The sequence below is a fragment of the Ylistrum balloti genome, unplaced genomic scaffold (genome assembly GCF_031769215.1).
Source record: "Ylistrum balloti isolate Yb309-2 unplaced genomic scaffold, AGI_CSIRO_Ybal_v1 Utg370522, whole genome shotgun sequence".
Lineage (NCBI taxonomy): Eukaryota > Metazoa > Mollusca > Bivalvia > Pectinida > Pectinidae > Ylistrum > Ylistrum balloti.
In genome coordinates, this window is record NW_026782334.1 from 443,110 (window position 1) to 515,198 (window position 72,089).

General features: G+C 35.3%; 4 protein-coding genes and 1 pseudogene across 5 annotated transcripts; 2 read left to right on the top strand and 3 right to left on the bottom strand.

Annotated features, from left to right (window-relative positions):
- Window positions 1–504: 504 nt before the first annotated feature.
- LOC132555877 (nucleoporin Nup43-like) lies at window positions 505–11,928 on the bottom strand. Of its 2 annotated transcripts, none has more exons than XM_060220243.1 (8): window positions 11,809–11,928; window positions 10,134–10,277; window positions 8,456–8,533; window positions 7,784–7,946; window positions 6,368–6,503; window positions 5,795–5,946; window positions 4,911–5,048; window positions 505–4,424 (listed from the first exon to the last, which is right to left on the bottom strand). In XM_060220243.1, exons 1-8 carry the CDS (start codon window positions 11,926–11,928, stop codon window positions 4,180–4,182), a joined length of 1,176 nt encoding a protein of 391 aa, XP_060076226.1. In that variant the 3' UTR covers window positions 505–4,179. The 2 variants fall into 2 exon arrangements, with proteins under 2 accessions (XP_060076226.1, XP_060076225.1); XM_060220242.1 differs by having other exon boundaries at window positions 4,905–5,048.
- Window positions 11,929–14,762: 2,834 nt separating this feature from the next.
- Window positions 14,763–39,742, top strand: LOC132555892 (mitogen-activated protein kinase kinase kinase 4-like). The gene is given in 25 exon segments (XM_060220273.1): window positions 14,763–14,836; window positions 16,452–18,285; window positions 18,409–18,687; window positions 19,346–19,507; window positions 20,995–21,152; window positions 21,544–21,701; window positions 21,753–21,798; window positions 22,087–22,186; window positions 23,105–23,198; window positions 23,531–23,793; window positions 24,428–24,577; window positions 24,769–24,930; window positions 25,314–25,447; window positions 25,697–25,778; window positions 26,180–26,282; window positions 28,950–29,117; window positions 31,423–31,521; window positions 33,547–33,735; window positions 34,119–34,189; window positions 35,984–36,100; window positions 36,471–36,630; window positions 37,016–37,135; window positions 38,008–38,105; window positions 38,571–38,750; window positions 39,468–39,742. Coding segments are annotated over 25 exon segments (5,064 nt in total). The 3' UTR covers window positions 39,531–39,742.
- Window positions 39,743–47,805: 8,063 nt separating this feature from the next.
- On the bottom strand, window positions 47,806–53,937 carry LOC132555876 (mucin-2-like). The gene is made up of 7 exons (XM_060220241.1): window positions 53,801–53,937; window positions 53,173–53,246; window positions 52,776–52,907; window positions 52,106–52,190; window positions 51,643–51,748; window positions 51,239–51,359; window positions 47,806–49,621 (listed from the first exon to the last, which is right to left on the bottom strand). Exons 1-7 carry the CDS (start codon window positions 53,838–53,840, stop codon window positions 48,752–48,754), a joined length of 1,428 nt encoding a protein of 475 aa, XP_060076224.1. The 5' UTR covers window positions 53,841–53,937; the 3' UTR covers window positions 47,806–48,751.
- Window positions 53,938–54,070: 133 nt separating this feature from the next.
- On the top strand, window positions 54,071–66,680 carry LOC132555883 (5-methylcytosine rRNA methyltransferase NSUN4-like). Its single transcript, XM_060220263.1, has 6 exons — window positions 54,071–54,187; window positions 60,496–61,105; window positions 61,840–61,971; window positions 63,164–63,309; window positions 63,926–64,050; window positions 66,372–66,680. Exons 1-6 carry the CDS (start codon window positions 54,071–54,073, stop codon window positions 66,655–66,657), a joined length of 1,416 nt encoding a protein of 471 aa, XP_060076246.1. The 3' UTR covers window positions 66,658–66,680.
- Window positions 66,681–69,104: 2,424 nt separating this feature from the next.
- On the bottom strand, window positions 69,105–71,589 carry LOC132555893 (uncharacterized; annotated as a pseudogene).
- Between the last annotated feature and the right edge of the window lie 500 nt (window positions 71,590–72,089).

A 72,089-nucleotide genomic window follows, 5' to 3' on the forward strand; every position in this document is an offset into this window, starting at 1 on the left:
TTTGATGACATTCACTGTCAGCAACTTTTGTGACAGTCCCAAAATCATGGGGCACAAGTGACCAAAGGTAGCCTAGGGTATGTACGAAATTTGATAAAGATCCATCAAGAAATGGCAATGAAAATATGACCATTGTAGTAATACAAAGTGACCATTTTGAGAAAGTTCCTTCCATTCAGTCAGGAAATAGCTGAAACAAGAATTGCTTCAACTTGGCAAGGAAAGATTATGGAGGCAGGGTAATTTGAACAGCCCCACAGCTGAAGATGGTTGGCTGAAAAATGGTACAAGGAAAAAACACTCCTCCAAAAGTCAAATCAAACTTATGTACAGGGAAACTTCTTGTCATGGTAACTAAGTCTACCAAGTTTGAAATAGACTGTTGGAAAACTTTGGGAATGGAATTCTGCATAATTATGATGGACGTATGGATAGACGATGCCATAACATTTGACAGGCAAATGAAAACTTCAAGAAACACTGAAAAACAACAAAGACTTTACAAACAATTTCAAATGCTTGTATTTACAGCACAACTTTCCAGTCTCATGTAGTTGCACAGCTATACTTCATACACAATAATTATACCTGACATTGTGATTTTAAATGTATTTCTAGTCATACTCACAAACACTGCCGTTCTCATACACTTACACACAAGTCCAGGTTCTTGTCAGTCATCACATCACATCACAGAAAAGTACAAAAATATCTTACTAAACATACACAATATAACAACTTCCATAAACAATACATTGTAACCAGTCAATGTTCAAATCATCCTAGTGGCAAGCATTACAATAATCCGTGCTTTAAGAAGTTTGATTAGGAAACGGTTTGCTGAGATCTTAATCCCTCAAATTTTGTGGGATTATGCCACACATCTAGAATTAGGAAGGGCAATAATTTCTGTATTAAAATACTTTGGTAATGAATGGTATTACCACTTTTTTAATTCTTGATTTATCTGTTCCGATACTTTGGTCTTCTCATGAAGATATCACAAGACCATACAATCAACAAGTCTGGAAATTGATACGGGACAACAAATAAAATTTATTACAGGATAACTGTTTGGTTATGGTGAATATTGTGAAACAAAAACAGAAGTACTGTATAACTGACTTCAGATTAGCTTAGTTACTATTGTATACAATGTATCAGTAATTTTGTTGTAATCATAGTCATTAAAACAAAATACCTAACAATTTTACTGCAAATTCAAATCTCAGGAAATGTATGTTAGATACTTTTACATATTGATACCAACTATAGACATGTGCAAAATTAAATCCTGTACACTAGTCCAGACCAGGGAAACCACAAATATTTGCAATGTAAAACTGAACAATTATAGAGTATTTCTTAAAAGTACAGATGCCATGGCTAATTAAGTTTGCAATTATTTGACAGTGTAAAGGGTAACCTTGTTGTTTCCATCACAAAGCTAAACCTGTCTTGAAGTTAGTGAGGGATGCAGAAATACATGCATTATCGATTGAGAAACTATCAAACTTCAATTGATGAAGGAACAAGCTAACATTGACCGACAGAGGAACTAGCTAACATTAAACAAAGGAAGAAATAGTTAAATTCAATCAGCAAAGGTACTAGCTAACTTCAATTGATGTAAGATCTAGCTAACTTCAATTGATGTAAGATCTAGCTAATTTCAATCAATGGAGGAACTACCGAACTTCAATCAGCAGAGAAAATAGCTACCTTAAACAGACGGAGGAACTGTCAAACACAAATCGATGGAGAACTAGCAAAATTAAATTGATAGAAGAACTATCAAACTTCAATCAGCATAGAAAATAGCTACCTTAAAAAGATGGACGAACTATCAAACTTAAATCGACAAAAGAGCTAGCAAACTTCAAAGGTGCTTTTTTAAAGTTTGAATATTCCAATCATTGTAAAATGCAATATGGCATTGAATAGTAAATCAATCAATATTTGGAGACTTAACATCACAATTTAAACATTAATCCTCATTCCAGAGATAGAAACATGTGATAGAAGTGGCCATGGTAAAGCAGATAAACAAGGAGAAATATTATTTATTCAACATTTGCCAATGTAAGATTTATCAGGATGGTTGGTTATGTTGCTGAAAATTGATATAGTGCCCTCCACTTTCTCAAGCTTTAATTTAACAGGAAATATTCATCTTAACCAAAACATGATATGTCAAATATAGTTATTTTTTTCTTACAAATTCTTCAAACTCTGAACCCAAATCAACACAAATCATAGGTAAAAGTATCAATGACTTTCTGTTAACTACATCAAGATCTAATTCTTTGGTTAGGTTTAGGCAAACACATTTAATCAATGTTCACTTTTAAAAAAGTTCTTAATATTTTACAAAAAACAAAAACTGATATATAATTATTACAACATGTATGCTAGTAAGAAAGGCTCAATTCAAAATGGCACCCAATCTAATTTCATAATGGCACTGATAGTTTGCTTCGAAAAACTTGGAAATAAGCCTCATAAAGACAGTTTACATTTGTGGGTTTGCAGTTAATATATATTTGACTTTGAATTAAAAAAAAGTGTGAGAACAAAAGCTATAGTGCAGTATTTTCTGGTTTCTAACAATATCAGTATAGAAAAATAATTTCATTTTTCAAATTTCAACAGCTTTAGTCAATGTAGTTATGACTGAAATGATATCAACATCGTTTTAAAACAGACTATATTGCACTTGTTTTCAGACAGACTGAATTCTAGCAGAAATTTTTTGATTGACTTATGTATTTCCACTAATTTTATCCTATAATAAAGGCAAGTACTGTACCTCAACTAATGTTATAATTGTGAAGAATATTGTATTTAAAAGAAAAAAAATAATACTGAAATAATTCCCTGTTACATTTTTGCTTTCAGAGATATTTTATCGCAGCCAAAACTGGAAAAGCAGAAATAATTCATCTTTTACTTTTCACCAGTAAACAAATCATTAAAACATGTGGCTATCAATGTTATGAAAAAATTATCATATTGCACATAATCGCTTATTCAAACAAAGTAAAACATTACAATCAATGCTTGACAACAACTGATAATGGAAGTTCCTACTAATCAGTGTCTGAGGAACTCATAACTGAACGCATACATGGAATTGATAGAGCCTATCTGATAACCACCTAGAAAAACATGTTTGCAATTAGAACTGTGGTCAATTCAATTAATCATCACAAACTATTTATTTACTTTAATTTCACAATTGCACAGGATTCCTGCATAGATGATTGCTAGGCAAAGGGCTACAAATGCCAACATGTCCATTTGTTTTGTTTTCACCGATACAAAATTCTACATGCTCCTATTACTAAAGCTGATGATAAAATTTCCAAGTAATTACTTTCACCTTGAACCTTACTGATTATTCACTGTATGATGGAATGAAAATCTGCTCAAGTAAGCAAAGCAGAAAACTGCACTGAAAAACAAATAATGATGTGATTATGTCATTATATCTACCCGCTAAATCAGCTGGTTATATCTCATCAGTGTTGTAAAATATAACACACACATCCATATAATTAGTATTAAATTATAGGAGGAAGAAGCACCAAACAGGTTTTAATTTAAAGCAAGTAATTTTGTCTAAACCAAAAACTGAAGAAACTGCTTGCTGCATTTGTGTCCAATTGCTTCATTTATTACAGAATCTTTCAAAGAGGACAGTGTTTTCATTTCATCAATTTATTTTTCATAAAACTTGAATGTGGGCACTATAAAATTAAAACCACTAATGACTTGGTCACATCCATAAATTGACTTCACTAGCCCTGAAAGTTGAGCTAGAGGGATTGCACAACCTGGCAAATATTCAAAACTCCTTGAATTTACATTAGATGTAACATTTACTAACAATATATAATGTAATGATATTACAGGTACCTAGATAAAATAGCATCATAATTCAAAGTTAATGATCAGAGTGCACCACTGTCTAATCTCTTGAAGGAAAAAACAATTCTCCCACAAGTTTGCATCAAACAAAGACTGGCACCAAATGAGTTCTGGTACTTTTTCTGCTTCCAGATCTTCCTTTCACCTCTTCCATGCCCACTTTCTCTTTTACTATCAGCTACATTCATATCTTCTACACCGGAATTTCTCATATGAATCAACCCATCTGGACTCTAATCACACGTGAGGTTACCGAAGACTGCCAAGATTCATTGTGAATATTGTCTCTCCGTCTGTGCCACAGAGCAGGGTATGTCCTGCCACATCTATAGTGTTTATGGGCAGTGATTTTTGATCAAGTAATGAGGTGATCTCAATTTTGTTTTTAGCAATGTCAGTGGCCAGCCATGGGTTTGAAAGACCAGTGGTGACCGCACTGCCACCATACTGGAACTGTCTGGGTGTTGATAAATTGCCTCCTCCTGATCCTGCACCTGTGCACATAATAAGTACTGCTTTATGATACAACACAAATGTTCTAACAGCTTTAACCTAAGATTTATCAACTATATTAAATTTTACAAACAAAGATTTCAGTGGTATATCAATTTTTTTAAATAATTGTTTACAAAAACAAAAAATCTGAAACCAAGATTTTCGGCTTTCTTTTTGGAATTTCTGAATTTCAGAGTAATGGAATGGCACACATGTTCAGGGTTAGTTCAAGTATGACTATTAGCTACCTCATAATTGGAGGATGAGAATGTTTCGTAAGATCTCTTTTTCCAAAAGAATTCTTCTGAGTTATTCCAAAAATTGTCATCTGATAAAAGTAGGGCACATTCCTCTGAGACCCAATGCTTAAAAATTTTAATGAAATATATATGTTTAACATGTAACACATGTGACTAATCAAAGCACGTAAAAAGGTTATCAAATTAGAAGTGCCCTCTTGTGTAGCAGATACAACATACCTGTACCTGTTATCTGGTTGATGCCTGTCATCATGCCAACAGGTGTGGCATTAACTTGTGAGCCATCCCAGTGCCACACACAGCCATCCTCTGAACAGGTGAACAAGTGGTCAGGTGCAGATGGGTGGAACCTCACCTCCCACACTACAAAAAACAGTAATCATCATAATTGTTTCAATATGCCTGGTATATGTATTCAAGCCATATATCTTCATTTATCAGTAAAAACGATGATCATAATCAAAATATCAAAAATATAAGCAATAGTAATCCATGTAAGGTATACAGCAGTCTTTCTAAGATATCTCATCCAATAAACTGTGTTTCTATTTGAAATTTATAGAGCAGATATGCTCTAGAAATGGTTTTGTTTGAGGAAGGTCGCAGGTCAAAGGTAAAGGTATAAGTGATCTTATTTTAGTTTAAGTCATATACATGAAATTTCCAAAAAAATGAATCTTTACAATATAGAACAGGACTTATACCCTGGAAACATTTTCATATTTCTGCATGACGAAGGTAGCATAAAGGTCAAAGTAACATTCTGTCCTTATTTGTCAACACTTCTTCAAAAACAATAATCTTACAATTGATATGTCAGCAAGATCATTGATCAAGGTTGAAGAACAATTTCTTGTATATGAAATTGTTTGCCGAAAGATCTTGATCATCCTATGCAAAATAGTACATATGATATTCTCAAGAAGTTGGATTGTTTATTTTTGTGTGGATGTTGAAGTTGAAAGTATCCGAAAGATATGTCAATAGTTATGACATAAAAGCAATGGAACTTTCCAGCATTTCACTATAAAATCTAATACAATATTTTTTAATGTAATATTTGCTTACAAAGCATTACACTGTAATTCAAACACTTTGTGCAACAGTACCTGTCCCAGAGTGTGCCTCCATCAGGGACACTGGGAACTTGTCATGTCTCAGGTCCCACATTCCAAGAACACCATCTTGACCACCTGTTGCAACAATGTGAGTCTGACTGGGGTGCTTGTCTATACATTGTAGTGGTGTTAGTTCTCCCGTTCTGGAACAGAGATTATTCAGAAAAGTTAGAAACACAGTAATTAAATGAAAGGTGTAATGATGCAAAATTATAATACCAATATTCATATTTTTAAATGAAATGATTCCATTTTTGATTCAATGAAAAACATTGTTTTTAATAAAATATGTACATAATTTATAAATTTATATGTGTAAACATATTTCAATTCATATCCCATTGTTCCCAAAGTGAAAACATGTCTCTTCATCAGACCAAATTTATGGAGCAGTTTGCAAACACAAATCCATTATATATAAGCCATTCTAGTATCTTTGCTTAGAAGTTATTTGAATTTGTGAAGGCAAAACAAGGCCTTGAAATTGGGTATTAAAATTCATTGTGTAATTATTTTACAATAAATTACACATTTAATATTACTTATCTGATTTTTTATACTTACACAGAAAGAGTTTGTGTTGGTTCATCAGAATTTGTCCTTAGATCAAATATCTTGAGCTGTCCTGTAGAATTGACTGTGATGAATTCTGTCTGCTTAAGGAAGGTAATACTGTTAACAGTACAGCTGTCTGCTTTATCTGTAACAGATAACACAATAAAATGATCTACACCTTCCAAAATGACCCAGAAACTAATTCTCATCACTGAATATAATACTGGTCAAACCCAGCTCATCTTTTAAACATTATTGAACTCCATTACATTACACAGCATTTTTCCCAACTTATAAATCACACAAGTATATAGGCTGCAGAGACATTTTTTCATAATTTGTTTTGTTATGGGAACCACATATTAGCTGCATCCTTTCCTTACGATATGGTGACCACTATGCTGAATTAAGGTAATTGATATATAGCTGACAACGCAAGACAATCCATCAAGATCATCAGTGGAACATTTTATGAAGTAAATAAATGAATAAGCCACAAATTTTCCTTTAGTTTAAGTATTTTTGAAGAAATTATTCTGGTCATTTAAAATAAGTAAAATTTAAAACTTGTTTGGTGCCTTCAAAAGACTGTCTATTGTCTATTGATAAACAACAGGCTAGCGGAGTATTTGACCACTTTGTCAATTCCCAAGAATTATAATCTTCATGCAATGTTTCAGTATTTTTTGTAGGATTTTTAAAGGCGAGTCCAGAACCACAATTCCCAAATTTTTATGAAAAAAAATTTGAGAGAGTCCCAAAGCGAAAGTATGAGTCTAGAACTTGAATATCTGAGTCGCAAAAATCACTGAGGGTTGGCATCAAGATATTTCAACAGAAAGGGAAAGGATATCTGTTTTGAAATTTTTCTTTAGTGTTTTTTTTTTTGCATCTCAATGCTTGACATTGTTCATGTAATATTTCTGAAGTGTTGATTGGACCTTATACAACGTTTATGACACCTTATCCTTCATCTCAACCACAGGGTTCCACAAACAAGAGGCCCATGGGCCTTAACGGTCATCTGACATTAGATACAAGATATTTGACCCCTGTGACCTTTAAAGTGGGTCAAGGTCATTCATTTGAACAAAGTTGGTAGAGCTCCATGCCAGTATGCTCTGTGCCAAGTATTAGCCCCCTAGACCTTCTAGTATTTGAGAAGAAGTTGTTTGAATGAAAAGTTTACGCACGGCGGACGACGACGGACGAAGCACGATGGCTATAGGTCATCTTGACCCTTTGGGTCAGATGACCTAAACACTTCACCAGTAAAAGTCTAGACAAAATTAATAAGGGAAGGAGAAAAACCAACTAATGAGAGCCAAATTCTGACTATATTAAAAAGCATATGTATAGCACATTCATCATCTATTACCAAATCATACATTTAAAATAAAGGATTCATTGTTTTCATATATGTACCTATAACTCTATTTGGCATTTTGTGTCCAACTTGTATTATATTGACACGCCCATCCTCTCCTGAAGACACTATCACATCATCACGGATGGCCAAACACGTACAAGGACACAACTGTCCATAATGATGATGAACTTTTTCCCACTGCTGGGACACACCCAGGGTCTGAAAACAAAAAGTGTAACTATCAGATAGTTGAAATAGGCTTTAGTAGAAAGTACTAGTTATGAATTCCAATATTTTTCAGTATACTTGGTAATATTGTATCTAAAACGTGAAATTTCAAACAAGCCAAGAATTTTATTTTGTAGAAATCACTAAACACTGATCATAGATATTGATAAGTACTATATTCACACCTTTAATAAAGTTTTATGATGTGTACAATATCCTTACTGGGTTTTAAATAGTGGAAACTACTATGTGAAACTCCATAAAACTTCAAATTCATCCCAGGATTTTTCAGTTGAAAAGTTAACATGGTACACTTACATACCAATGCACAAGAGAATGAAAGCTAGTTCACAAATTAGAAAGAAAATTTTTGTCAATAATCAGTTTTTAAAAGGTCAGATGCGGACAAATCAAATGCTCTGTCTATAAACTATTTTACCATACATTGCAATCTATGGCTATTTCTTATACCATACTACATCATTTTTATGGTTACTTACCTGTGAGTTTGTATGATGTCTATAAATAGTAATGGTTCCCGTTGAAGAAGAAGCAACAATATGATCTTGACCCATGTACTGAAAACCAGAAAAACACTCCATCTAATAATATTATAGAGAGCATACTTTATATTCATGTCATTGAATAATAAAAAAAATTGTGATGAGTTTTGTAACTTGTAGGAAACAAATATGACAATCTATTTGAAACATAGATACTTTTGCAACAATTTCTGAAAAAAGTTTTTATCAATAGCCTGAAACAAAAAAGACGACATTCCTGTCTTACTTCTTCTTGTACCAACGGATAAATACATATGCTGCCCACATCATCTCATTCTGAAAAATTTGAACGGGAACTACTTTTGAAATGTATGTTGGGTTTTATTGTAATGTGTTGGGTTGTAATGGGCCAAGTCAAAGTAATAAGAATACAACACCATCAATTCTGATTCCCCCCACCCCCCCAAATCATTCCTTTCTTCCGAAATGTAACTCTAAATACACTTTGCATTTAGTAGGAGAGCCCCAGTACTGTATTTTCCGGGTTATAAGCCGCAGAGCTGATCTTTTACCAATTTTTTTTTATTTGATCCTATTAAAATCTGCACTGGAATATAAGCCACACCATTTCCTATGAAATGGTGACCGTTGCATTGACCAAAGTTTGTTGATAACATACAACCAGGGTTTTCCATAATTTTGTTAGTAGTAGGCTGTGTAGTGAAAGTAGGAGGCTGGCCTGCTGTGTACGTGTAGTCGTGTATGGAACATTATTACGGAACTGGATTGGTGTAGGTGGCCAAATGATCAAAGTAGTTGGTCAAATTGGCCGGCGACCGGCTCTTATGGATAACCCTGATACAACAGAAGGCAATTTATCAAGATCGTCAGTGAAACCTTGAATAAAGTTTGCTGATGAGTTATACTCAAATAATGTTTTATTCTATTGATGTATTTAAAAAAAAAAAAAGTAAAATAGCAAATATCAAACTTGTTTGGCTTGGGGTGCCTCCAGATTCTCCATGCACAGATATAGGGCCTGACCTTACCTATGGTTTACTAAGCATTCTCTCTATTGGTGTCTGTACTGTTAAATACTAATGCAGATCATTGCATGCTGAACAAATTCTTATAGTCCCATTTACTTCTTCTAAGTTATACGAAGCCATTTATATCATAAACAAGCATGGCGGTCATTCTAGAATTTGACATTTATCCGAATTACCTATCGATCCAAGGATGCAAAAGGCTATTGTAAACTTCCGCTCAACTTCCAAGTAACCGTAAAAAACAAGCAAATATCACTGTGATTCATATTAAAAGGAATGATTAATTTAAATCCACGAGAATGTTATTTTTATTTCAATCTTCAAATCATACTGTATCTGATTGTAAATGATGCTTCTAGATAAACTGTTGCAGTCACAAACACAAGACAAACAGGTACTCAGTAATGTCTTGTACTGGTGGACTGGTATGCTTCTTGTTTTTTTTTTTTCATCCAGATATAAGCCCCATGCTCAACTCATGAGGAAAAAAGGTGCAGCTTATAATCTGGAAACCTTGATATTTCATTACCGAGTGAGAAATTTCATACATGAAATGCTAACTCCCCCCCCCCCCCCCATGTTTCAACAACATTAAAAGGTCATGCACAGATTGCTATATTACTGACCTCTAATCCAGTAACATCTCCCCTATGAGGAGCCTCACATAAGATAACTGGGTCACTTTCCACATAGCCTGTCCCTCCTCCATCATCCATCATCCCACCCAGGGCCTTCTGTCTTTCAACCTTCCATAGACACACCTTATTTTTCTGGAAAAAAAATAAAAACATACTGTGTTAAACAAACAAAAACTCATCTAGTGAAATAGAGGTGAATTGGGACAAATGAGTTTTTTTCAATAATATTTCACGGATCAATACATGTAAATGATGTAGGTGCTTAGTCCCTGCCAAATTACTAAACATCACCACCACCAAACAGTGCAAGTTAAGTTCACTTTTCCATATAGAGTGTGGTCTAGTTCTACAACACATAACTGGCTAGAAATGCCCTTTAACTTGATATTCTGATTATACCAACGTATATTTCATCATTTATACAGAATATTTATCTGAAAATACATAAAATGTCTAAATGTCCAATACTTTATTGAGGTACTGTCAACATGTTGGCCAAATTACTTGTCACAGAATACATAAAATACTTCTGTTCACATTTGATTTCAATTTGGTTCATATACACCTTTAAGAACCTTGTGCTACACCTTCAATGTACTTATTAAGCTGATAAAAAGTCTCTGAAGTCATGTCAGACAACAATCCAATTCATTCATTGAAAAAAATAATAATTGTGTGTTGCAGATTTGATATTACAAGACTTTTTTTTTCAAAGACAAATTTTTGAAATGGCTACCAGTCTTACAATTTTATTTTTTAATAAGTTTAATTAACCATGATACATACTGGCCACAATATTTATGAGTAAGACTAGTAAGCTAGGGTCCTAAATTTGATTCCTTTCTGAAGCATTGAAATAGTTACTAATAGTGACATTTGTTAAAATAAAATCCTCTTCAAAATTTGCCAAAAACTGAAGTTGCAGGAAAAAAATCAGTGGACTCATTTACTTAATAACCGTAAATGGCTTAGAAACTTTAATTTATCTAAATTAGTAGAAACATTTGATCTTTCAGTTGATGTATCATTTACCAGCATTGTACTGTTGTAAATCATACAAATATAAATGTATGAGTCACTAAATTTCATCTTTTAACGAGGAATTCTGACAACAGACCTTTTATCATAACCAAGTTCTCATCATTGGTACTGAGTGAAATACTTTAACTCTCCTTATGACGAGTGACATTCCATGATGCTTATGGTTTGTATCCAGTAGTTTTTTTGGTAATACGGACACTTTACTAATACATTTTATCGTATGAACTCTGGCTAATGAACGCATTTTCATACTTCTATACAATTATTTGGTTGTAATTGATTGACGTTGCATAGCTAATTAGCTGTAATTTTCATGACTTTTATGTCCACTACAGTAGGGGTCCGAAACTGATGTACCGAGGATCTTTCGAAGCTTGCACTGCATAGTTTTCAGAGATAAATTCAAAGTATAGTAGGCAGTTTTCGGCTCTTTCATTAACTTGAATGCATCCAAATTATTAAGATATTCGGATAATCAAAACTACACCGTAACACTTAAAGCAAACCAGAAAACGAAAGAAGCCTCATCACCAATGTCTCAAACCGGTTTCAGACATGTCAACGAAATGCGAATGTCGGCCATGAATAAGGGATAACTAATGTGTTAGATTAGTATTCGTACTTCATCATCCCAACTTCCACTTGCGAAAATGTCTGATTCTTGAAGAGACTGCTTTTGCTGTTGTCGCCACCGAATTTTGTTGATTTTGTGAGACACGAATGTTGCCCTCGTGTCCGCCATTTTGAATCTTTGCACATGGCGGGAACATCCGGGTATGCAACAGAAAGTCTACAATGGGAGGCAACTGTACATGTTGAACGTTCCACGGTCTAAAATGCTATTGAAATGACGAAAATGATAGATGAAATTTTGAAATTTTTATCGGGACGTATCAAAACTATTTCTATTCAGAAAAAACTAATTTCAATTATTTCAAGCCTGTCATATTGCATAAGAAGCCACTTAAGACTTCCACTTCGCACATTTTACAAGTGAAAGGACTCCAGATTGAATAATGAAAAAATAAAACAGAAGTCAGGACTATGCGAGTTTTGTTATGTCGAGAATCTTTGGCGGCTACACAGATGATATATATAATCCTTCCTAACCGGTTGATCAGTCCACCAGACGGCTATAAAAGCTCCCGTTTTGTCAAAATATTTATCATAGTTCATATGAAAACATCACAAACACGGGATAAACGCTACTTTATAACATCTCCTTCTCACTGGTTTAAGTTCCAGAAGACTTGATGTGCACCACAATTTCGTGTAAGCTTCTGTGTTATAATGGTGATCGTGTAGAACAGTATTATGGAAAGCCCACACGATATGTAAATGGTTTACGAGAAATGTTCTATGCGAAATGACGGTACGTTTTGTCACGTATTTAATTATATAGAAAGTCGTTAAGTCTTTTCAAGATATCTTTAATTTCAAGACGATCTTAATTATTTAGAATGAACAATTTTGTTAATGACGTTCAGCTTCATTAACGACTGAGGGCAATATGCGGAAATGCGTTATAATAACGGCTTATCCGAAATCGATTTAACATGATCTCAATGCTTATGAATGTATAATGTGGAGAACATTTTAGACGAAAAATGACACCGTTGCTCTGGGACAGTGCTGTCCTGATATTATTCGTGTGATTTATGTATCGAAATTAAATTGACATTGTTGTTGTCATGCTATTTTTCTAACCGTTTCCTGTTCGTTTTCATTAATTTTTTACTCTACAGGTTCTGCTAAGCCAGTTCTTAGTTATCGTTATTTACTTTTGTTATATACTAGCCCAACTGGATCACCGTTTCACATCCAACATTGGGTAGAGGGGTAGGGTTGCAATTTATATGTATGGTGGTGAGATCGGCGAAATCGTAAGTATAAAGGTAAGCTTTTTAATGAATACACAATGGTTTTAAAACATCTGATAAGTGCATGGGCTGCAGCAGAAGACAAATACATTAAAAAGAACAGGTGACAAAGACAAGTCATCCTTCAACAGACGGATGACAAATGTAACCCATCATACAGGCGGGTGACAAATGCGAATCATCCTACAGATGGGTGACCAATAGACAGCCATCCTACAGACGGGTGACCACTAGACAGCCATCCTACAGACGGTTGACAAATGTCAGTCATCTTATAAACGGGTGACTAATGCCAGCCACCCTACAGATGGGTGACCAATAGACAGCCACCCGACAGACGGGTGACAAATGTCAGTCATCCTACAGACGGGTGACCACTAGACAGCCATCCTACAGACGGGTGACAATGCCAGCCACCCTACAGACGGGTGACCACTAGACAGCCATCCTACAGACGGGTGACAATGCCAGCCATCCTACAGACGGGTGACCAATAGACAGCCATCCTACAGACGGGTGACAATGTCAGACATCCTACAGACGGGTGACTAATACCAGTTATCCTACAGCGACAAATGTCAGCCATCCTAAAAACGGGTGACAAATAGCAGTTATCCTACCGTTGGGTGACGTATACCAGTCATTCTACAGATGGGTGACCAGTATACAGTCATCATACAGGATCGTAAATGAGTTTTCATTGCATATAATATGAAAACGAATGGAAGAACTAGAGCTTTAAGTCTCCGGTCATTCTGGGTGACCCATATTAGTCGTTCTATATAAGGGTGAAAAATGACAGTCATCGTACAGACGAGCCTGAAAATACCAAACTTTCTACAGATGGGTGAAACCCATTTTGACAGGTTTAAAGTCAAAATGTAGTACCGTGAAAATAAAACAGAGGCAGCCACTTTGTTGAACGATTTCATATTCATGGCGTAACATCATTGTCCAAATCATCACAATTGATTTTCTGACTGGTACAGCTAATGAAAAACGTTCTATGATAAGTATTGCGTTGTCGAATCAGAGATGTTGTTTCTAGGCGAATTCCTCTTGGTCCCGGTAATAACAGTCGGGTATTTATGTGATTAAGTCATCCGAGCGCTCTCGCATAATATGTATGATATCGGTTAGATATATAACTTAAAATAACTGATAGTTGATTGTAGATTGAGATAGGTTGGAAAGAGCTACTTATTTTAGTTAGCATAGCATTTTATATATTCGTTCAAATTAAACCGAGCAACAAATCATACACCTACGTTGTTTGATTTGACGCATAAAGGGAAACTATAAGAAATATAAAATAGTATAATGTAAATTTTGAGTATAAACTTTTAAAATTAGGTTAATAGGTCGACTATATAAAGATGTATTTGAGAAGTATATGCTTAAAAGCTAGTTACTTCTCAACTAAGTGAGAAAGCTAACTAAGCATACAAATACTCCCGCCACTTAGCCCATGTCACCGCTGTGGCTAGAGTGGCTGTGATGATACTGATCGATTAAACATGTTTTACATTCCATTCATTACGTATTTGATTAATACTTAATATTTATTGCAGTGCAGCCTTTTTTTGAGGATACTAAGACACTTATGTTCACGTTTGTTATTGTTTACCTGACGGTAAATAATCTGGATCGTTAATCACGTTTCTCGAACGTGAAATCGCGTGACTTGGAAACAGCTATGGCGGACCCACACAGGGAGGGCCTTGTGTCCGTCTCGCCAGTAGAAGATTACAACCCATTGCAAGACGATTTGTGAGTAAAACTTTATCTACACGAACATCAGACATTCTTGCATACATTGCACCCAGGCTGGTTGTGCATTTGGCATGCATTTTTAATTGTGCACATGATATTGATAGTACCCGTCTGCAAAAAATGTCAGTCTGTCCTTGGACAGTTGCAGAGTAACATTCGTCTGAGGATAACATGCATCGCCTAGGCAGTTATTTTTTTTCGAATTTTTCACTTGCTTCTTGTTTGTTATCTAAGAGAGTTTATTGAATGAAAATAATAAATAAATATGTGTCTAAGATGTATATTTGGCTGTAAGAATGGACTATTGACAGAAACTGATAACGTACAGTGGGTTGACAGTGCTGCAACTTGTCTGGTTGTCTTTGCTCCAGTGTTTTTTAATACTGCCACTCCCACATGTCTCTGAGCTAAGTGCATGTTCTGAATATCATACTCAGTTGGTTGCATACTTATATTCAAATGCAGTCGAGTGGAATGAAGCCTCCGAATAGCTGTGGAGCTGAAAAAAATCATCAGATACTGGAGCACCAGCTATATAGGCAAATTTGGCTATACTATAGTACAGTCAAATCTGACTATATATATGTATGGCGAATGTAAACATATAGATGAGGTTTGGTCACATTTCTTTAAAGCAGATCTAAAAAATAGATGATGAAGCAGGTAAGTCAGTGTCAGTAAATTTTTTTGACATATTTACTGTTTAAGAAATTAAAAAAAAAAAAATTATTGTTGCAGTTTTTCAATATCCACATGCATTCCCAATATAGTAACAACACCCACAGCAAGTCAATCCAATATTATGTTATTAACTTATTGTGTTGTATGCAGATGAGCATCCCTTTGGTGCAAGTTCTGGCAACAGGTTTGCTTTCAGCATGATGTTCCATGGCAAAAAATATAACTTATAATTAATGTGAATTATTTGTGTTACTAACTCTCTAGATTTGTCACCCTTTATTTTCGCTGTGTGCACACCATGATCGCGACCAGTTATGGCCCAGTTATTTACAATCTCCTTATATATGCATAGTAAAATTTGAATATATAGCCAAATCTTTCAATTTCGCCAGCTTTACCATTGCTCCAGTGTATCTATTGATGTCAAAGTAACTTAAATTAGACAGGCAGCACATCAGTTTTTTGTTTTGAAATAGATCAAGTACTCTTCAAAATAAGAAAATCCTTTCATTTGTTTTTGAAATACTATGTTAAAATATATTGCCTTTCATAATAATTAAGAAGACTATTTCAGCACATATAACTGGGAAACTAATATAAGTGCCTGCTCAACCCTTGCTGGAAGCATTTTTTCACTCTGAACTTGTTAAACTTCCAATCAAGATGTACACTTGGTTTGTTGTGATAATTTATTAATTGTAGTAATTAAGCTGTAATTTACAATTTTGAAAAAAGAAAAATGTTAAATGGATAGAAATGTTCAAACCTGCACCAATCAAATTCTACGTAGTCATATTATATTAATAAAGAAGTGTTGTTCATGAAACTGTCATTGCTTGTTGGTAGTTTTGACCACGATGTTAAGTATTCTTCTTCTCCTTGTATTGTTTTGTAATGAGTAATTGCGCTAAATTGCCTGTTTTATTTTCAGTCCAATGTCACTGGAGGAAAATGATGCTGATGGTAGTGATGATTTTGATGATGATTCACCCTGTGTATCATTAGATCCAGACAATGATCCAAGGTTTGAGGTAATGAAATACAGTATAACACCTCCTCCAGATCAAAGACGTATGAAACGAGAAAAAAGTAAGCATCAGTCATACACGCATCGAATATCACAAAAAGAACACAAGGAAAAGATAGAGATGAGGAGGAAGTCATTGGGGCGTGGTCCAATGAATGTTATAAAGGAAAGATATGGGGGCCGGGGAGATCAAATGTTTTCAATGCTTAGTGGTGTTGATTCAGATGATAATCTTGAAAGAGACTTTCCAGAAAACGATAAAGAAAAGAAACATAAAGACAGTCGTGAATCTAAAAAGAAAGTGCTGACAACAACAAGAGCTTATGATCGGACATTAAAAAGAACTTCTAGTGATTTAACAGCTCTAAATACTGACACTGCTGAAGTTCCACTGTATTCAACAATTGCTAGACCACTTGACAGTTCAGGAAGGTTTTCTGGTCTGACCAAGTCATCTCCTCTCACCTTAAGTGGTAGTGGAGCATTTGGAAATTTGGGCCTTGGAATGAGCTGGGGTCGTGATTTTAGGAGACAATCAATGGCAAATGTGGAGTGCCCTAAAGATCGTGTGGAGTTTTATAAGATATTCCAGGCTCTTATCCACATGGGTTCACAAGGAGGACGAAAGGATAAGGATGTTAAAGGAAAAGACAAAAATAGTAACCCATACTACCGGCGACAGATGAGTACAGAACAGGAGCTGTTTCAGGAGAGGTTCAGTGACTTTCTTTGGCAGGAACTGCAGTGGGAACTTCATGGTTATAGGGAAGATACACTCAAAAGTGAACGGACCAAAATACCTGAAGTATTAGAAAAAGTTACAAGTTTTAAAATTACCGTGTCTGACAGTGGTGAAGAAATGGTAGACTCGGGTATAAAAGAGATTAATTTGCTTTCTCCTGCTAAAGCAGCAAAGAGAGACTCATCTGAGTACAACACCATGACATTAAGTCAAATATCTATAAAGAGGCAGCTTGAAGCATTAAATCAAGTAGAGGATCTTCTATCCGAATTAGATGCTTTGGAGCAACTGTTTCCCACATCAAAAGCCTTCGCCAAAGAATTTCCTTTATATGGGACACCCAACTTTAAAAACCGTGTGAAATCTTTATATTTATGGCTTAATATTACTAGAGATCTTTGTCACAAAATGAAACTCCTAGGTAAAATACTGGGTATTCAACACCTCAATGATGTATTTTGGCCCATGTTGGACTTTGACACACCTTGCACAGCTGAACCAAGGGCTACATATAGTCATTATCGATCTAGCTTACCAGAGATTCTGGAGCCAGATTTAAGTGATGAGGGAGATATTGAAGATGATGAAGAAGAGAGTAGTACAGATGTTATATCTGGGGAAGACAGAACCCCATCACCACAAATCAAAACATCCAAAAAGGTCCAGTTTTCACTGGGAAGTGCTCGTTCCTCCAGGACTTCAAGTCCAATCACTGTGGAAATGCCAGAGTCATCCACACCCGTCAAGCAACCACCTTCCACGATACGATACTGGACTCCATCCAGCAGTCTCTCTCACATCTCAAGTGAAACCAGTCTTGATGAGATGAGTGTTACTAGCTGTGTCTATAGAAAATATGTAGACAAGACATTGAGGAGAATGGGAATGAACAAAATGCTTATACGATTCCGTGAACTCTTAGATAGAACATTACAGAGAGCTAAGGAAGCTTTACAGATAACAAAGGGATTAAATCTGTCTGACTCCAACAGTAAAGTGAGTATAAAAGCTAAATGCATGAATTGAAGTGAAAAATTAATTTCATCATTTTCATCAATTTAGTGGTTTTATTTAACTGCATATTATGTATTATTTACTATGTAATAAATATAATTGTAGTCACCTGTTGAAGAGAAGTCCCACCTGTCCTCATCACCTGGGCTGGAAATTCTGCCATCGGAAATGACATCCCCAACAACAACAACGATGTACCACCAGAGTATGAGCCAAACTGACCAGGAGCCCTGGGTGACTCACTTTAGTGAGATGGGCCTGCCCTCATTCCGACCTAGCTACCTCTTTCTTCTCAATGTGTTCCTGGAAGTTATACATGAAGCCTTGAGACTTAGACTGGAACAGAGACCAAAAGGGGAGCCATCATTCCTCAGTATTCGACCTGTATGTTAAATTTTTGTTGTACATTAAATTCTCATTCAGCTATAGGAAATGTTTTATCTGACCCTCTTGGGCCTGAAGGACGGGGCCCAAAAGGGGAAATTCAATGAATTCTTTAAAGTCCTACTTCTATAGAAAGGATTGTCCAAATTTGGTCTGACACATTCTTAGATAGAGGAGATTCTGTTTTGTAAAATGGTGAATCTCAGCCCTCTGGGATGGCAGGGGTGGTGCCCAGTAAGGGCACTAGAGCAAATTGCAGGATTCTGTCCCAGTTTGATCTGAAGCATACTTGGGTGAAGGAGATTTTTCATTAGTATAGCTGATGCCCTGGAGGCAGAATAGTGGGGCCCAATGGGGAAATAGATAAAGTCTCTTAGAATTCGTTTCCTTTTAGTTTGGATGAAGTAATTTGAGTTAAACAAAGCCAGTTGAGCGATACAGACCCTATGGGCCACTTATTTTTACATTTATGTGGACAATTATAATGCTAGTTGAGGTTATTGAAAAGAATGCTGTTACAACTGAAACAAGGAAGCACTTTTGTGGAATCTCATGATATACGAACTTCTTATGAAAATTCAAACAGATAAAAAAATTATTCATTCATGTATGAAGTGTGGATTTAAGCTTCTTACTCAGTCTTTTACGTGTACTTCAGCTGCTTCGTGAGTGTAAAGATGTGTTGCGGGGTGCTGTTATTGTGAAGCAGTACTACCAACAAATGGTGGCCTCTGTTAGATCTGATGAGGAGTTTGCTGATGAGGAGGAAAACTTCCCTGACCTAGAACAGTTTGATGATGATATGAGGAAAATGCTGGAAGTAAGGCTCATCATTTTAGTTGTATATACTTTTATGTGATGGAAGTAAATCAAGGATATGTGTAAATTTTATGATTGTTTAAACCTTCTTAACAAGGATGTAAATTTGGCATCAATGTAATTGCATATCTTTGGTGACCAAAGCACATTGGGGATTTACTAATAAGTGCTTGATTTTCAAATTTCCATTCAACCATTTGTCACTGAATTATAAGAAAATGGAAGCAAGTAATAGATTGTACTTACAGATTAAATTTCTTTGAGAATAGGATACAAAGAAAAGAAACTGGGATAAGTTTATGATAAAGACTACCATTTTTTTTTTCTCAGCATGGAGTGACTTTGAGTATATAACATGTCTTAAAAAAAAAGAATTGGGAAAGTTGTTATTAGACAGACACTATGTTTTTTCATGAATTCTTAAAAATCAAAGTACAGTTGGAACTTGTCTTGAAATGGCTTTGAGTCCAAATTCTGTTTGAGTCGAAAGACTTTTTTTTTTCGTCTGTATCTTTGTAATTTTAGTTGGATGACTCAGATTTTATTGAGTCAAAATTTAGGTTGAATCAAGTGATTTTTTCAGTCCTTTCAAATGTAAAGCTTGAGAAAAGTAATTCATTGTCTCAAAATTATTTTTTTTCAAAATGCTGGCACATCTTCTGACACAATCAGTCAATATATACACAGGATAGAAAATCACTTGTGTGCATAACACATGGCTAATTACAGCATATCGGTCCATCGTCCACACAACACTCCAGATAAAAGTTTGCTTCTTTATAAGTGCCAACATCCTGTAGCAGTGACTTACCTGTACATTTAAAAAGTAACTCATTTACACAAAAGATGATAACATTTAGCTTGGTTGCATGCATTTCCAGGCATGATAAAAATTAAATTGTCAAACCAGTACAAACTTTGACGAAACCTTATCCCCACAATTCCAAGAAGAAAATTTTTTTTTTAAGCTTGTTTACTAAAGGACTGTGATCGGGCACTTTGCTAGACTTAGTTCTCGGACAATGAAAGGGTATCAAAAGCAGGTTTTAATTTCTTTCTTTAAAACATATGATCTATATGTGCTTGGTCATTAAGGGTAGTGTACATGTGTGTGGGACGGAACAATGCGAGTACAAATGTATTTGATTTGAGTTGTTATTGCTTTGTTGTTTGGATGGATAAACCATAAAAGGAGAAAGCAGAAATCATTTTGTTTCAGTTTATTTTCTGCCATTGAAATAAATGATTAAATTGTGCATGCTATCGTAGCCTGTACTTCGATCAACCACAGTCAACATCAGGACTGATATTGTCAACCTTATTTGGACACTTTGTTAGAGTTGAATTTCAGAAATTCAGAATTTCAGATATCCTCCATGGTCCCTTGAATTTCAAGATAATGAGTTTTGACTGTAATATAACATAAGCTCTTGATGCAGTTCTTTTTTCAAAGTAAGAGTCCTTAGTCTGTCAGAATTCCCTTTTCAGATCTACTTCACATACATCCAGAACTGGTTAATAACATTACAAAACTTGCCTGAGGCTTCAAGGAGCCTTAAAAATGTACTGGAGCAAGAGTGGAGCTTCACAAAACAGATCTGTCCCCATGTTAGGGGAGGTGAAGCAGAGGCAGGAAAACGATTCAGGTAACCTCAGTGAAATCCCCAGTTGAAAACTCCAGGTTATGATAACAAATACATCTATTTGTTTAAAAGGAAAATCTGCAAAGTAGTTTCAGTGACAGTTCAAAACTTTCACTCCTGATTTTTTTTGGAAAATCAAGCATTAGTTTAATATTTCATCACATGCATGATTGTTGAACTTTATAGGCTTGTAGTTTGAATGTGAAATTAAAATAATTACTGAAAAAAATATTGTTGGTAAACAGTTGTCTGGTTTTTAGTTCTGTTTTGTTCTTGCTCTTCTTGACAATTTCTCTCTGAATTCATTTTACCAATCGATGTCCATCGACTTGAGTCATTCTTATTTCTGACATGACCTCAGCTGATACATTCACTTCACTTTTTACCTTTACAGCTCACTAGCAAGCAGTCTGCTGTATTCTATTGCTGATTTCCTGGATTCTGGAATTGACGATTTCAGTATTTCACTTTATGATTGGACAATTCAAGATGATGATGATGATGATGAAGATGATGATGATGATGAAGAGGATGATGAAGATGAGGATGAAAGCATGAAAAATGATGGTGCTACAGGAACTGACAATGAGAGAAATGAGGAAGACAAGGAAAGAGAGGAAAAGGAAAAATCACATATATTAGAGCTAAGGTATGCAGCTGTTATCTAAAGTTATCCTGAGCCAAACACTAAGCTACTTAGAAGTCTGTTTAATATCAGCAAGAATTTTAACTGATTTCTTGCAGAAGACGCAATTAACTCATTTTGTAAAATAGAAATGTTAGGAGCAGAAGTGATATTCAGTTTCAATGTTTTGATATATAATATATGAATGATATATGTTAGAGGTTGGATAGTGAGGTATTGTTACAGAATTTAATTTATACTGACATGTTTATTCATGCTTCATAATATGACTCTCTTCTTCGAATGTTTTAGACATTCATTCCAGAAAACCTCGAGAAAGTGTAAAAGTTTGTTCAACGAAGCTCGTGAGAGAGCATCAAAAGCTCTGGGGTTTGCCAAAACATTAAGAAAGGTATGTGGAAATCATTTTGGTTCTAAATCCAAGTTTTGGGATACTATCAGAATACCAAACCCAGGTCTTTTTTTTTTTTTTTTTTTTTTTTTTTAAGAAATTAATACATTGCATATAAAGATTTACAGTCAAACTTCTATGAATCAAACTTCAATGATTCAAATTTCTGGATGTATCGGAGTTTTTGTCCGGTCCTGAATTTTTTTCCTATATATTACTACTAACTTACCTCCTTTATGAATCAAAGTTTTATATATGGAACTTTTTTGTCAGAACATCAGCAAACACTTTTGTAATTTTCTACGACTGACAATGTGTGATATCAGTGCTGTCGTTTCTGGACAGAACACATTATGATATTAATTTGCTCTTTTAAGTTCGTTTGTACCTATAACTTTTATGTATCAGTCTTGAAATAATTGCTGTAACACTTGAAGACCACTTTAATGCTGCTTGTTGTTTCATTTAAAATTGTTCTATAAAATACATATACTGTGTGACCAGAATGCACAAATGTAACCGTAAGCATGCGTTACCAATTTTTCGTTGATTTCTATTCAAAGTTATTTTTCTCTTTTCATGGATGATAAAAATGCATCTTTTCATTTGAACTTGTGTTTTGGTATTTGTTGTGCTTGGTCAGGTAGAAATATTTTGTCAGCAATTATAAATATCCATGAACATGAAAAATAACCCACCTCATATGATTCAAAGTCATGATATATCAAAGTTTTTTTGGTAGTCCCTTGAACTTCGAAACATCGAAGTTTGACTGCATTATTGAAACATAGGTAGATGTGGTTGAATTTGGAGTGCTGGAGTCATGTTGATTTTAGCCTTAATGTTTTCAATTACCTGTTGGTTTGTCCTCCTATATATTCCTTTGGTATTATAATGAGAAGTTTCTATTTTGGACAGGACCTAGAAATAGCTGCAGATTTCAATATTGCAGAGACAACAGTAGAGCTGCTGGAAAAATTGCAGGAAACTTACCATGTCATGGTATGATGGAGTATCCTCTCATAATGTTATCATCTTAACTCTAACAAATGCTGTCATACTGTTTAAAGGATTTCCCTTTTATAATATATTTTGTTATATCACTATAATGGTTGATGGCCCTAATTACCTTATATGTGTTGATGGGCCGTTCAGCATATAATAATAATAATGACAACAATTGTTATATCACTTGTTTTAAGCTTTGGTAATGGAAAACCTGCTATTCATTCCATTCAGTGGGATACATGATTGTTTATGATTTTAATGTTGTAAATATTAGTCAGTTAGTAAACATTGACCTAAACATTATATTGATTTTATTATTGTACACTTAGGTGGAAGCCCCCCTGAATCCAGGCTACCTCATGTTCATCCCATCTAGCATTGTGGACAGCCGCCAGCTCATCATACAGTTACTGAATGTGACATGTGGGCGGGAGGACCTGACAGGATCCCATGACATCAACCAGAGGGATGAGGGTTACCTCCTCATGGTAAACTGTAGTGGGGGAACTGACCATAAGGATGAGTGTCCTTTGTGGTCAGGGGAGACAATCCAGGTAGAACCCACTGCAGATACAGCCATTGCTCTCTCACACATTGAGGTAAGTTCTGATGATCATGAAAGGTAAAAGTAGGAGATAATACCATGTGATAGTTGACTTATTTGAGGACATTACATTAATAGAAGTCGAGTGTTCAGGTTGCCTTATTTCGATGGCTAATGGAAATTTCCCTTTAGTCAAACAGTAGAGTATCTGGCAAGAGACTGAAGGGCTGCTCATTCGAACCCAGGCGGTGACAGGGTGTTTTTCATTTCTCTTTCCCGTTACACAATAATTGTATCTGATCATGTGGATTGGGATTCCTAACCTAGATTCTTGAATGTTTCTTGACATTACCGACACATGGTAAACTAGTTGAAAATAAGAGGAGTAAATCAACACACGGTACTCTAAGGTCTTCATGATTGCTTTCTCTGGCAATGTCAGATTATGCCTTGTTGTTATGATAAATTTCTCCATTTTCAATATTGATCATATACTTGTACATGACAGATGACTGCATGTTTTGGCTAGTATCAGTATTAATTTTCATGATAAGGTATTGGCGATTTATGAATATACCAGTAATAAGATCATAAAAGTTATCTGATTGAAAAATGAGGTGTATCATCATTTTTGTAGCTATGGTTGTTATGTGCTAGGTTTATTGTGACTTACATTTTGTGTTCTGTAGGTTGATGGTCTCCTGTTAGTTGTGATCCATTCCTCCCACCTTATGACACAAAGGAAAGAATTTGAGCAGCTAATGGGTAAATCTGTAGCTTTGGTCAATGAACAGACATCCTGTCATCAAGCTATTGCAGAATCACTGGGAGAACTCAAGGTAAACTAGAGGACATTATATTTTTCCATTTTTTCAAACATTACACTCAACATTTTACTAACAAAAATAATTGTATTACAGATGATGATGACCATGTGAAATTGAGTCTTTTGATAAAGATTTACTTACCTTGTAGTATTCAGTGTTGTTTGTATGTTTTACTGTAAGGTTGCTTCTTTTCAACACTGTAGGAGGCAGCGGAACGGCTACAGGAGAAGGTGGTGGCTGCCATTAAGGAGGTAGACACCAAACTCAATTTTGATGACATTGCGAAACTTGAGGACAATGAAAGAAACCACCTTCTGAACCTCTACAGAGAGACTATGCTCAAGGGATACAACTTTGGATTTGAGGTGAGAATTCACCTTTTTCTTTATATCCTCTCTCATTTTGTCAGTTCTTCCTCTTAATATCCATGAGATATGCACGGTTGTGTCATTATTTGTTCATTCCAAAGGCTTCCCTCATATTTTGATCTTTTTTAGTGATAACTGTTTGCATTGCATACCTGACTGTTTTACATAGAGGTTTTGTTGTGAAAGTGAGATAGGTTATCTATGGCATCCTGCTTAAATTTACATTTATCTGTGCTTTCAAATCCATGTCTAATTTACCTGGTATATTACCACCTTATCAACTCTTGACAATTTTGGACCAATTGATTGCTAAACATCAAGTTGTCAAAAAAAGTTAGGGCAATATCAGTTTTGATTCATTTATTACTTTTTATTAACAGTACCTGCGGGAAGTGACTCGCCTTGTTACAGGTGAGCCACGTCAAAACCTAGGACGTCGGCTTGTCAACTTTGCCCAAGATTGGATGAACTTTGTGATGGAGAAATGTGAACGTGGAAGAGGGATGAGACCCAAGTAAGTAATGGTTTTGAAAGTTTCGGCAAGGCATTCACAAATCATCCAACCTCTCATACTTTCATTCTTAAATGGTGGAAAGTATAATAAATATCAACGGATGAGTCAGATTCTATGTCTGTGACTAAAGAATTTTTCTATCAAATTTTCAGTGGGCTGTAGATTTTAATTATAGTTACCTAGAATGATGTTTTAACACCTGAGACACTGTATTACTGTTTAATGCTAAGTAAAATGTTGTTTCTGTAGGTGGGCGAGTCAAGGCTTTGATTTCCTCATCACAGCTTGTGAGCCGAGGGTCCTAGCATATCTTAGTGTGGAGGAGTTTGAGGTAAAATGTTCTTAGCACTGTTACTGTAAAAACTTCTCTGGTTTTGTTAGAAAACATTGGATTAACTACCATGATACTAAATGACTAGTAGATCAATAAATATAGACAACTTTCATTTATCCAACTTAATTAAATTTCAAGTGGAAATACCTCGAAGAAAATTGATGTATAATGCTGTTGTTAGAATGCGCCTTGATTCTGAGAATTTCTGCCTTTTAAACAACACTTTGATATTTGTATTGAAAGTTTATAGTCAGCAGAGTTACTGGCAGTGAAAGAGGCTATGATTATCAATAGTTAATAACATCCCTGCGATGTTATTGCACTCAGACTTGACAGGATTGCCTCATATGGACAACTTCAGTGATGGTCAACATTGACATGAAATGTTTTTTTTACAGAAATTGAAACATGATATTCACAACTGTATTTCCCATGTTATTGGTCAAGCGGAAAAGTACACGCCAGTCAGTCCAACTCATGGTAAGTCAGTATCAGATACCAGTGTTTGGCCTTGTCTCTCCAACTCAGGTGAAATCAATATCAGACATCAGTGTGTGGCTTTGTCAGTCCAAAGCATAGCTAGTCAGTATCAGACATCAGTGTGTGGCTTTGTCAGTCCAACTCATGGTAAGTCAGTATCAGATATCAGTGTGTGGCTTTGTCAGTCCAACTCATGGTAAGTCAGTATCAGATATCAGTGTGTGGCTTTGTTAGTCAAAATCATAGCTAGTCAGTATCAGACATCAGTGTGTGGCTTTGTTAGTCAAAATCATAGCTAGTCAGTATCAGACATCAGTGTGTGACTTTGTTAGTCAAAATCATAGCTAGTCAGTATCAGACATCAGTGTGTGGCTTTGTTAGTCAAAATCATAGCTAGTCAGTATCAGACATCAGTGTGTGGCTTTGTTAGTCAAAATCATAGCTAGTCAGTATCAGATATCAGTGTGTGGCTTTGTTAGTCAAAATCATAGCTAGTCAGTATCAGACATTAGTGTGTGGCTCTGTTAGTCCAAAGCATAGCTAGTCAGTATCAGACATCAGTGTGTGGCTTTGTTAGTCAAAATCATAGCTAGTCAGTATCAGATATCAGTGTGTGGCCTTGTCTCTCCAACTCAGGTGAAATCAATATCAGACATCAGTGTGTGGCTTTGTCAGTCCAAAGCATAGCTAGTCAGTATCAGACATCAGTGTGTGGCATTGTCAGTCCAACTCATGGTAAGTCAGTATCAGATATCAGTGTGTGGCTTTGTCAGTCCAAACCATAGATAGTCAGTATCAGACATCAGTGTTGTGTGGCTTTGTCAGTCCAAAGCATAGCTAGTCAGTATCAGACATCAGTGTGTGGCTTTGTTAGTCAAAATCATAGCTAGTCAGTATCAGACATCAGTGTGTGGCTTTGTTAGTCAAAATCATAGCTAGTCAGTATCAGACATCAGTGTGTGGCTTTGTTAGTCAAAATCATAGCTAGTCAGTATCAGACATCAGTGTGTGGCTTTGTTAGTCAAAATCATAGCTAGTCAGTATCAGACATCAGTGTGTGGCTTTGTCAGTCCAAACCATAGATAGTCAGTACCAGATATCAGTGTTTGGCCTTGTCAGTCCAACTCATGGTAAGTCAGTATCAGATATCAGTGTGTGGCTTTGTTAGTCAAAATCATAGCTAGTCAGTATCAGATATCAGTGTGTGGCCTTGTCTCTCCAACTCAGGTGAAATCAATATCAGACATCAGTGTGTGGCTTTGTCAGTCCAAAGCATAGCTAGTCAGTATTAGACATCAGTGTGTGGCATTGTCAGTCCAACTCATGGTAAGTCAGTATCAGATATCAGTGTGTGGCTTTGTCAGTCCAAACCATAGATAGTCAGTATCAGACATCAGTGTTGTGTGGCTTTGTCAGTCCAAAGCATAGCTAGTCAGTATCAGACATCAGTGTGTGGCTTTGTTAGTCCAAAGCATAGCTAGTCAGTATCAGACATCAGTGTGTGGCATTGTCAGTCCAACTCATGGTAAGTCAGTATCAGATATCAGTGTATGGCTTTGTCAGTCCAAACCATAGATAGTCAGTATCAGACATCAGTGTTGTGTGGCTTTGTCAGTCCAAAGCATAGCTAGTCAGTATCAGACATGAGTGTGTGGCTTTGTCAGTCCAACTCATGGTAAGTCAGTATCAGATATCAGTGTGTGGCTTTGCCAGTCCAAAGCATAGCTAGTCAGTATCAGACATCAGTGTGTGGCTTTGTTAGTCAAAATTATAGCTAGTCAGTATCAGATATCAGTGTGTGGCTTTGTTAGTCCAAAGCATAGCTAGTCAGTATCAGACATCAGTGTGTGGCTTTGTTAGTCAAAATCATAGTTAGTCAGTATCAGATATCAGTGTGTGGCTTTGTCAGTCCAAACCATAGCAAGTCAGCATCAGACATCAGTGTGTGGTTTTGTCAGTCCAAACCATAGCTAGTCAGTATCAGACATCAGTGTGTGGTTTTGTCAGTCCAAACCATAGCTAGTCAGTATCAGACATCAGTGTGTGGCTTTGTTTGTCAAAATCATAGCTAGTCAGTATCAGATATCAGTGTGTGGCTTTGTCAGTCCAACTCATGGTAAGTCATATCAGATATCAGTGTGTGGCTTTGTTAGTCAAAATTATAGCTAGTCAGTATCAGACATTAGTGTGTGGCTTTGTTAGTCAAAATCATAGCTTGTCAGTATCAGATATCAGTGTGTGGCTTTGTCTCCAACTCATGGTAAGTCAATATCAGACATCAGTGTGTGGCTTTATCAGTCCAAACCATAGCTAGTTAGTATCAGATATCAGTGTTTGGCTTTGTTAGTCCAAATCATACCTAGTCAGTATCAGATATCAGTGTATGGCCTTGTCTCTCCAACTCATGGTAAGTCAATATCAGACATCAGTGTGTGGCTTTGTCAGTCCAAACCATAGCTAGTCAGTATCAGATATCAGTGTATGGCCTTGTCTCTCCAACTCGTGGTAAGTCAATATCGGACAACAGTGAATTGCCTTGTCAAATCATACATAATTGTGTGGCCTAAAAATAGATAATTTACTTTTTCATTACATGAAATGTCAGTTAAAAGTAAAATTTAAATACCATGTATGTATTTTCGCTGACAAATGTTATTTTCCACTGACCTTGATTTGTATGTATTCCAGGTCCTATGCACATGTCACGCTCATCCAACAGTGATCTTGGCAGTAGTCGTCAGCCTCCTTACCTCCGCTTTCCTTCCTGGCCTGAGCAACAGGGCAAGGTTTCAAGGTCACTATCAAATCGATCAGCTCAGAGTGAGCCGCCCAATACTCCACAGTCAGCTGAATCCAGTAAGTACTTCTATGATGTCTCTATTATTTTAGGCCAAATTTTCCTGCTTGATACAGTATTGCTTTTGGTTCTTTGTTTTGCTGGGACAATGATGCAGGAAGATGAGTGTCGTGTTACTGAATTTGGTTGTGTTCACAGAAATATGATTTGCTTGAAATGCCTTACAATCTTCAGGATTAAATTTCATGATATTGCAAGGAATGTTTTTATCTAACCAGTTATTGAACTTTAGATATACTGCATGTTATTGAAACTGAATTAATTTCCTATCATTATCCTAACCTCCACCTCCAAATCTATCTCTGTCAATTTTACTGAGTATTTATTGGTCAATATATCACAGTCATCTATAGGAAATTTTTCTGACCCCTTTACTGTCATGCAATCCAATGACAACTTGAACCAGTGTATTTGGAGGTTACTGTTCAGGTTAGACTTTTAAAAGCTGTAAAGGCAAAAAGCAGCGTCTTTCTAATTTTAGGTTAATTATGTGTATTTGTTGATATCAACTTTTAATAATGGTTGTGGATAGATGTATTCAGCCAGAAAATGTCTTGTCTTTTTATGGTAATCATTTTGTCCATATTTGTGTGTAAAATACTTTCATAACAAGAACATGACAAAATTGCAATAGAAAATACTCTTCTATCATTGCCTTTCATCCAAGACCAGGATAATAGAAGAGAACAACTTTAAGCTTTTCAAAATCTCAAAGAGTCAAAATTCAGATGAAGTGAAAAAATAAATCACTGATGCTAAAAGTACACCCTTTCAACTTTAAGGCTATGGCGTAATGCATATTTTGCTAGAAATGTTTTATTATTGCATGGGTGTGAAATTATAATCTTGTTACCATTAGTTACTTCTCTCTTTTAAATAAATGAATACATATTGTTCACTTCTGGTTCTTCTCTGATTACCTAAACACTTCTAACAATATCTTATTCACAATGTCACTTTAAAACTTAATGATAAATAATTTTTGCCTGCATCTTCTACAAAAGAGATAAATCTACAATTTTGGGGTTATTTTAATATTCATCTCAATATCAAAGGTCAAATAAGTGAAGGGTTTTCTTTTAAATGTTGGCAAGTCTATACTGTCAATTTTCATGCAGTGAAGAATGATGAGGTCACTGTGGCCTTCATCATGAGTTCCATGTGAAATACTTCAGTGCAAATTCTTTTTGGGACTCAAAATTTGAAAAAAAAATTCTGAAAAAAAAAGAAAAAGAAAAAAAATGAAATATCATGATGGCCTCTGAAAGTAAACATACCAGTATGTATTAAGGATGGGAATTCTTTTTCTTGATTGCTAGAATCACAAGTTTATCTGTTATTCACTAACATCTTCTTTGTTGTATATATATACACTTATACATAAATACTTCACATTTATAATATTTCACAAGTAGAATAATTTCAAATATATTCACAATGAAATCTAATAATTTTAGTACTTCACTACACACACTGTTGTGAATGTTGCTAACTTAACATAGAACATTAAAAACAGTGACAAAAACCCAAACATTAGTATCATGTGTGCTGTAAAATTGAGTAAGTACATAGTTGAAATATCAAATCTGCTTTGTAAAATTTGTAGCACTCTCTGAAATTTGGTATAATATTGAATGACATCCCAGCTGATGGAAATTAGTAGCAGGTCTTTATATCCATATCTTTCTCATCTTAATTAAAAACAAAATGTCCTATTCACTTTTCATTCCTAGTTTTGAATGTGAACGAAGCATACATGCTGTTAATTTTCTCTTTTACTGATGATTGTTTCCTTTCCTGGCTTTATATTTGTCAACATGTCTTTTGTGATGCAAATCAAAGAAGTGACATATTGGCCTTACTACAGTAGTACATGTATCAGAGCATTGATTGAGTAATGATATAAATTATAAGTTTAATATGTCGATAAGTATGATGGAATTGGGCCGAAATGTGTCTGAAGGAATAAAATAAGTGTAGGGGAACACCAGAATTGTAATTTATACATAAGTGTATTTGTATTTTATGTGATCCATTGATCTTTCTGACATTAAATTATGTTTGAATGAAACTAAACAAAATCAGCCAAGTGCTCTTGACATGATTTATAAGAATATTCATAGGCTGATAGGTAATTTATGCATTTATAAAGTAGTAGAGTATAATGTTTGTAGGCAAATTTTATTTCGCCAATATGTCAGTTATTCCTTTGAATTTGTATCACAAAACGCTGGTGCATTGTGTCTCAGCACATTCTAAGTGTGGCTTCTTGTGTATATATATAAACTTTCTTGTCAGGGTCAGGGTATAAGCGTCTCTCGACAGATTACTCCCCGGAGGTAGATTTACATGATGGTGAGGATGGCCCAACACCTGATATCTTCATGAGGAGACGCAGCAGAGGTAGCTTGCCACAGGTTTTAACATTATGTGTTGGGAAATATGCATGTATAGAATTAAACTGCAGATTTTCAGTAACTGTTCTTCTGTTTTCACTACATTTTAAGCCATCTAACCCAAAGGGTCAAGATAACTGATTTCTATTGTGCATCATCAGTCGTTGTGTGTTGTGTGCTGTGCGTCTTCCACTGTCTGTAAACTTTTACTTCAAAGCATAACGCTTTGGCAGATTTCAACCAAATATGGTCTGAAACATCATGGTGGATGAGGGATCGTTTCTTAAACTCAGAAATTTGTTTTGACCCCTAGGGACCTGGAAATGGGGCCCCAAAAGGGTAGTTAGATAATACTTTGATTCAAAATGCTACTCTTACTTAATGCTTGAATTGGTTATATTCAAGTTTTGTCTGTAACATCAGTAGGGTTTGGGGTAACAAATTTAATTCAGACATTTAATTCAATCCCCAGGGATTTGGGGGCAGGCCCCATTACTCCTTCATAAAACTGGGTAGATTTTAACCAGATTTGGTGTGAAACATTATTGCAGGTGGGTTATAATTTCTTAAATTCAGAAAATTGATTTGACCCCAAGGAATCGGGGGCATGGCCCCAAATGGGAAAGTTAATCAATGATTTTGCTTCAAAATGCTATTGTTCCCAAATGCTCGAATGGATTTATACCAAATGCAGTTGGAAATATCATCATGGGAATTCATCATATTTTTCAGACATCCATTGGCAAATTCTGTGGTTTGTCCATACAGTCATCGATTGTCAGATGACCATTAAGGGCCATGGCCCTCTTGTTGCTATATATATTCTGAAAGCATGAGTGATTTGCTAAATGTAGTTTTCTTTATATATTTAGTATATATGTGCTAGTGGTCTGTATTTCTGTAATACAGTTTGATGAAAGTTTCAGAGTTAAGTTTGAAAGAGTGAAACTCTGTTGGTGTAGGATATTGTTTATTTTTATTACTTGCTCATTAGTTCATGCCCACTCAAACACTATCGCCTAAATATAAGTAAATGAAGCTTATCTCTCTGTACTTTAGGCAAGATCTATATAAGACGAAACTGTATGCTACTATAAGAGATTTATGAATGAAAGCTTGCCTGAGAAAATAAATTTTTTGATTTTAAAAACTGTGTTTTACATTTCAAGTACTAGTTCTTTACTTTTATTACCATAGAGTTAAATCAATTTGGCAATTTCCCTGTTTGTTTATTCCATTACTTAAAAACTATATTCAGTGAATTCAGCATAGCATAAAGAAATTGATGTAGGTTTTACAATGCTTACATAGGTTTGGAGACATGAACATTTGTTAACTTAGTTTAAAAGGACAGAGTGAAAACTTGATCAGAGAAAAAAAAAGGTGTTACTTAACCATAAGGTATAGCCATTATTATTGGCTGTGACAAAGGAATGGATGGGAAACAAAGTTTGTAATTTTCTGACTGCATTCATACCCATTATTATAGAAGCTGTATTTTAATTGCTCAATTTTTCTGGCTGAAAGACATGATTTTTTCTTTTCGAATTGGTGAGAACTATAACAGTATTCAGACTGACTTGAAATTTTGGAAAATCATAAAAATTGCTTTCCATTGTGTAAAATGTCATTTTGCTAATTGAATCTACTTTGGTTTCTAAATTTTCATCTTTAGAGAAAAAAATGGAGACAAGACCGAAAAGTCTACAAAATGATTATTAATTTCTAATAACCACTTGCATGAATGTAGATGCTACATAAAATATTTGGATCACTGAAGTAGATTTTTATCTCATTCTTGAAATAATATTGTGTTTGTTGTATTTTGAAACTCATTTAATGACTTACTGGTCATGAAGCTGTGTTTCCACATCTTTTTCAGAAAATGTATTCTTCAATTCCAATTTTTCAACATGTTTCTTCAATTCATATTAAGTAGTTCATGAAATCATTGCTATATGTTCAGATATTTTACTAATAAATTCATTAAAAGTTTTCTCTCTTATCATTTCAGCAAGTTCTGGTGACCTAGGAAATCCATTGAATACTGTTTCTCGTCGGGAAAGGTTGATGACAGCTATTGATGATTTAGAAAACACTCGAGATGAAAGACTACAAGAAAAGCGGGTGGTAGGAAGAAAGACCAGTCGGAGAAACGAACCTGAACAGCGTATTAGTGCACGACGAGTGAACTTCCGGTGGCAGAGGGGAACAAAAATAGGTATTTGTAATACGTAATAGTTATTGTATAAAGATTGTGATTTGGATAGGTTCTGTAGGATCAAGTTCATAGGAATGCTATCAGTTTTCCTGCACAGAAAAAATTATGTTATTTTCATAACAATATAAATGTATGTTTGTTCATTAAAAATATTCTCGTTTGCAGATTTTAGGAAAACATTGGGGATATAATAAGTGTTGAGCATTGTTTTTCTGCCTTTGTCATGAAGACATTGTGTGTCACTCACATTGTCTGTTTCTCCAAAATGCTTTTCCTTCTGCTGTTGTACCACACTTTCAACTTTTGTTAAACTGATCATTTCTTCCATCAAAGTAATGTGGGTGTTTTTAAAATGTAAATTAATCTGTATTTCAATGTTTCAGGGGAAGGTCAATTTGGCAAAGTATTCTCAGCTGTTAATATGGATACTGGTGAACTGATGGCCATGAAAGAGGTGAAGTAATTTCTTGTATACTATGTTGTTTCTGATTTTGTATAAGGTATACTATATATACAGTAATCTCCACTCCCCCGTTTTATCATCAACCCTGCGTATAGCCATGATTTTGCTTAGAATGTTTTTACTACTATATAAAACCCTTTTAGTTATGTCATCTTCTGCATACCCTGCCAACCATTTTCAGATATAAAAGTATCAAATCCCTCAACTATATTGCCATTGTTAACAAACTTTGCTTCACTGGATAACAAGAGTTAAAAGATCAAATTGAAATTATGTTTGATTTTCCACTTCGGTATATTGTCTTTGTTCCAGTTGTACATAAGCAAATTTTACTGCATACGAGTTGTGTCATAGGTTGTTGTACTGAAGCTTGCCACCCCGTTATACTGTCAAAATTGGCACAGTACAGAAAGTGACAATATAACCAGGACTATTGTATAAAACATCGTGTAGTGTGCTTCAGATTTATACTGTAGGCTGCTGTTTTTAGGTCGTCTGAGCCGAAGGCTCATGGTGACCTATTGCAATCATGATTTGTCTGTCGTCGTGCGCCGTGCGTCGTTAACTTTTCACATATTCGACTTCTTCTCAAGAACCACTGAATAGATTTTGACCAAACTGGGAAGCCTCTTCAAGTTTGCGAAGAAAAAGGGCATGGCACAAATAGGGGCCCCATGAGGGGGGAAAAGGGGGTAAAATTAGGTAAATCTTTAAAAATCTTCTTCTCATTATTATAGCATGGTCTACAAAGTTAGCGAATGAAAAAAAAATCGGGTCAAAAACGGCCCCACTAGGGGGCGCTCAAAATGGTCAAAAATTCAACTTTGACCGATTTCAAGCAAATTTGGTTGAAAGCATTCCTTAGTGAAGGACATATGAAATTATGTTGAAAAAAGTGATTATGTTCCCTTTGGGTCCCATAAGGGGTGTAAAAGGGGCCATATGTAAAAACCTTCATTAAATGACTTCTTCTCAAGAACCAGTGGATGGATTTTGACCAAACTTGGCACAAAGAATCCCCATGGGAAGCCGCTTCAATGTTGCGAAGAAAAAGGGTGTTGCCCCAGTGTGGGCCGCAGGAGGGGGAAAAAGGGGGTAAAATTAGGTAAATATTTAAAAATCATTTTCTCATGAACCAACAGTCATATTAAATTCATATTTGATATTTAGGGTCCTTATGGCAAGGTCTACAATGTTTGTGAATGAATAAAAAATCGGGTCAAAAATGGCCCCACGAGGGGGCACTCAAAAGGGTAGAAAATTCAACTTTGATCGATTTCTACCAAATTTGGTAGACAGCATCCCATAAAGGGTGCAAAAGCGGCCATATGTTAAAACCTTCATTAAATGACTACTTATCAAGAACCAGTGGATGGATTTTGACCAAACTTGGCACAAAGCATCTGCATGGGAAGCCGCTTCAAGTTTGCGAAGAAAAAGGGCGTGGCCCCAATAGGGGCCCCAGAAGGGGGGGAGAGGGGAAACTTTATATGAATGTTCTACACAAGGTCCTGGCAAGTGTTTTAACTTTTTTGGGCGATTCAAAATCCAAGATGGCCATCCTGGCCTCTGTTTGGCTAAGACATTATGGACTTCCTCTCAACAACCATTGGGTGGGTCATGTTCAAACTTGGTACAGATGTTTTACACATGGTCCTGCACAAGTGTTGTTACATTTTTGCAACATTTTAAAATCACCAGATTATTGACATATATTCCTCAGGTGATCGTTAAGGCCCCTTGGGCCTCTTGTTATTTCAAACCATGTTATTTTTTTTTTTACAGATGAAGTTTCAAATCAATGATCACCAAGCATTAAAAGAGATAGCAGATGAGATAACACTATTTGAAGGGATCTTACACAACAACCTTGTGAAATATTATGGTGTTGAAGTGCATAGAGTAAGTCAATTAGTGTTGTAAATGATACTGTATCTTGTTCAAACCAAAACAGCAGGTTGCTGCTGAACACTTGTTAAGGTAAAAAACATATTTGTTTCAGTTGACTTCTTCGATTTCAAAGTGATGAGCACTGTTAAAGCCTGAAACATCTCTCTCTCTCTTTGTGTGAATATTGACAACATGCCAAACTTCATTAAGTTTTGAAAAGCCGTCAGTATAAACAATGAAATGTTAACATGTACTTCAGATAACTCAGAAGTTCTTGATAAATACATGTAATGCTGTTGTGATTAAGATGTGTTAAACCTCTCCATAGATTTGATGAATACTATGAAATATTTCCTACTTTTTGTTTGTTTGGTTTTTGTAGGATGAAATGTTAGTATTTATGGAGTATTGTGACCGAGGAACATTAGAAGAAGCAGCTAAGATGGGTCTTCCAGAATCACTTATCCGTATTTATACCAAAGAGATTCTGTTGGCGGTCAACCATCTCCATGACAACAACATTGTACACCGGGATATCAAAGGTTATAAATCAAAAGTTTAACTGGGAATAAGATTTTTTTGCACAAGAGAAGAAAATTTAATCTAATGAATGAAAGTAGCTTTTCCTTTCATTAGAAGCAGGTAGCTGATAAAAACAATTGTCCTATAAAAGATGTATCGGACTTTCAATAAAATTTTCACAAAGTTTACTGACGTAACTTCAACTTGAAATCTAATTAGAATGCCTGTTTGGTTCATTTGCAATAATTTTTGTAAGTGTTTTCAAGTTTTTCACTAGAAAAAATGGAAAATACATAATTATAGTTAGAATGATTGTATTTGATGTACAATGTTAGCCAATGAGAAAAAAAAGAAAGTAACAATTATTTCATGTTATGAGTTGCTATATGATGTTTATTCTTTCAGGTGCAAATATTTTCCTAACCTCAAGTGGTTGTCTAAAACTGGGAGATTTTGGCTGCTCAGCGAAGTTAAAAAGTCACACAACAATGCCTGGAGAGTTCAACAACCTGGTGGGGACAACAGGTAAACTTTTATATTTGATGGGGATGTCAGGGAAACTTTAATATCTGGTGGGGACAACAGGTAAACTTTAATATCTGGTGGGGACAACAGGTAAACTTTAATATCTGATAGGGATGTCAGGTAGATCTGTATATCTGGTGGGGACAACAGGTAAACTTGTATATCTGGTGGTTATGTCATTTGTATTTCTGGTGGGGATGTTGGGTAAACATGTTTTTCTGTTTTGGACAACGGTAATTTTATATGTATGTCACTAAATGTCATGTACTGGCATTTTATAAAGAATGAATTAATAATATTAGACAGGAGATATTGATCAATTATGAATTAAGAAATATATATCAGACAGGAGATAGTGATCACTTATGAATTAAGATATAAGTATTAGACAGGAGATAGTGATCACTTATGAATTAAGATATAAGTATTAGACAGGAGATAGTGATCACTTATGTCACTGAATTTGTTTTTATGGAGGGAACACACTCTTACTTGTCAGAAGTTACAATTATTTCCTGTAAATGTTATCAGGAAAACTGAAAAAGATTATGTGAAAATGATTTTATTTCAAATACAGTATACTACAATCGTAAAGGAAAAAATATTGCAAATTGAAAATTTTGCCTTCCAACAATTTTTGTAAGAAACAAGTCAACTTGGTTCATCAGAAATCTACTTACTGGGTATGTTATCAGACAACTGAATAAAAATTCAAATGTCAATGTCACATTTTAGTTATCATCTTATTTTCTACAGACAAATAACATGTGATATTAAGTGGTTTTCACGGTATATTTTACAGCATATTGTTGTTTTCATTTGTATTACTGTACCAGGGTAATATTAAAGAATAAGAAAATGTTTCGTTACAGCATACATGTCACCAGAGGTGATCACTAAAGTTGGACATGGTAGAGCAGCTGATATCTGGAGTCTTGGCTGTGTCGTCATTGAAATCTTCACAGGAAAGGTAGTTTCAAACGAGAGCAGCTTCATTTGATCAAATTGTATTGACCTAAAAAGATTGACAATAGGTAAAAGTTGAAACAGTTTGACAGTGTAATAGTTAAAAGGATTGACAATAGGTGAGGTAATAGTAAAAATGATTGACAGTAGGCAAGGTTGTAAACAGTCAGAAGGAGTCATGATTAAAAAGATTGATGGTAGTTGAGGTTGAAAACAGTTCAATGGTGTAATGTTCAAAAGAATGGGCAATAGGCAAGGTAAAAAAACAGTTGTGCCCTTCGTGGTAAATGTGTTAATATAGAAGGGGCTAGCAAGTTGTTATCACTATTCCAAATAACCTCCGAAATATGTAGATAAATAGAAGGGGCCTAACAAGGTCATGGTAACATGTCACTGTTTTCTGAAAATACACATTAAATATGAGCATGTAGTATCAATTCTGAATACATGTACTTAATTTGTATTACAGAGACCTTGGCATGAGTTTGACAACAACTTCCAGATTATGTTTAAAGTTGGCATGGGAGGAACACCGGCCATCCCGGAAAAGTTGAGCGAGGAGGGCAAGGAGTTCTTATCTTTCTGCTTTGTACAGGATCCTGCAGAGAGGGCATCAGCCAGCTTTCTTGTCGACCACGCCTTTGTAAAGGTCTGATAATACATTGAATACAGACACAGTAGGTTTACATTCCTTATCATGTGGTCGCTGTCAGATTTATTTTTGTTTATATTTATCACTCACCTGGCTCACCTGATCTTGTTTCTGTGATCTTTACAACCTTTTTGTGTCACATCACTTGCCTAAAATTGCTCATTATGAAACCTCAGCAGTATGTTAAATGAGAGCAAGTATGGATTTGTTTTAATTTACATATCAGTGGTAGTATTCTGCTGTCTGTACTTGTCTTGCTTTGGAGCTCGATGAAGGAATTTGTGTTGGTTTTAATACTAATTCAGTCACAATTTATCACCCATGAGAATGACTAAAGCAATATTCAGTCTTCAGATGAATAAATCCTTAATTATGCAGTTATTTGGGTGTGTATGTCATTATCTAGTCTGTCATTTATTTATTGTTGTCATTGACATTGTTAGATTTCAAAATTTATTTAAAGTTGATTTAGGAGTATTAGATTATAGTTTAAACTATAAGAAATACTTGTTAGTGTTCTACTCAAATTCATATACAGAGGTAGTGTTTGCCTTTTGAATTACAAATAAAATAAACAAATAGAAATTCAAATATGAGCGATTAGCGACTCTTCTAGCTTAGTAAGCTTAACATAATCCATCCTGGTATGTTATATGTTAGTAATGAAGTCTTTCAATAAGTCATGTATTGACAATATGTGGGTTTATCTAACAGGTTGACATCCAAGAAACCGTCTCTCATGAGAGAACTGAAGACATAGAATCTCCGTTGGAATGATCGCCGTACAGACACCGTTTGGAAAGGCTGTTGAAGGATTATTTGATCAGGCACTCTAGGTCCTAACACATGTTATAAACAAGAAAAGCTGTCCTATAGCCTTTCATGTTGCCAGTTCATTGAGTCAAAATTGTCACTAAATGTTATGAACATTAACAGTGACCAAGTTTTTGTGATACAATATTTTTGTTGAAATACATTTTATGAATGAGAAGGCCATTGTGATATCTTACAAAAATAAAGTGGCCTTTTCATTTGAAGCTTGAAATAACTGTAAATATTGTAAATGTAAAATATTTAATCTAAGTTATCAACTGTAAATAGTGCTGACCACCAAATTTCATTATCAAATGTGAGGTGGATTTTGTGATATTTTACGGCCGTGTTGCCATAGCAACCACCTCATCTGTGATCTTAAAAGTCTCTTAATTTTTCCACTCCCTACAAACAGGCCCAAATTTTCTTTCATGCCAAGATTCCTCTATCATAGACTGAATAACTTGTTCAGTATCAATATATAATTGTGGGAATAGAAATTGTTGGTGAACACAAAAATTACCAAGTTTTATAAAAACCAATTTAAATATGATGCCATTTTTATCAGTTTTTTCTAAATATGCAAACTTTGCCTAATTTAATTCTTTTGTGTCTTGTGACACACATTTAATTGATAGGATTTTTTTTTATGAAAGATTACTTCTCAAAATGATTTTAATATCTTTGAACAAATTTTAATGTGTGTATATTAACCACAAACTTATGACAATCAGAGGTGTTCCCACATTTGTTAGCTCTCTGAAATGCAGTTAGGTGTTTATAAGTCTATATAATTTTATGGTCTTAATAATGAGTATTTTTACAAAACACCATGTTTCATTTGAAACTTGTCTTCCATTTTGCTCTACATCAATGTTTAAGGTATTAGTGATTTGGACATTTCAGATTAATACTGTATAGCAGGTTATTATCATATGAATGGTTGTTTTGATATTTCACAGGATTTTAATGTGATCATGAAAGTTTTATCCGTGAAAAGTGACAAATGCACATTTTGTCTGCAATTTACACTGACGCTCAGTACTGCTGTCATATTGGCATCATCATCAGCCAGTTCTGAATTGCCAGTCTTGTTTGAGTCAATGTTATTTTCACAGATTTTATGTTACAAGGCACATGAGACTTACAAACACAAAGTGTAATTATAACATCTTTTTATTCTGGACGTACCAGTTTAAAATGCAAATTAATGACGTATAATACAAAACAGAACTGTATTTTTTATACTGTCTAGTCAAGGGGATTTTCCCCCAAAATATTCTCGAATCTAATAACTACAAAATCTTGATGTGTAAAAATTAATTTTCATAAAAATTTAGACCCACTAAAATTACCAGCTATACAGTAAGTTTAGATAAGTTTTATGTTTATGTTTTGACTGTAAGTGTTGATGCAAAACAGAATCTGTAGTGAAGTTCTATTGTGTGTTACATAAGGTATGTCTCTAGATCAAGAAATCTCATATCCTACTTATACAAATATATTGCAAGTGCAGACTTCTTTTGTGGAAGATAGCATCAGTCATAAAAATATTGTGCAGTTGATACATTATACAGTATGACTGAATTAATTGATCTTAATTAAGAATTCAAATGATACCTATGAACACTTACTGTCTTTCCATACATTGAAAAAAATTCCATTGTACATGTCATGCAAGCTTCAGACATAAAAGTATTCTTGAGTTGGAGCAACATATTATGTCTATTATATCTGAAGTGAATGTAATCGAAGATTGAAGCGCCAGTATTTTTTATAAATTCATTATTTTTTTTGTCAGTTATGTTTTTAAAAAGGTAGAAAACATGTCACATTATACTTGACAAAGAAGCAGGTTGATATATTTAAAATCAGAACTCATTTATAGTGGTTTTGATATTTGCGTACTTTTCCATGTGTTGTCAAAATAATGGTTAAATTCATTTCACTTTCACAGGTTAAGGTAGTAAGAGTAACATTTTAGAATTACTTTAATGGTACCCACTTTCCAAGATGATGGCCGAAGTAGACAGTGGAACTTTTTGTGACAACTGAAATAATAAGGTTATGAAGACTTTTAGAGATTAAAGACTAGAGTAAAAAATCACAGGAAAAACTACTACAGCAAGATAGCAAATAACATTATTAAGATTTAGATAATAAGTAAAAATCATTATCTTGGTATTGAACAGGAAACTTTCTTGGCTTTAGCTGTCTTCATCAATTGATTTTTTTAATAATAAAAATAAAAAAACGTATTATAAACCCTCTGCTGTCTAAACAATTAATTGTAGGCTAATAACTTGTTGAATGATGTTATTTATATTCAGCTAGTATTAAAAAAGTGTAATGTCTAAAACTTTACCAAAGCATCGGTGGAAGTTTACGTAACTAGCATTGCTGATTTCACTATACACTTCAGGATTCACATTGTCAACAAATTTTCTCTGGGAAATTATATTTTTCGTAGTTTTGAAATATATCACATGCTGGTACTAAAACAGGGGAAAAAAATCTCAGAATTTTAGTTCATTATTATTATTCGGCTTGCTGTAATATTTATTGATTTTTTTTCTATCTTCATGGTAGTTGCTGTATGTGACAAATATATATTTTGTAGTGGTCTAAACTAGTCATTCCTGATATGTTAAGCTGAAATATGGCAATTTTTGAGAAGTCTGAAGGTAACCTTTGGTTATTACCTTTTTGTCTTGTCGTTGTGCATTGGTGAAAAAATCATATTCTCAACTTCTTAAAAACCCTTACAAATTTTCATGAAATTTTGCAGAAACCTTTCATGACAACAGGTAAACCAAAACGATGAATTATATGGTCCCCATCCCCAAGGGTCTTATTGAAGAGACCAAAAGGGATCAGTTTGACTCAAATTGAAAATTGAAATTTGAAAAATCTTCTGAAACTATAGATGGTAAAATCAAATACTCATCATAGTTGGAAAGGTCTTGAGGTGCTGTATCTAAATTTTAAATTTTATAACCCTAGAATCTCCCCTTGGGGAGGTGTATACTTCATTAAGTTTACATTTTTGTGCCTAATTTTGTTTTTATTTCCTTCAGAAATTATGTAAAATTGGTTAGATTATAAGTATGGGATGACAATTCAGTAATATGAACATACTGACCCCAGGAGGCTGATGGATGGGGCCAAAGTTTTCAGATTGACTCAAATTTTAAAAAAAAATATCTTCTTGACATCCTGATGAGGTAGAGAATCAAAACTATTCTTCATGGATTGGTGTGTCTCAAGATTATTAACTGCAATTGTGAATTTCATGACCCCCATGCCTCCCATGTTCCCCTGGGGAGGGGCTAAGTCTACTTTAAAAAATTACATTTTTGAGCATAATTTGTTTATTTTTCTATCGGAAATGATTCAAACTTGGTTGGAATTATTAACATGGGATGACAGTGAATGTTATGCACTTTTACATTTGCGTTTCATGTACAACGTAGACCATTCTTTATTACAATATTCAACAAATAAAAAAACAATAAAAAACCCCCCCCCCAGCTTTTATAGAACTCAGGTGACAGTAAGGCCCTTGGCACCTTTTTTAATGTTGAAGTTACCAATATAGATTAATGGTTTGAGAACTCTCTGAACAATTTATTTTCAATGTTCATGAGTATTGTGGCAAAATTACTTCATACAAGCAGATGCTTAGTTTAATGCATTGTGTGAAGTTATTTTGATAAATTTCGCTGAACACTGTGAATTCAACCTTGATACATATTTGAATATCTATATATAAAGAAAAATGGTGAAATTGAAAACACCTCTGATCAGTAAAGCATGAAAGCTTTCATATAAAATCTTCAGGCATTTTACAATTAGTTTTGCTACCTCAGTAGGCCAACATATGGTTGCCTACACGGTAACAATATTGATATCATCAATAATTGCTTGATTGTCTAATATGACATCATGAAAATTGGAGATAACTTTGTTTATGTTTATAATAGTCAATTCAATTTTGGTTTTAATGTCTTTATAAAATGACTGTGTTCTCTTTTGAAAATTTCCAAAAATAGATAATTAAAAGGAAATGTACACCCCCCCTATCCACCACCCCACCCCCCCCCCCCCCCCCCCCCCCCCCCCCCCCCCCCACCCCCCACCCCCCACCCCACCACCACCACCACCACCACCACCACCAAATTTCAAAAATGTTCATTTAATATGATTATTTCTGTATTCTGGTACAGTAATGTGTTTATTTGTTTACTTGAATCTGGGCTCTTAAGAGTTACCAGTTTCTGCTATGTAGTACTCATTCCATCCTGGGTGTATTATAACACATTTTTTCTATTCGGAAGACATATATACACACCATAACTTTAAGTTTTACTAAAAAATTATTATTCATGCAAAACATCTTTTTTACTTCAGTCTCTGTTACTCTGTAGATAATTTGACCAGAATTGTGCTAGGATAATACTTCATTTATCGATATGTTTGACTGAATTAAAATTTAGTAGATTGGAATATTGTGAACAGATTAATTTAATTGGTAAATTTGATATGTGTTATGCATGTGTTTCCAACTGTGATATCCAAATAAATTCCTGATTACAAAGAGAATTGTGATAGGGCTGAGAGCAGTGTGGCTTTATATGTTCATTATTTGCAATACGATTAATACAATAAACATTCTTTTCTTTATACAAAGCTGTTCAATGTTCCTTCTCACTTTTGAGGGATTTTTACTTTATTTTATACAAAAATATCATTTTTATGAGGCAGACTTAAACTTTCATTCAGATACTAGAAGGAAATTCTGGATCAAACTTTTGTTTCATAATATGAAATGGTTATATAAAGAAATAAAAACAGATTTTGTAATTGTAATATTTTAATGGTTGTCATTTGTATGATTTAAGAATCATACAACATACAGTGGTTGAAATGACTCCAGAATCATGCAATATGTAATATATGTTATTGTTTTTGCTTGGTATTAATACTGATCGTGATTTTATGCTGCTTTCATGATATGATATAGGATTAATTCTTGGATATCTATATTTGAACCGCTGCTAGCTTAATTTATACTACAAAGTAATACAAAACTGATTATTGGGTGTACATGGGAAGGTAAAAAGACAGAGTTCATATTGTGTGGTCTTGGACGAGTATGAGCAGAATAAAACATAATTAGTTAGGATTTGTTATCCAAGCATGTTTGCAAGAATGTATTGACTTTGAAGACTTTTAACTCTCATTAGAGGGACTTGTTGATGTATGGTTGAGAGATGTGTGTTACATTCTGTATTAAATTGTATGGTAGACATGTGTATATTTGTGATTGTTGTTATAGGAATTATGTTGGAAAGTAAGGTGCAATAAGTCACTGTTCTCATTAAAGTCAGAATCTAACCATTATACACTGGATATGTAGTATGCATAAAAATGAATTCATTATGTTAAAAGTATCACATTGAAATGAGATTTTCATATGTACATGTATATGTAAATACTGGGAAGTGCCTGAAGTATGCATGGCAAACCCCAACGCTATATTGACACTGATTACTTGCCATAGATTGTGACAATTTTTAGCCTGGTGATACAAGGACTATCTAATGTTATAATGAATTGGTTATCCTTAATGGCGCTGTCAGCTATGTTCATATAGAAGTCTTCACTTAATGTTGAGGAAGCAAGGTTTGAAGAATCGGTGAATAGTTCCAGCACGTGTATTTGTCAGTACATGTGTATTGATAATATCTATTGTCCTTACAGTGCCATTAATGACAACTACATATGACAACTAGTCATGACTCAACACAGTGAAAGGTGGTCCAAATATCTGACATATGCAAAATTTGCCATTATGTTATACATTTATATGATAAATATTATATTAATTCATCATATTTCTGTCTCAATTCAAAATGTGCTTAAGATCAATGAAATCTGCTGAAACAATGTCTTTTTTTTAAAAGATATATTTTAAAACTTACATTTCTTTGACACAGATTGAATTTTTCTAAACTAAAAAGAGTAGCATATTTAGTTTTTCAATGACATGTATGCATACTGTTCTGTAATAGGAAGTTTGGTTGTTCAGGTAGTAATTTTAGAAATTGAATTGAAAGAACAATTTTGGGGTGGCTAAATATTTCAGTAAGTTGATCATTAAAATGAAATATGTATGAAAGGAGAGTGTTCACAAAAAGCAAAACTTTCATTAAAACAACAGTTTTTTTCAATATTTGATTGAAGATAGTTTCATGATTGAGGGAAACTGGGTGGTAGTTTGAGTAATTGTACAGAAATAAGATCTGTTTTGTTTTGAATGTAAAGTTAAGGGTACAAGGAAAGAGTTGTATATTTTGTAGAAAACTAATTGTATTTGTGCTAGAAATAATAATGAGAGTGCTGAAGTCCCACAAATTGACTAAGATTGGGTGTGTTAGTATGGTAGGATGCTAATGTCTACACATGTACTTGTTTTGTTGTTAAAATGGTCATTATTGGACAAGATATTTAACTGTTCAACAGTTGATTGTTGTTGAAGGTATATATGTAGCTGTCTACAAGAAAGAAAATTAAATTAAAATGAAAAGAAAATCTTGTTTTTGTTATTTCAGTGAAGGAAATAGAGTTTGTCAGTAGAAGTGGTCACGCTGAATACCGTTACACTTTAACAATATTTCACACATACTTTTTGTGTCCTTATTTCTTTGATAAGTATCAGAAACATGAAAGTACTTTGTAAAATGGCTTTTAGAAGCTTCTGATAATTGAAGAATAGTCCATTCAGAAATTCTTAATTAATATTGATAGCAAAATCCAATGTACGGCTGTGGTAGAAGTGAAATTTCCATATGATATTTTAGAAAGACCCATATACATATAGTGCTTCTTCTGACATGCATTAACAAAATCTATGATGGCTACATCTTCCCCACTTAGCTGTTTTGATCAGTCCTAATATTAACAATTTACAACTACATTTGTGTATTGACCAAGGACAATTTGACTCAAAAGATCTATACACAAAAAAACAGCAGTGGTGGTAGTGGGAACAGTTATCAAGTGGTTAAAACCATTTGGAATAATTTAGCAGTACAGGCAAAAAAATCTCCTCATATCAATTTCTCCACATTCCACAAAATTTCGGCTCAGTTGCACCAGAGAAGTTTTAAAATGTGCTTTTTAAGATGGTGGCCACGTTTGGTTTTGTGAGGATTATTTCTGGCAAGTTTCAGCTGAATCTTACTCGTGGAACTTGAGAAGTTTAAAATAGGTGTAAATCAGGGAAACCATGATAGTGCAATCTTGTTACAAAATGGCTGCAATTTCTGCCATACTGAAATTTTGACCAGTACAAAAAAATAACACATGACGTTTCCTTCCATAATATTCTCACAAATTTTCAGCTCATTTTTGTACCAGTGGAACTTAAGAAGTTTAAAAGTTGACCCAAAAAATAACATTTGGTCAGTGCCATCTTTGGATAAATTTGAGCAAGTTTCAGATGAATCCCAGAATAAGTTTAAAATGTAAAAATTTATGCTCAACGCATAATGATGGACAAAGCATGATGGCTATAGGTCATTCTGACCCTTCAGTTCAGATGACCTATGAAATAATAAATTTTAAAATGACCCTTCCAGCACTTCTCAAGAAATTGCCATAAGAATAGCTAAGGGTGAAGGGTCCATGAAGGAAGGTGATACAAACTACCAACCAACATCAGATGGTGAATTAAAACAACTTAAAAGCAAAACATGTCACTTGAAAATGTTTGAAGGTTTGAATATAGAAGTTATTAAAATCACAAGGGACTCTACTCTAAATAAATTCAGGCAGGTTTAAAGGAGACTGTACTACTCTGTTAATTTTACACTGGTTCCATTATCCAGGGACACAAGCTTCATGTAACTTCAGGTGTGAAGACTTAAAGCTCCAAATAAACAAAGTTGTATTATGAATCAAAATTACTTTTCACTTTTGAATTTTCTCACTCCCTACCAGTGGCAGATAAGGAGATATAGGCCAGTCTGTCCTGATGTGGTTGTGTCCTTGGGCAAATATTTTCACCTTTACCTATGGGCCTTCCTTATGTTGTTCAGGGAGGTAGCCACCAGCTACTACAAGGAAAATGAACCTCAAACTGGCTACTAACAGGGCGGTAATCCAAACAAACTTCAACTTAATTGTGTAAAAGTACAGACGTTATACTACATAAATAAATGAGATAACAGCATGATATCATTTGAGAGTTTAATTATTTCACATTGTTGAATCACAGATTTGTAATATATCATTATGTACAGAGTTACAGTTATGTTCTTATACACATGGTGTAATTTTATGCGAGAATTTTCTGATCTGATAAGAATCAGTTCTTTCTTATGTCATGGTTGTTAAACTTTACATATTGCACAAAGTTTCTGTTACACCAGCTTCATATTTGAGAAGATTTATGATACATATTCTTTTCTATCTGAATCACTGCAAAGTTTTAAAAAGACATAGACAAATACTACTTTGAAGCAGCAACAATTTAATTTTGAAAAAAAAAACACTACTTTGAAGCAGCAACAATTTAATTTTGAAAAAAAAAACAATCTTCATTTGTTACAAATTATTAATTTTTGCATTTGGATTTCATTGTGGCTTTCTTCACAACAACCTTAATATGGATTAAATCTGCCAGATCAGAGTAGTGGTATGCAATTGTGTTAAATTTGTCTACAAGCCTTTGTAGGAATGCAAAAGTGGAACAAAATAACCCTTTTAGTGTCATTTAGACTTGCACAACTATTTTGCCTCGTGAAGTTTTGGAACAAAATCTATGTAAATTTTCAAATTAGAGAAAATAAAAAAAGGGGTATTTAAGTGAATTATGTTTATTTTCTTTTTATAGCTTCATAGGTACAGCCTCTTTTGGCCCAGAAACAAGCTTGTCTGAAGCCATTTAAACTATTAACATTCCTTATTAGTGTAATAGTCCTTTTTTTGTTCTAGATTATTGATCAGTAACATAGCAAGCTGGTCATTTTTTATTTACACATGCTTATGTTCATCAATTTTCGTTAAAACTTAATAACAATAATGGAATCACACATGGACAGATGAATACCCCTCAAAATATGGTGAATCCAGTTAAAAATTTGGGCTGGCACACAACATAATTTATGTATTAAGCCTCCTCAGAGCCCATAATAGAATTTCCACGTACGGGAGAGAATGAATCTTCTGAGAAGGAGTAGAGCAATGGCCAGACTGACTATAGCAATGAGAAGGGTAGACATTTGCCCTCTTGAGTCTATGTTTGTGGGAAGTTCTGCATTTTGACCAACCACTCCAACTGGAGGTCGGGTGTATGGTATGGAAACTGGGTCATTAACAACACCACCAGTTCTCTGTCTGACCCCTGTCGTCTCCGTTGTTGTGACAGTTGTCCGACTTTCTGTTGCCTCTGTGCCTGTAGGAGGTGTTGTACTTTCAGTAGAAGTGACTTCTGGGTCAGTATCAGTAACCTGCTCAGTAGAACTCATATTAGATTCCTTTTCATCTTTACTTACTCCAGATGACAAAGTGTCTTTCTCAGATTGCACTGAGCTTTCTTTTTCTGTGGTTGGTTGAGATGGTGTACTCGTAACATTTGTCGTTGACTCTTTATTGTGTTGAGTTGGACTTTGAACATTTGTTGGTATTGTGAACCCAGAATTTGGAAACTGAGACATCCCACCAAAGCCATAGTTAGGCATGAAGCCAGGAGGAAACATAGCCGGTATAACAGGAGGCGGAGGTGGAAAACGTGGGATTCCCATCACTCCAGTTGTCACATTTTGTCCTGTGGGGGTTGTTGAAGGGAAATTAAATGGAAAGTAGGGAGATCCAAAAGGGAATTGTCCAAATGGAGGTGTGAACTGTGCCTGGTCTGGTGTAGGGGATGTAGATGTGGTAGTGGACGTTGCTGTAATTGGAGTTTGAGTTGTATTGACTGGTGTGGGTGTGGGTGATGACTCGGAAGAAATTTTGGATGGCTCTGATGATGTCGTTGTAGATTTCTCTCCCTGAAATAGAAAAAAAGTTTTTTTAAATGTCATGCTATAACTCACAGTTTTTGTATCAATTTTCATATTAAATCTTTAATAAGTGACAATGACTTTCACATGTCAGTATGGAAATACCTGGTACAGTGAATGACCTGGTACAGTGACAGACCAGTACCTGACCTGGTACAGTGAATGACTTGGTACAGTGACAGACCAGTACCTGACCTGGTACACTGAATGACCTGGTACAGTGACAGACCAGTATCTGACCCGGTACACTGAAGGACCTGGTACAGTGACAGACCAGTACCTGACCCGGTACACTGAATGGCCTGGTACAGTGACAGACCAGTACCTGACCTGGTACAGTGAATGACCTGGTACAGTGACAGACCAGTACCTGACCCGGTACAGTGAATGACCTGGTACAGTGACAGACCAGTACCTGACCTGGTACAGTGAATGACCTGGTACAGTGACAGACCAGTATCTGACCTGATACACTGAATGACCTGGTACAGTGACAGACCAGTACCTGACCTGGTACACTGAATGACCTGGTACAGTGACAGACCAGTATCTGACCTGGTACACTGAATGACCTGGTACAGTGACAGACCAGTATCTGACCCGGTACAGTGAATGACCTGGTACAGTGACAGACCAGTACCTGACCCGGTACACTGAATGACCTGGTACAGTGACAGACCAGTACCTGACCTGGTACAGTGAATGACCTGGTACAGTGACAGACCAGTACCTGACCTGGTACACTGAATGACCTGGTACAGTGACAGACCAGTACCTGACCCGGTACAGTGAATGACCTGGTACAGTGACAGACCAGTATCTGACCCGGTACACTGAAGGACCTGGTACAGTGACAGACCAGTACCTGACCCGGTACACTGAATGGCCTGGTACAGTGACAGACCAGTACCTGACCTGGTACAGTGAATGACCTGGTACAGTGACAGACCAGTATCTGACCTGATACACTGAATGACCTGGTACAGTGACAGACCAGTACCTGACCTGGTACACTGAATGACCTGGTACAGTGACAGATCAGTACCCGAACTGGTAGAGTGAATGACCTGGTACAGTGACAGACCAGTACCTGACCTGGTACAGTGAATGACCTGGTACAGTGACAGACCAGTATCTGACCTGATACACTGAATGACCTGGTACAGTGACAGACCAGTACCTGACCTGGTACACTGAATGACCTGGTACAGTGACAGATCAGTACCCAAACTGGTACAGTGAATGACCTGGTACAGTGACAGACCAGTATCTGACCCGGTACAGTGAATGACCTGGTACAGTGACAGACCAGTACCTGACCCGGTACACTGAATGACCAGGTGCAGTGACAGAACAGTATCTGACCTGGTACAGTGAATGACCTGGTACAGTGACAGACCAGTACCTGACCTGGTACAGTAACAGACCAGTACCTGACCTGGTACAGTGACAGACCAGTACCTAACCTGGTAAAGTGAATGACCTGGTACAGAAACCAACTAATCCCTGACCTTGTACACTGAATGACCTGGTGCAAATAAGGATCAGTGCCTAATCTGTTACGATGAATTGCCAGTGTATGACCCTATAGTAACAATAACTGACCTGGAAATTTATCTGTGATGCTAGTTCCTTCGCTTCCTGTCTGGTTTTTTGTGAGGCAGAAGTGACAGGCTTGAGGATATTCTGGATCTGTCCACATGTAGGACATTTCCACTCCAGGGACCTGGCAAAACAATAATACCCATGTAGGTTATCATGCCTTTATACTTTTCTCAGATATATTGTTAACCCTCTAAACAGGAAAATTTTGGAATTGCTTTGTGGATTCTACATTTCTTTGTATCATAAGCAAACATTTATCCTCTATCTTCCCTCCTAAGTATCTTAATTAAAATTGCACAAGTTTGATTTCTGAGACCAGATTATCTCCCTTGAACTAGTAATAACAGATTTTGGAGGGTCACCATAAAACCTCAAACAGTATAGTATATCTATGATATCCTTACTTTTTAGCTAATTTGACACGCTCTTCCTTGCTGTAGTCCAATGAACCAATAGCACCAGCTCCATGTGTAGGCATAAACCCAATGATAGCTAGCAAGGCTGTTCTGACTGATAAACAAACATCAGGATATTTATCATAAATCTCAAGTCTGACAATAAACTTACAGCAAAATAACAACTTATGTTTTGATATAACATAAAAACGACTAGCAATGGTTTAAACCAATTGAAATTCAAACACAAAATAGTACAGTAATACAATGAACAATTAGAAAATGATTTTACATCGACTGATACCATCATTACATCATGAATAAAACATCTGTGATCATTCCATAGGCAACAGCAATTTTTTTTTATACAATTTTAAGCTGTAGAAAGACATGACAAAAGATTATCAATCAAAAATCATTAAAAAAAAAAACAGGAGACAAAAACATATTGCAAATGAAAGCAAACACTTACTTGACCAAGATGGTTGCCAGGATTCAGGATGGTGGCCAGATATACTTAAACAGATTTTCTTGAACACCTCAAATCTGCCATTTGGCTACAAAAGCATGAAAATAAATTGAGTTTCAGTTGGTCCTGAAGAAGCCGAAGTTCGTACCAAAGCGGTTGACATTTCATTTCAAAGAAAATCTTATCCCACGCCTGTTGTAGCTGATAAATCCTCTTAGTTTTCAGAGTTATGTGATAAATAGCATTTTTCGTTTGTTTCCATTTCCTATGAGATTTATGAAACCAATCTCAAAGTCTTTTTTTTTTTCTCACAAGTCTTTCCATAAAATCTCATAAGAAACGAAAACTCACTTATGGTTTAATATAATATTCATCTACTGTACTAATGCTCCAACAAGCAATCTTCTTTTCAAACACCTTAGCATACATTTATGTAAGTTAAACATATTCTCAGACATCAAGTCAACATCATGACAATTGAGACTCTCTAAAGACAAGTGTAGTTTGCTTTCTACCACCTAATTTGAAAAAGTTATTGAAAAATTATTTTTCAATCAGAACTCTTCTTGACCTTAGTATGACTTGTATAACTTAAGAAATATACTGAGCTGACCTTTCAATAAGAACTCTTTAAGAGTGGTTTATATCATTTAATGTTTTTTTTTGTTCTTACTGTGAGAAGGATGATGCTTGGGGGCTTCATAGGATACTCTGGTGGAAGGACAATTCTCCCGTGATATAAACCTCCATCAAATTCACTTTCACCAGGACCTCGGATGGTGAAATGCCACTCAAATAAATTGTCCTGTCATAAACATTGGTCACATTCACCATTAACAACCACTGATTAAATCACACAATTAATGAAAAATGCAATATCAAGGCTTATGATACCTCAGTGAAAATCATAAGTGAAAATTAATATTTACTTTGTACTGAAAATCAATATTTAATTTGTCCAAATGTATTAACGATCCATGATTTATATTATGTATATCAAGAGTAATCAAAGGTTCTAAAGAAATGCCTTTAGGCTAGCTCTAGAATTCACATTACAATATAGCACTCACCTCTAAAGGCTGAGCATGGTATTGTTCTGTTGGTTCCCTCAACTCCTGGGCTTCTTTCATTAATCTCTTCACAGCTGAAACAAATTGCATAGCATTGCATCATATGATCTAGGTATAGTGTCAAGGTAACTTACATGGAGAGTATCAAAGACAACTTTTCATATCAGAAATGACTTACAATTACTTCATTTCTTGTCTGAACCTACTCTAAACTCAAAGATAAGATACACATCATTAGACACAAGGAGACATTAATGTGGTTTCAAAATTTGCTGGTAAAGAACTTACAAAGTGGTTACACATAATATTTTGAATAGACAGTCTTGAGCATTGCCCCAATCAATATAGGTTTTAAATGATTTTATGAAAATATTACTCTGAAAATGTAAAAGTTTTCACTGATCCAATACCTTCACAGTTAAATCACAAAATATATTATCCAATAATGAAAATTCACTAATTATATAACTGGGACACATTATAATGACAATATATAAGGAATATTTTAATGTATTATCACACAGATTCAAGAGCCTGGCCATGGTAGATCTTATTTCGTTCTGTATTGCAGTACAGTACTCATTCTCACGTTCCTTACTCTAGATGTCTTCCAGTGTAGATACGTTACCTGGGCTGCGCATACTGTACATGCCCTGCATACTGGACATGTTCGCTTCTAGTTTTCGTGTGTATACTGTCTGGCAAAGTTTGCACCTTCAAATAACAGAAAAATGACAGATCTAGACGTGGCTCCACCAGAGCTAGGGAAAGTTCTATGTTCTAACCAATCAAAAATGACGTTTACTCTGGTTAATAGAACGCTTCTTTTCAGAGGCGCTTCGGCATAAAAATTGAAGCGTGCAAAGGACAACGTTTACTTTCACATTAGACATCAAGCATGCCTTTCTTGGAGATCAGTTATTTACGTTCAAAAAACATTTTGTTATTCTCTAAACGTTTCCAAAGTTTTTTTAAACAGCAATGCAGAAACAGCAGCAAGAAACAGGGGCGTTGGGTAAGTATTGACCTGAGGTTGGTCAAATAATTGAAGTTATGGTGGATGATGGTGTAAACACTTCAAGCATTTATCAAACAGAACATTGTATGCTTTCCTGCTTACATGTCCTCTGTAAGTGCATGTCAACTGTTCAATAGCTTAATTCTCTAAGTTGAGAGATATCGATTGAACAATTCAATTATACTGATGAATTCAGTTTTGATAACAAAAACTTGACTTCAATGTTTTGAAATTGATTTTAAACCACTGATTAAGTTAGGCGCGATGAATTAAGATTTCGATAATACGTGATAAAAATAACAATTTAGATTATTTAGATGGAAAGTTTGATCCAATGTACCTCTAAAATTAATGGTGGGAAATGACATACGGTTAAATAAGCTCTTTATCAATATTTACAGCTGTATCAAATAATTGACATGTAAATGTTAATTCTGAAACTGTGAAATTATACATTGTGAATCTTTTTTCTGGTTTTGATCAAAAGGAAGAAGGGAAAGGTCTAGAAAAATCATAGTTATTTACATTTATTACCCATGTAGAAACACTCTTTGTACTGTAGGTTTTTTTTTATGTCCCCACAGTTACAGTACCTTAAATTGCATTAAAATTGCACAAAACACCAAGAAATTAATTTTCTTAGATGTCCCACAAAGATTCGCTATCCTAATAGTACCAACAAAATTGTATTTTCCTCTTCCTGGAAACTATGACAAGAGGACATTGCTTTGTTCTCACACCTTGGAGATAAATATATGCTCACAAAGATTGTTTTTCTGATTAAAAACACAGACTTATTCAATATTAAGAAGGGATTTAATAAGGTTGAAGAGTGAAACACACTTCTGATTTGCCATTACCACAACTACATCTCTGATATATATATTGCTATTGGAAATTAGTGTACCCAGAATGTCTGTGAAACTAATATCCCCAAAGTAAAACCAGATAGAGAGAAAGAGAGAGAGGATACTTTGGTTAGGTTGTATTTGTGCTATAGGTGTTTTATTGCATTAATGTTTGCTTTCAATGCTATTAATGAGGCACAACTAACATTTCGTTTCAAGTGGTTTCAATCAATGATTGTTCATGTTTCAGAAATTTCTATGAATATTTCTGGGGTTATTTCAGTAATGTTCTCTTTTATAACATTTGATAAAACAAAAAGTGTTGAAAGATTTATATATTTTAGATATCTATTAGGGTCTTTGCTTTGTAAGGTAATCATTTAGAGGTATAGAACATAAAACTGGTAAAAATCACCTTGTTACTGAAGATTACTTTGTGATGTGCTCAGGTTGTCTGAAGTACAGTATTGGTATTTTCAGCTCATCGAGCATCTGTGAGACACATTCAGATTCACACTCTGGATTTCCTCAATTCTGGGACTTCAATGTCAGTCTCTTCATAGCTGAAACACTTTTTAGTATTGCTGTATGATAAGATTATGGTGTTATCTTCAAATCTGTCCAAAAGCAAGATGCAATGAATTGTAACAGAGGTCATTATTTATTTCAATGCCTCCGCTAGGAATCGAACCCGGGACCCCTGGCTTACTAGTCTGATGCTCAACCGATCGAGCTACAGAGAAGTTCTCTGTAGTTGAGCGGTATATTGCGATTAGTATTTACCAGTGTTACATACTCCTCCTCCAGGAAACAACTCGTCCTCGAGTTTCCAGGGGTTACACCAATGCTGGTGGGGCATGGCTAAGTATTATTCCTGAGTTCCTACATAGACACCAATGTAACAGAAGTCATTATTTATTTCAATGCCACCGCTAGGAATCGAACCTGGGACCCCTGGCTTACTAGTCTGACACTCAACCAATTGAGCTGAAGAGAAGTTCCCTCTAGTTGAGCAGTATATTGCGGCTAGTATTTACCAGGGTTACAGTATGATAAAAGTTTGACAAGGAATATTATTTGTACTACCTGTGTTTGATATATAATTAAATGGTTATAGTCTCTAATGTTGCATGGCACTCTGCTGATATCATCTGAGGCTGATGTATCCATAAAAATTCCTATAATTTCTGTGTTCAATTAAAGATTATATCCTCTCCATCATACCTGATTGTCCAGAAGGGCCCAGAATACTTGTCTACAGACTGGTTTTCTTGGTGTCAGTAAAGCAAATCAGTTTTAGGCATTTTGCTGACCTGTATCTTGATTGCATGCCTGTCATGTTGTGGACCTATAGAAAGCAAGTAAATTGCTGAGTCGTTATATATTGGTGTAGCATAACATACTGATCTTGGACTTAAAATGGATTTACAATCAATTGTGACATCTGTGCTGATATCATAAGTAATCACAACCACCAAAATTTTGAGGAGATGCTGATCTTTACCATTTGTTACAAAATTTTACAAACTTCTATAATATGACTTCCATTGTATATTGCCTTGAACTTGACCCATAAGTCTGATTTATTCTTACATTCTATCAGTTTTTAGCCCACCTGGCCAAAGGGGCCAAGTGAGCTTATCCCATAGCGTGGCATCCGTCATCTGTCCGTCCATCGTCCATTGTCCGTCTGTCCTGCGTCCGTGAACTTTTCATTTAAACAATCTTCTTCAGAAATGCTTAGATTTATCATATTTGGCTGGAAGGTTCCTTTGATGAAGCCCAACAAAGTTTGTAAAGAAAAATGACCTTGACCCATATTCAAGGTCACAGTGGTCAAATGTGTTAAAACATTTACACGACTTCTTCCAAAATACCAAAGGCCGAGAATCATTATACTTGGCTGGAGGCTTGAGCTAAGTAATGTGAAAAACTACATGTTAGCCAATTACTTATGTTCTATTCACAGCATTAAAATACAGAAAGCATGATTGGAAAGAGAATTTTGATTTAAGATTCTTCATAATTATGGCATAAATAAATAAGAAATTCTAAGTTGATACCATTTGCTATGCAGTGGGTATAGGCCTACAGTAAGCTGTTATCACTATATCTCCAGTAACCGGGGCTTAACTGACCATGGTGACATCACTAAGTTATGCATGAAACGTTTTATTGTAGGTATTAAGTAATTAATACAATATTAATGAGGTGGGGATGGAGTGTCATCCTGGTCAGATTGCCCCAACTTTTATCAGGACTAACATTTGGCATGTCAAGTTTGGGGCAATGGGACCCTTGAAACACATTGTGTTCAGGTTTAGCCAATGGCAACCTAGGAGGTTTGTAGGTTACACTGCTGCACTGACCTGCCCAGCCACAGTCTCCAGAGCACTGTGGAGTGACCAGGTCCCACCTCCAGCACTGACAGGGCTTTAGAATCCTGAATGATAAAAACCCATCCCACCCATCCCTTTAGATTAGATCTTTTATGTTGTAGTTATTAGTTGTATTTGTCTCTTAGCAGAAGACCAGTATTTCATTATTTGTGGACTGTGTTGTCCACAGATATATAATTTTGTAATGTTGCATAATATTACATAATAATAAAATATTGGTTACTTTTGGCCCAAACCTGTGTTTGAATTTTTATATACCCCTATCTACATGTACATCTGATTAATATTGGTTTTGAGTTAGGATTATGGTTTATAATTACATGTACCTTAATTTTTCAAGTCTTTATATTTAATTGTTGCTATATATTGTTGACTTGTGCAAGTCTCAAATATGTTGTATCTGTGTTTGTAAACAATGATCTAAAGGGCAAGTAAGCTTCTGCTGTCCTGGGTCATCCGTCCAGCTATAACTAAGAGTTTTTCTGCTATATTGTTTGATTTAAAAGAAAGCTATCAATTATATTTAACTAGAAACATCATAAGAAAGTCTCAATTCAACATTGCACAGATGAGGGGGCTGAATACTAAGGGACAGAACCCATATGCAGTAATTTGTCATATTGCTTTAAGCATCTACTGTGGAACATATGCACAGATATAGTACTGTTGGTCATAAAGATCCAGGTGAGCGATACTGGCCCTATGGGCCTCTTGTTTTATATTGGTCTTGAATCAGTGGATTCCAGCCTTAACAAAGACATTTGACACCAGAATGAGCTGATAACAGTTTACTGGCAGGGAAGGATTGACAACTAACAATAAGCAGTAGTATAACCAGTTTTCTGTTCAGTTATCGCTATGACAACCTTAAAAAAATTCTTGTCATGTGAAATATTTGGATTATGATAATGTAGTGCTAGAGAAGCTTAATACATTATACATGGTAACCAATGGGCTTCTTGTTTTTACGTAGGTATATATAAATACAGATTAAATTTGGTTTGGAAATCTACAAGAAAGCCATTAAGGTGCAAAAAAAAACTTTTGAAACATGCTGTTATCATTTCCTTCATCAACAAAAAGCAATATGTGATCTACTCTTGTTGTAAAACTATAATACAAAGATATCATATGTACAAATTAAACACTGTTCTTCAGAATAAATTTCACCTGTCAGTGATTCTTAAGTCTCTATCCAAATAGATGGTCAACAAGGTTCAGCATCAGTAGACAGACTTGGCCAGTGATGGCTGCCATGGCACTTGTTCTGTTTTGGATATGATTGATGCACTGTAGTAGCCACCTCCAGATCCTGAGACATCCAATCCAACTCCCATACTATTTAATAAAACCATCAACATTTAACCATTTAATAAACTTTCAACATCTTGTTACTTCTATATTTTATCTCTAATACTTCAGCATGTCTTTAGACAACTCAGTGAAAATATGCTTCCTGTTTGCAATACCAACCAGGTACATATAAAAATATTATCAACACTTGTTGATATACAAACCATGGCCTGCATGATCCTTTAATACCAGTGTTCACTGGGTACCCATTAGTTTATATACATGTATATACAATTTTTTATATCACATGGCAGTTTGCCATCATCCTGAACAAAAAAGTGCATTGTCATCGATTGCATATGTCAGCCCTCTGATCATAGTAATTATCATGCCATAGTTTAATCGTTTTGTCTATTTGTTACTCATGCCATGTGAAGCCTGAGTTTTTCCACAAGATATATCCCAGCCTTAGTTCATTTACAGTCTCAGAAATCATATTAAATATGGTAATTAAATTTGATTGGTAAAACCTGTTTCTTTTCCAAATAATATTTTGCCTGTAAACCCCTCGTTCAGGTCTTCATTGGAAATCATTAGGATTATTTCATTTCATGTCCCAGTTGGGGGAACCTTACATACGTTGTACAGGGGGTACCTTATGTACATTGTACTGAAGGTATTTTATGTACATTGTACTGAAGGTATTTAATGTATATTGTACTGGAGGATTCTTCTGTACATTGTACTGAAGGTATTTTATGTACATTGCACTGGAGGATACTTCTGTACATTGTACTGAAGGTATTTTATGTACATTGTACTGGAGGATTCTTCTGTACATTGTAATGAAGGTATTTTATGTACATTGTACTGGAGGATTCTTCTGTACATTGTAATGAAGGTATTTTATGTACATTGTACTGGAGGATACTTCTGTACATTGTACTGAAGGTATTTTATGTACATTGTACTGGAGGATTCTTCTGTACATTGTAATGAAGGTATTTTATGTACATTGTACTGGAGGATTCTTCTGTACATTGTAATGAAGGTATTTTATGTACATTGTACTGGAGGATTCTTCTGTACATTGTAATGAAGGTATTTTATGTACATTGTACTGGGGTACTTTATGTACATTGTACTGAAGGTATTTTATGTACATTGTACTGGGGTACTTTATGTACATTGTACTGAAGGTATTTTATGTACATTGTACTGGGGTACTTTATGTACATTGTACTGAAGGTATTTTATGTAAGTTGTAATGGAGGGAACTTGGTACAGTTAAGTTTGTTTACAGTAGATAGTATCCAACTTCTGTTAACCAGCTTTCTTTTGCAATTTATTTTCATGAAGATGACAATCAACACAACTTCATTCAAGTTGATTGTCATTAATAAAGACAAATGATAAACAGTGATTATAGCATACATCACATTCAGTCTGTTTCATGTAAGTCAGTAGCCATTAAAGAGAGTTGTTTACAGTATCATGTAACAGTGTTGAGATAATTAATGGAAAGATACCTAAGTCAGCAAATATAACAAAGATGTAGGATGGAAATGAAAGTTTATGGATTCAATATAACAATTGTCCAAAAAGATAGCAATGATTTAGTAATGTATGGGGCATTTTCACAAAAGGGAAGTTATTACAATGATGCTTTGTGAGGAACTGAATTATAAAGACATGTTAACAAGGGCTGTGTAAACATTTCAGCTGAATTTATGTTTTATTTTTTTATTTGGTCCATTACTTGTAGACACATACACCAAGGGAATTATCAGGAACAGATAAAGCATTGGAACATTTTGACATATTCTATAAACCAGTGTACAGAGAGATTTGGCCATCCATCAGAATATCTCTCCTGACAACTCAGAAGTACTGTGCTTTAATAAACAATTATGGAGATGTTGAAGGAGCTGTAGACAAACTTAGCCAGCTAGGAGCATGTGATATATTACAAGATGCTGCTGAAGTTTTACAAAGTGCTGATTCTCCTTATGTAAAGGGTGATGACATTTTTAGTTTTACACGGGAATCATCAAAAAGTCCTGAGAGTGAAATTGATGAAGAAGACGATGAATCAGACACGACTCCAACAGAAGAGGAACAGTTGCTAACTCTACTGAGATATGAAAAGAATACAAGTTTAGATAATTTTGTGCCTGTAAAAAGAGTTTATACTGAGAGGCAACTAAATGAACAAGAAGATTTAGTGAAAAGTACCTATCAACCATCAGGAGTTCCTATAAATATTATACATGAGGGTTCTGTCCAGATTCCACAGAATCTCGGAGTTTATGCTTTCAGGAAAGGAGACACCAGTGATTACCCTTCTCCGGCTGGCATCAATGATGGCAGACTGGGTAAGTAATGTTGAGTCCTCTGGTTCTAATTACAGTGAATAGGCTCAATCAGAATGTAGCAGTATTAAGATATTAGAATATCTTTATTCATATAAACTGTACTTACTTTATTTAGCTAGAGGAAATCTAAGGTGAACAATGAAAAATGTCAAAATATTGAATGCTATATACCGATAGCAACAAAAATTCAAAGGTGTATCAATTTTTTAAGTACCCTACTTTGTAAAGGTGAATTTTTTCAGAGTACCCTACTTTGTAAAGGTGAATTATTTCAGAGTACCCTACTTTGTAAAGGTGAATTATTTCAAAGTACCCTACTTTGTAAAGGTGAATTATTTAAAGTACCCTACTTTGTAAAGGTGAATTATTTCAAAGTACCCTACTTTGTAAAGGTGAATTATTTCAGAGTACCCTACTTTGTAAAGGTGAATTATTTCAAAGTACCCTACTTTGTAAAGGTGAATTATTTCAGAGTACCCTACTTTGTAAAGGTGAATTATTTCAGAGTACCCTACTTTGTAAAGGTGAATTATTTAAAGTACCTACTTTGTATAGCTTCAAGAAAACTAAGTTTGGTAGTGTCATTGTATCAGCCTTTATGTTTACAAACAAAACTTCAGACAAATTATTACAAGTTCTTATTTTTAAATATTTTTGTAGTCATCTCATAATAATGATAAACAGTTATAATTTGTAGTAAATATCTAATTATATTTCATCTACGTTTTATGTAGAATATTTCTTGATGGATGGGGCTTCCATTTTACCTGTCATTGCCCTTGACCTCCAGCCATCAGACAATGTCCTTGACCTTTGCTCAGCTCCAGGAGGAAAGGCTTTGGCAATGAAGCAGACAATGCTACCAGGTTTGTGATCTACGTTGAGGTAACCAAATCATACAATATGATACCATATTATATTATTCTGAATGTACAATATGATATCTATGTATGTTCTGTCCTCTCAGTCTTGTTGTGTTGCATCATGTCCCTCAAACAAGGTGAGTTTTGTTATCAGTATCCCACATTGGATAGCAATAACATCAACACCTCAAAAATAAATAGAGTATATCTGCATCACACTTACGATATATATTCACAATCATATATTCTATCTCCGTGCATTCAAAGCCATTAATTTCCAGTTCAAATACAGATGACGCTAAAGTTGAATGACACCTTGTGTTAATCATTTTGTACATTTGCTATATAGACTATTTGTTATATAAACTCTCAAGAATTTTTCCAGCAAAGTTTGCCTAGATGGAAGAATCATATCAAGAAGCCATTAAAAATAGGAAACATGTTTGTTTGCAAGAATGATGTCATCAAAATATAGCGAAAACAATACTCATCTTACTAGTACTAGATCTTTTAGTGTGGTAGGAGACTCACCACTATATGAAAAAGGTGTAATACATGGTTTTATTGTGTGAATTGATATTTAGCATTGCCATCATGAAAATGAAATACATTATACGATGTTGAATTAAACAGAATATATTGGGGGAAAAAATCTATGTTTCAAGAAAACGTGATATTGATCGGAAAGTGACATTAAATGACACAACTTTAAATGGTTTCCACTGTGTTTCTCTGTCATGATTTAATTTGTGTAATACCCACAAAAGTATACAATGTATGTAATTCATTAAAGAAGAATCAAACACAAATCTACAGGTGTCTTTCAAATAATGATGGTTTTGTATGCTCCTGCCATTTTGGGGGGGGGGGGTGAGGGTATGGGTGGTGATGGTATGGTGAGGAGGTCGGGTATATAGTGTTAACCATGTCCATTTCCATCCCAGGTAAAATCTCAGTTTTATTTTGAAGATTACCTAAAGCAACCTTTAACCATTTGAGAAATTTCTAAAATTGCTAAAGTGTAGGTGCATACCATTTATAGTGAATTTGTTTAAGATTTCCAGTATTGTCAATATTTGTAACATATTCGTAATCTCACCATCACAATTTTTTTAAACAAAGTGACATTGTTCGTTAATAAATCCTTAAGACACTTTGACTGAAACAATACTGAATTAGTTTTTTTTCTTTTCAGAAAGTATTTTCTGTAACGATATATCTGGATCACGATTAAAACGCCTGCAGAAAGTCATACGAAGTTACATACCAGAAAATATGACAGATGACATCACACTTAAACAACAAGATGGACGTCAGATGAAGACACCCATGTTTAGTAAGGTAGGATATATACACTGAAAGAAAGTTTCCTGAGAATACAAGATATATCTAGAGTACAGTCACTGATGTTATCTCCATAATGGGATTAACAAAAATTTGAACTTTGATAAAATTTCTAAATTTGAGGTCCAGTTAAATATAGATAAATTATTGCCTTTCTGCCAGAATAGTATGATCTTCCCTTACAAGGAAAGCTGCTGAGCTTGTTTTGAAAATATCAATGAAAGAGCCAAATTATCTCCCTTTGACTAGAGGAATTATTGCTAGATGCATTACACCATCCAATATTATATGTTACATAAAGTAAATTTTGATAGATTTGCTTCCATTTGATTTCTGCGTTTATTTTACTTGTCCACAATTTGATGAAAGTTAGTGTTACATGGCTTTATGTACAGAACAGTTATTCACAGAGCACTTTAATTACATCACCTAGACAGAACTTGACATTTAAGTAAGGCCCTTAACAGCTTAGAGAAGTCCTTGTGTGATCTAATTGAAAGAAATTCAAAGTATTTTAAACCTGTTATATACAGAGTGATAAAAACTTTTTTATCTGATCCTTTACATATCTTTGCCATTGTTTCATTGGTCAGTTACATTTTCTTGTTTGTAGGTACTGGTGGATGTACCCTGTAATACAGACCGACATGTGCTGTTGGAGGAAGACAATAACCTATTCAAGAGTGGCAGGGTTGGAGAGCGCCTTCAGCTCCCTATAGTCCAGCGTGACCTTCTTGTGTGAGTATAATGCATGTTATTTTTAGATGTAGACTTTCAAGGTTTTGGTTTAAAATATATATATATATATTATGCTTAGAACCATTGTTATTCAACTTAATATGACATTCATTAATTCTGGATGCCAAACAAAATGTCTTGATCCTATGCATTGAATAATTGAAGTAGTCAGATTTATAAATTTATTTTAAAAAACATAACCCCCTCCCTCCAAAAAACAAATTTCTTTCCCATTTCTACCTGAAAAAAAAATCAATAAGTAGGGCTGGTGTATTGTCCTGTGTACGGGGAGCATGTATTGTCGATTCTACCTGTAAATGTAATTTTATATGATTTATATGTGTACAAGATTATATTCTCTCCTATAGGACTGGTACACCGTCTCGTGTACAGGGATGATATATTGTCTGTTACACATGTAAATCTATATATTCTCTCCTTAAAGGATCAAATACTGGTGACTTGTATGGGAAGGCTCTGTTGTCTACTTCACCAGTAAACCTATGTATTCTCCTGTAGGGCTGGTATACTGTCATGTGTTTAGAGAGGATCTATAGTCTATTTCACCTGTACATCTATATATTCCCTCCTGTAGGGCTGGTATACTGTAATGTGTACTGAGACTATCTATAGTCTATTTCACCTGTACATCTATATATTCCCTCCTGTAGGGCTGGTACACTGTAATGTGTACTGAGACTATCTATAGTCTATTTCACCTGTACATCTATATATTCCCTCCTGTAGGGCTGGTACACTGTAATGTGTACTGAGAGTATCTATAGTCTATTTCACCTGAACATCTATATATTCCCTCCTGTAGGGCTGGTACACTGTAATGTGTACTGAGACTATCTATAGTCTATTTCACGTGTACATCTATATATTCCCTCCTGTAGGGCTGGTAAACTGTAATGTGTAGAGTATCTATAGTCTATTTCACCTGAACATCTATATATTCCCTCCTGTAGGGCTGGTACACTGTAATGTGTACTGAGAGTATCTATGTGTACATCTATATATTCCCTCCTGTAGGGCTGGAGTAATGTGTATAGTCTCTATTTCACCTGTACATCTATATATTCCCTCCTGTAGAGCTGGTACACTGTAATGTGTACTGAGACTATCTATAGTCTATTTCACCTGTACATCTATATATTCCCTCCTGTAGGGCTGGTACACTGTAATGTGTACTGAGACTATCTATAGTCTATTTCACCTGTACATCTATATATTCCCTCCTGTAGGGCTGGTACACTGTAATGTGTACTGAGACTATCTATAGTCTATTTCACCTGTACATCTATATATTCCCTCCTGTAGGGCTGGTACACTGTAATGTGTACTGAGACTATCTATAGTCTATTTCACCTGTACATCTATATATTCCCTCCTGTAGGGCTGGTACACTGTAATGTGTACTGAGACTATCTATAGTCTATTTCACCTGTACATCTATATATTCCCTCCTGTAGGGCTGGTACACTGCAATGTGTACTGAGACTATCTATAGTCTATTTCACCTGTACATCTATATATTCCCTCCTGTAGGGCTGGTACACTGCAATGTGTACTGAGAGTATCTATAGTCTATTTCACCTGAACATCTATATATTCCCTCCTGTAGGGCTGGTACACTGTAATGTGTACTGAGAGTATCTATAGTCTATTTCACCTGTACATCTATATATTCCCTCCTGTAGGGCTGGTAAACTGTAATGTGTACTGAGAGTATCTATAGTCTATTTCACCTGAACATCTATATATTCCCTCCTGTAGGGCTGGTACACTGTAATGTGTATAGAGAGGATCTATAGTCTATTTCACCTGTACATTTATATATTCCCTCCTGTAGGGCTGGTACACTGTAATGTGTACTGAGACTATCTATAGTCTATTTCACCTGTACATCTATATATTCCCTCCTGTAGGGCTGGTACACTGTAATGTGTACTGAGACTATCTATAGTCTATTTCACCTGTACATCTATATATTCCCTCCTGTAGGGCTGGTACACTGTAATGTGTACTGAGACTATCTATAGTCTATTTCACCTGTACATCTATATATTCCCTCCTGTAGGGCTGGTACACTGTAATGTGTACTCAGACTATCTATAGTCTATTTTACCTGTACATCTATATATTCCCTCCTGTAGGGCTGGTACACTGTAATGTGTACTGAGACTATCTATAGTCTATTTCACCTGTACATCTATATATTCCCTCCTGTAGGGCTGGTACACTGTAATGTGTACTGAGAGTATCTTTTGTCTATTTCACCTGTAAATCTATACATATGTATATATTCTCTTTTGTAGGGCTGGTATACTGTCATGTGTACAGGGCGGATCTGTTGTCTATTCCACGTGTACCCTGTCAGCAGCACAGAATGATGGTGTCATTCAGTCAGCCCTGGAGTACATATGGCAGGAGACAGATATCAATGTGGCAGTGGTGGACCTCAACCACATGGCGAAGGCTTTCAGTAAAACATTCAGGTTCTGGAGAAACAGTAGGCTGGGACAGGTTGTGCTCCCAACTCTGAGCTGTAACTTTGGACCAATGTATATAGCTAAACTTAAAGTATTAGAAAGACCCGGGTAAAATAAAAACATTGTTTTACTTTACTCAGCGTGCTTTGTTTTTATTTCCTTTTCTGTCATAGTGAACACTGATAATTAAATCTTGTTATAGAACTTTGAAAAAATTATTTCTCTGAAATTTTATTTTCACAAATGCCATGGCATAAAAATATTCTGTTTTGAAGATGTGAACTCAACCATCAAAGTATGTAGGAAGCAGTTCATGCCTGCCTTACCAATGTTTTGGGAGTTTTTTCTGATGTTTTTGCTGAATCTTAACATTGAATTCATAGCATTTACTGATGAATGTTTAATTGGGAAACTGCATGTTATTAACTATTGTAACTCCAGTATTATGAAAAAGACAATGTTAATCCTGACATATATTTAACAACCACGTCAAAGATCAATGATTAACACTATAAGTACACTGAAAACATTCTCTGTATATTTAATGGTGATTAACTGCATGCCTTCTTCTCCATATTATTTCTCACAGATACAATTTCCTTCCCTTATTGGGCCACAGTGGTTGAGTGGTTCGGACATCTGACTGTCTTTATCATTAAAGCCCAGGTACTGGTGGTAGGTCAATGGCTTATCTCTGGGAACTCTGGCTTTCCTCCACCACCCGACACGGCACGTCCGTAAATGACCCTGGCTCTTACTAGGACTTAAAGCAATTGGAAACTAAACAATCCTTATTGAGAATTCTGTAATATATTCCCCAAGCTTTTATTACAAAATCTCACTACACCAGTGGTGGCACTAAACAAAATAATGAAAAAGCAAGGTTTTACTGGCAAATAAAAACAAGATGTTACTATGTAATGTTTAATAGTTGTCCAATAATTTATACATTGATATATCCAGCATACAGGATTGATCAGCTTTAACTAAAATTCACCACGTCATACATACTGATGCTAATATTATAAGTATTTAAATCAAACTGGAGAAAAATACCAGAGAGCCAACATCCAATAAGCATGTGCTTACAACAGTTCATGTAAGTGTACTAGGTTCGAGGAGGATACCCAGCAGTATAGAGAATCCTCTTATAGAACTGAATAAGACAAGAGGAGCTATTCCTGAAGCCATACTACCAAGCAGTATATGGGTACTCTTCTTTTTCCAGGCTAATTATCAAAATTATATAATTTTATAAGTAATTTTTTGAAGTGCTTTTGGAGGAATGAAAAAAAAAAAAAGGACATAGAATGCAGTGTTTTCTATGACCATCAAAAATGTGCATTTTGACGTGCTAAATTGACAAAAGACCCTCAGATTGATAGTTTTACTCTTGTGTGATTTTAGTCCCTGGGCTCATATATTCATAACATTTTAGAGTCCCAGGGTAACCATGAGAATGGTCCAGAGAACTGACTCAAATATAGTTACCAATATGTAGGTATTGATTAAGCAATAGGATCAGATGTCAAGCAAACTTGAAGTGATTGGTATTGATGTTAGGTAAACTTGAATCGACTGGTATGTAACATGATCTGAGTGTGGGATGTTAGGTAAACTTGAATCGACTGGTATGTAACATGATCTGAGTGTGGGATGTTAGGTAAACTTGAATCGACTGGTATGTAACATGATCTGAGTGTGGGATGTTAGGTAAACTTGAATCGACTGGTATGTAACATGATCTGAGTGTGGGATGTTAGGTAAACTTGAATCGACTGGTATGTAACATGATCTGAGTGTGGGATGTTAGGTAAACTTGAATCGACTGGTATGTAACATGATCTGAGTGTGGGATATTAGGTAAACTTGAATCGACTGGTATGTAACATGATCTGAGTGTGGGATGTTAGGTAAACTTGAATCGACTGGTATGTAACATGATCTGAGTGTGGGATGTTAGGTAAACTTGAATCGACTGGTATGTAACATGATCTGAGTGTGGGATATTAGGTAAACTTGAATCGACTGGTATGTAACATGATCTGAGTGTGGGATGTTAGGTAAACTTGAATCGACTGGTATGTAACATGATCTGAGTGTGGGATGTTAGGTAAACTTGAATCGACTGGTATGTAACATGATCTGAGTGTGGGATGTTAGGTAAACTTGAATCGACTGGTATGTAACATGATCTGAGTGTGGGATGTTAGGTAAACTTGAATCGACTGGTATGTAACATGATCTGAGTGTGGGATGTTAGGTAAACTTGAATCGACTGGTATGTAACATGATCTGAGTGTCTGATGTTAGGTAAACTTGAATCGACTGGTATGTAACATGATCTGAGTGTGGGATGTTAGGTAAACTTGAATCGACTGGTATGTAACATGATCTGAGTGTCGGATGTTAGGTAAACTTGAATCGACTGGTATGTAACATGATCTGAGTGTCTGATGTTAGGTAAACTTGAATCGACTGGTATGTAACATGATCTGAGTGTGGGATGTTAGGTAAACTTGAATCGACTGGTATGTAACATGATCTGAGTGTGGGATGTTAGGTAAACTTGAATCGACTGGTATGTAACATGATCTGAGTGTATTCTTGCAGTGTTAATTTTCCATCCCCAGATTTATCTGCATCTTGTAACATTTCCTTTAGCATCTGATTAGAAAATGTCAGTTTATTAGCATCCACAGCCTGTCTCAAATCTTCAAACGTCACATAGCCCTTGTCACCCTCATCCAGCAGCTCAAATGCCTGCAAATCAAAAACATCTAGGTCAGAGGCAAAAACGCTACAATGTATATTACGTCAATGTATAAATATGTACCAGTCACTAAAAGAGTGTTATTGAAAATTATTCCAGATAAAGTTTGTATTCACACTCTTTTATAGCTTGTAGTTCCAACTCCAGTTTCCATCAGTGGTCCTTTCAAGCAATATACACATGTCCTTGTCCATTCTGATTGTTCAAATTCTCCTTACCTATCTAAATTGCCCTTGCCCATTTTCCATTGCAGATTGTTCTTGCCAGTTTTGATGTTCAAATTCTCCTTACCTATCTAGATTGCCCTTTCCCATTTCCCATTGCAGATTGTTCTTGCAAGTTTTGATTGTTCAAATTCTCCTTACCTATCTAGATTGCCCTTGCCCATTTTCCATTGCAGATTGTTCTTGCCAGTTTTGATGTTCAAATTCTCCTTACCTATCTAGATTGCCCTTTCCCATTTCCCATTGCAGATTGTTCTTGCCAGTTTTGATGTTTCAAATTCTCCTTACCTATCTAGATTACCCTTGCCCATTTTGGTCATTCATGTTCTCCTTACCGCTATGAATTGTCTTCGTACATCTTGATTGTTCAAATTCTCGTACCCCTTACCTGTGTGTTTCTTAACCTGTATCAGAGGTTTCCTTACCTGTATCAGAAATCACGTTACCACCTTCATCTGATTCAGAATCCCTACCTGTGTCTAAAAAACCGTACGTACCTGTTTTATCTCATCAAATGGGTCGGGTCCATCTCCTTGACTCTTTATTATGAATTCTAGGAAGTTGGTAAATGTCACATGTCCTGTGTCGCCTGCCAATTCTCCTGCAAGTCATGAAGAGTGTTTAAAGAAAAGTAAAGAAAACAGCCGGTTAATCAGAATTAGGTGAAACATCGTTCAATCAAGCACGATAGAAGAGATGCTTATTATTTCATCTCCCTTTAATGATGTGAAAGGGAAAGGCTGACCCACTGTCTGTACTTACTGATCATGCCGTCAAACACCTTGGCAGATGCTCTGAATCCAAGCATCTTCACAATCCTCTTGATATCCTTGTCATTGATGTACCTAGGGATGAAGTTTTAAAGTCAATATGAAAAAGGTTCGAGTAAAATAACCAATGATTTCAAATAAACATTTATCAGTTTGGGAATCCTTCAATGCCAATGAAAATAATTTAACTAGATAACCGGTATTTATGAAAATTGGGAAGGGCAAATCTAGTCGATGGAAGTATCGAGATTTTGATTGGCTAAGACATATCTAGCTGAAAGGAAGCATTAAGTTTTTTTTATTGGATAAAGTGGATGAAGCTTGAGGAAGTATGAAGCTTTTGATTGGATAAAGTGGATGTAGCGTAAGGAAGTATTTTGATTGGATGTTTGACCCCCGGAAGGAAGACTTACCCTTTTCCTTTCACGTCGAACATGCCGAACACTAGTCGTAGATCTTCGATCTCCGATCTTGTCAGCACCCTTGTAATATGACTAGGGAATTCAGAATCTCCCCGAGTCCTAGAAAACACATTTTCTGCCAGCGATGTAATATCAGGTCTTTTTTCCCTTAGAAGAATTCCAAACTTGTCATCTATTTCATGTTTCAATTTGTCTGATTCCGCATCTAACTTAGCACGCGCTTTGGATAATGCAAATTTTTCCTCGTCCGTTTGAACTTTTTTAATGGCTGCCTTTGTTTTGTTGATATCTGGGTAGAGTTCCACACCTTTTTCCATCTGAGCTTTGTCCATTGCTCGTTTTGTTCTCCTAACGTCCCTTTTGAACTTCCTCTTAGCACGCTCCTCCCGTAAATCATCTTGTTCCTGAAGTCTTTCGAGTTCTAGTGCTAACTTACTACGGGCCTTCACTGGAGGAGGTGATGTTACTAGGGGGTCTGGGTTACCCGTCCGTATATTTTCCTCTGTCTCAACATGTTGTTGTGTCTTTTTCAGCGTTTTCAGTGGTTAGATCTTCATTTATGACACCAGGTTGTGTGTGGTGACTGGCTATTTCCACTATCTCTTCCTTTTGTGTTGTGCTTTGTGTATGTTCGTTTTGCGTTGACGAAACCGAGTCGATGCCGACACTGTCTTTGTTGTCGATTTTGTCGTCCTCCACACCTGTTGTATCTGTTTTCTCCTCTTCATTTTCCAAGACACTAGACTCAGTCGAGGTCGTGAACCCACTGAGCTGTGTGATCAAGAAGTGCCGTTGGGCTCCGGTATTTACGTCTAGAATGTCACGCTGACTGGACGACTGGTCATTCTCATCCATGTTTCCAACTGAATGTTAACAATACTGATAGTCATTTGTTAATATGATACAGTATTATGGTATTTTCAATACATTTTAACGACCTATCAATACACATTACACCAAATGTTTTCATGCTCACGAACATTGCCATTTCTACCTGTAGAGAGTATTGAACAGCCAATGGTAATAATTTCTGTCAGAGTAAATACAAAGGCTTTAACTTTTAAAAATTGAAATATTCCTATTAAAAGGTCATACCTGTAGGATCAGTATCAAAGCTGTTCCATCACATCATTTCGTCCGCCTACAGCACGTATCTACAGGTAAATTAAATGAAATCAGTACTGTATGATTGGCACTTCAACTGTCAGACTTCGTTTGAGATGTGAGGTTGATGGAGAAAAGTCAAGCATTTTACACCAATACAAGATCCATTCCTCAAAATCAATAGAAAACATTCGCGACACAGTGCTATCACGGTGTAATGGAACTGAATAATGGACCTGCATTATGCAAAC

What these genes read in the sequence shown, in the direction of transcription:
- LOC132555877 (XM_060220242.1), bottom strand. Translation starts at nt 11,928, where the DNA reads ATGGCGGACACGAGGGCAACATTCGTGTCTCACAAAATCAACAAAATT. An exon ending in GTGGAAGTTGGGATGATGAA is followed by an intron (nt 10,278 to 11,808) that starts GTACGAATACTA and finishes TTTTTTTTCCAG; the next exon opens with AAAAATAAGGTGTGTCTATG. An exon ending in AATGCCAAATAGAGTTATAG is followed by an intron (nt 6,504 to 7,783) that starts GTACATATATGA and finishes TATCTGTTACAG; the next exon opens with ATAAAGCAGACAGCTGTACT.
- LOC132555876 (XM_060220241.1), bottom strand. Translation starts at nt 53,840, where the DNA reads ATGTCCAGTATGCAGGGCATGTACAGTATGCGCAGCCCAG. An exon ending in ACCATGCTCAGCCTTTAGAG is followed by an intron (nt 52,908 to 53,172) that starts GTGAGTGCTATA and finishes TGTTTATGACAG; the next exon opens with GACAATTTATTTGAGTGGCA. An exon ending in CAAGCATCATCCTTCTCACA is followed by an intron (nt 52,191 to 52,775) that starts GTAAGAACAAAA and finishes ATGCTTTTGTAG; the next exon opens with CCAAATGGCAGATTTGAGGT.
- LOC132555883 (XM_060220263.1), top strand. Translation starts at nt 54,071, where the DNA reads ATGCCTTTCTTGGAGATCAGTTATTTACGTTCAAAAAACATTTTGTTA. An exon ending in CATCAATGATGGCAGACTGG is followed by an intron (nt 61,106 to 61,839) that starts GTAAGTAATGTT and finishes CGTTTTATGTAG; the next exon opens with AATATTTCTTGATGGATGGG. An exon ending in AGACACCCATGTTTAGTAAG is followed by an intron (nt 63,310 to 63,925) that starts GTAGGATATATA and finishes TCTTGTTTGTAG; the next exon opens with GTACTGGTGGATGTACCCTG.